This window comes from Crotalus tigris, unplaced genomic scaffold (assembly GCF_016545835.1).
Source record: "Crotalus tigris isolate CLP2741 ecotype Arizona unplaced genomic scaffold, ASM1654583v1 scf7180000017870.367028, whole genome shotgun sequence".
NCBI lineage: Eukaryota > Metazoa > Chordata > Lepidosauria > Squamata > Viperidae > Crotalus > Crotalus tigris.
In genome coordinates this window covers 228,514-300,602 of record NW_024096689.1, presented here as the reverse complement: position 1 = coordinate 300,602, position 72,089 = coordinate 228,514, and the positions used below count along the sequence as shown (strand labels likewise).

Genomic DNA, 72,089 nt, shown 5'->3' with positions numbered 1-72,089 from the left:
AGAAGTGCAAAAGTCTGGAGGCTGCTCTTAATAGGAGTTCTAGTTTTTGCCTGTTCCTTGATGTTGCTTGTTGGTGATTCAAAGGACTCACCACAAGGGGACAATAGGTTAGAGACAGCTAAGTATTTATTTTGTCTCTCTTCTTTGTCTCAGAAAATGCTGACCTGAGATCGTGTCTGTGTGTTTTTCTTGCCAGGTCACATATAGTGAACTCCTCTTGATAGTATGTAGCTAGCTGAATGCTAGGCTTTGTCTACCCCTATAATCTATTTCCTGCAAGTAAATGCCCTTTCTATTATACTTATAATTTACCAATCATTGCTCTCAGGAAAACCAACATATAATGCTTCAGTTTGCAACGTTGGTTAGCTAAATAGCTTCTTTCTCCTTTCATGTTTCCCCACAAAAGCAATTTTGTGAGATAGGTTGTGTCCCTCCAGGGCCAGTCCATGAACACTGGTGAGCAGAGATTGTTTTGGAAGAACCATCAGAGATTTGTAATTTGTCTTTATTGCTTGCTTTGCTTTGCTGATTTAACAGGTGTTACTTGCCATAATAAAACAATATGATACTTGGCCTCTCTTTCTAAATGAAGCATTACAACAGCAGTACAATGCCCATCAATTAAGAGATGGAGTTTTGGCTCTTCACTTAGAAAAGATTCTTCCTGAAGTGCAGAACTATTAAATATATTGTTATTTTGACACCTGCTAAGAGGGCAGAAGCACAATTACTCATTGGTTTGAACAGTGGCAAACATGAAAGGCTTGCACACAATTTTCTTATTAGGATTGCCTTGATGTCAGCAAAGAGGTACAAAATTGTAACTCTTTACTCCCATCTAGTGGCCATCTAGATCAGAGGCCCCCAACCTTTTGGGCACCAGGGACCGGTTCCATGGAGAGAGGTTTTTCCACAGACTGGAGGGGGCGTGGTTTTGTGTGCTGCCTGCATCCCGTGGATGGGGCTTTGCTTGTTTGCACGGACCGGTTGCTGGCATGCCACGGCCCAGTACTGGTCCACAGACCAGGGGTTGTGGACCCCGATCTAGATTTTTGTAGCCTGGATATAGCTGACCCTACCATAAGCTTACATAAAGTTAAGCAGACAAATTCTCAGCTGAGCTTTATACTGAGAGATGTCGATTAACCTTCTTACCTCTATTATACATGCCTTTGTATACATTTTGTTTCTCTTGGACTCCAAGGATAATTTTACCAAGCAATTGTCAAAAATAACATTTTTCTCCTTCCTCACCCCCTACATTAGCCACCATATCTCTCCAATCTGCTATTCTGTTGTTGTTTTTATTTAAATGTGCAATATTGAAGGGTCAAGCAACCCTTCCAAATAGCTGAAGAATGAGTCTAATAACAACATTTTACAAAAAAAAAATGTAATTGCTTAGGAAGTATCTAAGAGCAAGGTAGCTCTGCTGTGAATAAAACAATAGTTCACATTATTTATCTTAAATTGTATTTTTATTTTGTGTATAATATTTCATTAGGGGGATATGCCTTTGATGTGATTTTATTAAAAAAATTCTGCAGTGCTGAATGCTATTGATTTAACCTGTAAGCTGTTTTGGAAAGATTATGGTCTTATTCATAAAATGAATAATGACATGAAGATTATATTATTTATACATTATGAAATAGAAGTTATTTTTTTAATTTGATTGGTTTTAAATTGTGATCAGGTGGACATTTTCAAGTGAGCAACGAACAACTTTCTGTTTGCATTAGGTGAAAATCCTTTCCAGTTTCACAGTGATCTTAAATCCTCAAACGCCTAGCAGAGGTTTTCTTGCTTCTGGGAAATCAGTGTGTGTCCCACTCCCAGCACAAGCAGCCACAAATTCACATCTGAACTGTAATACTTCTTCACTTGGCAAGGGCAAAACCAGGGGCATAGGCTCTACGTTGTATTGAATGTAAATGGTGATTGTAAGACTTCAAAACAGAAAGAAGCTCTCGCCTGTCTGCATGTTAAAATCTGACTGCGAAACTAGGAACATCCGAGGCAGGAACAGAAATCAGGAAAAGACCAGAAGACATCTAGGGCTGAGGTGAAGAGAAGGACGAGGGGGGACATGATAGCAGTGTTCCAATATCTCAGGGGCTGCCACAAAGAAGAGGGAGTCAAACTATTCTCCAAGGCGCCTGAAGGCAGGACAAGAAGCAACGGATGGAAACTAATCAAACAGAGAAGCAACCTAGAAATAAGGAGAAACTTCCTGACAGTTAGAACAATTAACCAGTGGAACAACCTGCTTCAGAAGTGGTGAATGCTCCAACACTGGAAGTTTTTAAGAAGAGAGTGGACAGCCATTTGTCTGAAATGATATAGGGTTACCTGCCTGAGCAGGGGGTTGGACTAGATGACCTCCAAGGTCTCTTCCAACTTTACTATTATTATTATCATTATGGATCATCGCACAGTCAGCCAGATGTTCAGACTGGATTTGGCATTTTGTCTACCTATCGAGTCCTCACCCAGGATCTGGGATAGGCAGATGTGGATGTTTGATGGTATTACAGGTATCGTCGCAGGATGGAAGCAGTTCCTAGTAAGGCCGCCTTTTGCAATTGATTAATAGCGAATTTGTCAATGCCAATGGTGTCCAAGTGGTGCTCCAGTTGTTTTGGGATTGCACCCAAGGCGCTTATGACTATTGGTACTACCCTTGCTTGCTTTTGCCACTGTCTTTCTATTTCTATTTGTAGGTCTTTGTATTTTGTTATCTTCTCCAGTTCTTTCTCATCTATTCTTCTGTCTCCAGGCACTGCCACGTCCACTATCCAGTATTATTATTATTATTGTTGTTGTTGTTGTTACAGATCTGCAGCTTCAGTCAGCTCAGGGCCACGCTAGGATTTACATAGTATCTTAAGATTGCATCCTGAAGGTGGAGGAGGGGGCCAGAAGCGATTTGTAAGCACTGGGGCTTTTAAGGAGTAGGTAGAATGCTTAATAAATGTTAATATATGTTGTATGTAGTCAGTTTTAAATGTGTGTTATGTATGTGTACACTTTGAGAGGAAGCAACTAAATTTCATTTTTAATGTGTGCCATTGTGCCCACAGGGAAAAAAATGACAATAAAGGTTATCTAATCTAATCTAAGAAATGTTGGCGAAGCTTAAAACACATGCAGACAGTCCTCAACATGCGGCCATAATTGAGCCCAAAATTTCTGTTGCTAAGCGAGAGATTTGGTAAGTGAATTTTGCCCCATTTGACAACCTTCCTCGCCACAGTTGGCAGGTTAGTAATGGTTGTTAAGTGAATCCGGCTTCCCATTGACTTTGCTTGTCAGAAGATAGCAAAAGGGGATCACATGACCCCGGGGCACTGCATCTGTCATAAATATGAGTCAGTTGCCAAGCATCTGAATTATGATAACGTGACCGTGGGGATGCTGCAACGGTCATAAGTGTGAAAAGCAATTGTAGGTCACTTTTTTCACTGCCGTTATAACTTCGGACAGTCATTAAATGAACTGTTGTAAGTTGAGGACTACTTGTATTTTGTTCCATATTACTTCAAAATACAAAAAAGGGGTAGAACATTTGAATCTGCTCACCCTGGGGAGAAGCTCCTAAGGCCTGGTATACTGCACATGGTCCATGAGCCACACTTTCTGTATCCGTGTCTGATATGTTTGTTGTAGACAATATTTTAAACAGAATTACATTCCCAGTAGGAATGTAGGCCAGTGGTGGTGAACCTATGGCACGCGTACCAGAGGCTGCACTCAGAGCCCTCTCTGTGGCACACGTGCCATGCTCCAGAGATGGCAACCGTCCCTCTTCAACCAGCCGCCTGCCAACTCGCTGAGGTCCCACGTGGCTGGATGCATCCCAGCACGGTTGGTTTCCCTCCCCATCCCATCCCTCTTTTTCCCAGACACAACCCACTGCATCACCTCCTCAGCTCTTGGCCGGCCGCCCAGCTGAGAGGCACTTCTCTGAACTGCTGACAGTGGGCTGCAGAGCCCCAGAGTCCGCCAGTCGAGGGGCTGGCAGGCTGTGGCAGCTGACAGACACTGTCAGCCCCCATGCACTTGCTGGCCTCTGTGTGCGGGGGCTGATAGTGTCAGGTAGCAGCTGCCCTGGCCCCTGTCTCACCTTGCTCCACAGCAGTGGCACCCCCGCCCTGCCTTGCCTCACCTCGCCTCACTGTGCAGGACGAGCCTCCTGCCCACCGCCCCACCTGCCAGAGACCCTCTGGATCTCCCCCAATCTTGCCCAGCTCCCACAGGCATCCCTCCCCATGAGCAACATTGAGGTGACCACGCCCATCTTGGCCACACCCACCCAGTCTGCCATGACCACCACAGCCATGCCCACCCAGTGGGCCATGCCCACCCGGCACCCAGTGATACATAAGTGGGTTTTGGGTTGCAGTTTGGGCACTTGGTTTCTAAAAGGTTTGCCGTCACTGGTGTAGGCAGTAATTCAGAGTTCTAGTAACTCCTTGACTCTATTGAGTCTTGAATGGCTACTGAATCAAAGGATTAAGCCCAACATTAATCAATGCCAAGAATCAATAAGAAGCAAAAATATACTAAGTCAGCCATGGTCCAACTAGCTACTGACTGACTGATATTCCATGTGATATACATCACTGCAATCTGAAAAAAACAAGTGGACTAATATTTGAGACAATGTGGACTATCAGTTTCAGCCCTGCTTGCTTTGGGTCTAGACTAAAACCTTGGTTCAACCTAAGTAAAGGACATGGACATTTAGGTAGACAGAGCCAAATTTTCCCATTTCTTACATATTGCTCTCTGCTCTTGAACACTGCAATCACTACTTTGACATCAAAGTAAGAAGTCTTTAATGTTTCACAATGCAACAGTTCTTTTTTTAATCTTCTCCCCCCCTCCATGTAAATGAATACTACAAATTGGGACAATTACGTCTCAAAGTTAGTCGAAGTTGTTTTGAATTAAATACTATATCACTTGTGTTGAAAAAACCTAAATATGCTGGAGATTAATACAATGATGATGATATTTGTAGTATACAATGCATTCTCTAAATCAGGTGTCACCAACCCGATCCATGGACATGGACTACCATCGGGCCATAGCCTGTTGGAAACCAGGACACGCAAGCGGCAGTGAGTTCACAAAACTGCATTTGTGCATGCACTGGATTAGATTGCATGTGCAAAACCTTCCCCTCCTTCCTGCAACTGCTGATGCCACCTACCGCTGCCGGTCCATGGGGACAGAAAGGTTGGGAACCATTGCACTAAGTCAATGTCTGTTTATTAGAATAATTCACCTTAATGGATTTAGGAGGCTGTATACTAGATGGTGTCATGTGTACCTCCATTAATGCCTCTTTCTTCTTCCAATAAGGGGGACAAAATTAGAATTCAGGCTGAGAGAAACAATTCTGTTTTTTTTTTTCTACTGTCAGTATTGGTCACAGGACCTTCAGAGTAATATGAAGTTGGGAACTTACCTGACCTGGCTTTGGGGCCAGGTTCTCAACCCTGAAAGAATTGGAACCAGTAAGTTAAAGTTGACAAGAAAAATATAGGTGGGAGCACTGGGTATTTTCTTTTCAGTGCTGCTCTGCTCAGTTATATATTTTACCTTTCCTCACATTTTCTATCCATCTATTCCTTGATTTGTCTCTTGATCAATGATTGTGACCTCTGTATCTTGATTCATGTAGTCCCCATGTACTCACTTTGTTGATTTCTTGAAATAATAGAGCTTTTATTCTTCCCATTTTTCCACTGGCTTTATACAAACACCGCACATTCCAAAACTGCTTGAACCTGGTTATCCAGCAGGGATATTTGTGTGTGTGTTGGAAATGGGGTCATTTTTTAATTTAATTTTATTTTTTAAAGGAGAGGATGGGAGTCTCTGATTCTGCCCCATCCGTATTCCAGAAGGAGGAAGACAGGAAGATTTCTATTCAAGAACAGACGGTAGCAGTTTTGATATCTGCCCAAGTTGACATTGTGGAAGTCATGGATGGCTACACCATGCTAGCTAACTGTAAGTGGAAAGGTAAATCATTCAGATGGTGTATGTGTTGGGCTTAATCTTTGGATTTGAGATGGAGGCTTGTGCTATACCTTTTTATGTACAGCAAACCCTACTTCATGCATCCACTTCTTCTTTTCAGAGAGTTTCTGCTGAATATTTTATTTATTATGAATCAGCGATCGTACGTGCAGATACTTCCAATAGTGTTAGATAATAAACTATTCATTTAAAAAAAATAAAAAACCTACTGATATCATGGGATAATAATACGGCAGTTTTTAGTACATTCATTTTACAGAAAGCCTAATGAAAGTACGTTGAATTGCTCTTACAGTTAAAGAGTAGAAGTACTATGCCCTGTACTTTGCTCAGAGTTGAAATGGTGCAAATTATTACATCCAAAGCAGCCAGGAATGAGAAAAGCAGAAGATAAGTAGGAAGTGAATGGATGAAGGAGGTGTACATTTGAAGATACTATTTCCACTCATAGGGCTTAGGACATTATTTAGGAAGTAGAAAACTTGGCAGAGAAGTATTATTAATTGTATTAATAATTATTATTAATTAATTATTTAAAAGAGCCAGTTTGGTCTAGTGGTTAAGGCATTAAGCTAAAAACCAGGAGACCATGAAACCTAGTACAGCCTTAGGCATGAAAGCCAGCTGAGTGACCTTGGACCAGGCAGTGTCTCTTAGCCCAATCCACCTTACAGGGTTGTTGTTGTGGGGAAAATAGGAGGAGGAAGGTATGTTGGATATTTCGCTGCCTAGAATTATTTATTTAGTAAAAATAATAAAGGCAGAATTACAAATAAATATTATTTATTAAAATTGGAAGTGAATGAGATAGATAACGACAACATATTACATTTTACATATGGAACTTCAACATTCCTGGGTTTCATTCCTTGCCACGTTTTGATGCATATTTCCCTTAACTTGGAATTATTTCAGTTTCAAAGAAAAATGGAAAATATTCATCTATAATCAACCAAGTAGCATTGGGGGAAAGAATTAAAACCTTCCATTTTCAGCTCTTTGTAGAGTAGTGGCCCCCAAAATTTTGGGCACCAGGGACCGGTTCTATGGTGAAAGAGTTTCCTACAGATGGGAGGGGGCATGGTTTCATGTGCTGCTTGCATCCTGCACACGGGGCTTCACTTGTTTGCACTGATTGGTTGGGAACCCCTGTTGTAAAGCATGAAGTTAAAGCCTGGAAATTAATCTCATAAAGAGGGTTGATAGTTCACTTACTTGCTCAGTCAAACTGGAAAATCCTTGTTAATCAGTAAAGTTGAATGACTAATCACATAGACAGTATATATCTTCCACCCCTATTTCATTCTCCTAACCTCCCATTTCCTATTACAATCACAAATCTTAATAATTGAACTCTTCTGTAAAAGTTTATCCAATTAAAAAGAAAATTAAGGTTTTGTTATATATTGAGTCTTTATTTATTTCTTCATATTCATGACAAAGTTATCCAATTTACAAGAAAACCAATATTAAAAAAGGAAGATGAGAAAGACAAGAATAGCATTAAAAAACAGAGGGAGGAAATGGTGTTGGGAAGAACTAAAATAATAATAAAACTGCTCTAGTAACTTTACAAATATTTTAAGGCCAGAACAAAGATTGTTCATATTTTGCATTGCAGCATTTAAAAGTGGAGTCCTTTTCCCTTTATCATGCTTGAGTTCAATTTTTAACATTTTTAACATAAAATGGGTAATTTATATCCTGTTAAGCGCTATAAACTGTTTTGAAGATTATGAGATGCTAGTATAACAGACAATTCCTGTAATAAGACAGCCTTTCAAATCAGTTGGACCTTTTATATTTGCTGGAACCATAAATTTCATGCTCTATTAATCAATTTGAATCTTTTCTGATTAGGTAATTTAATATAAGGAAAATAGTACTTACAGAAAGTGTTTAAATTTTTAATAATATGCTAGTCTGAATTAGCTAGTAGAATTTTAATGAGATGTTCCACTTTCTGCTGTTCATGTTTTCTGATGTTATTATGTTTTCAAGGAGGTAACTGACAAAGGATTTTCCTCACAATAGCTTTCAACATTTAAACATTTAGTGAATTTCATCCTAGAGCCGACTTATGGACTTAATAGAAAATATTTAAGAAGGAACATCAATGGGAAGTTTTAGAAAATATGCTATCTGGTTCCCTTCAACCTTTTTGAATGTACATGTTTCCCCATATATTATTCCTCAAGCAAACAAACAAATAAATTGCTGAGGGTTCTTATTTGCATAATATGCAAAATGCTTCCTAATTACACAAATTTTACTCTTATTTTGTCTGACAGTGGACTTTGGGGAAAGTTTTATATTCTAAAACTATGTGTATGCAATTCAATAAAAGCAATTGTAAAATACTAAGAACGAATTTTACTTTTGCACATTCAAAAGTGTCTGAGTTACCATAAATTACACTATTTTGCAGCTTTTTGTTTGCTGAAAATGTGTGCTGCCACCTTTTTGTCCAAATCCTGGATTTTTCCATCATTTTTAGTGTGTTCCAACCTGCTGTATACAACCTTCAAAAAGTTCTCAAGTCTGAAAAATAGTAATTAGTCCTTTATCACTATGGTATCCACAGAAATTAGAGAATTCAAAATTATTACTTGAAAGTAAAGCTAATTGCATTTTGAAAAGCTGAAGATTTATTTATTAGATATTAAAATTATCACGTCTCTAAATTTTGCAATGCAAGATTATTTTTTTAAAAAATGCATGTTTTATAACATGAAATATATGATCTTAGGGCAAAGATAATTGCAAAAACAAATTGTCTGCAAAGAGGCTTATTAAAAGAACAGCACACAAAAATAAATGCAGGTGTTTCTGAAAAGATAGATCAATAATGGAAGCTTAAATAAAAATGAGACAAATGAAATTTAAGATTGGAAAAATGACAAATTGAAATGAACAGATTCATTTATCCATCCTCAGATAGCATTTTAGGTTAGTGCTAGCTGTAATTTCTGAATGACTGCAATAATGAGAAATAGGATTCGGGATTTTTCACACACAATGGGACCAATAATTGGTCAAAATACTGTAAAAATTCTTTCAGTAATTCATATCTTTCTTTCTTTCATATGCATGACCAATTTACAGCACAGTGGAGGTGTTTAATTGAGTAACAACAGATCCCATCTCCCCTCATTCAACCTCCGCCCTATCCATGTATCCTTGATTTTAATCTTTGATTTTAACTTATTCATGCTTTAATGTAGATGTATTTTTATGTCTGTAAGCTGCCATATAGTAAAATGGGCAGCCAATAAATTTGATAGATAGATAGATAGATAGATAGATAGACAGACAGACAGACAGACAGACAGACAGACAGACAGACAGATCACAATCTTGTAGCCAGTTTCAGTCTTCATTTATTCTAAGGGAACATTTGAAAAAAACATATTCAGTATTGGAAAAAAACAAGTATTAGCTATACAGTCATGTAGTGCAATCATAAATCTTACAGTCATATGTTCTTCTACCTGGAAATCAGCCTTGTGGTGAAATGTGAAGATTCCCATAGACAAGACCAAATAAATCAGAACTCAGAGGCTTGAGATTTCCTCAAAGAACATGTTTATTGGTTACATAGTATCAGCACAGTCAAAAGTGAAACCAAGTCTGAAATTCCCTTCAAAGAGGGACAATAATACAAAGTTTAACTTCCCACCCCAATGCTAGGCAATCAGCTACATTCCCCAATAGAAGAGTTTGGTAGGCTTTTTAACCAAATGCTCACCCCCCCCCCATCTAACAGACAGAAATGGCCTTGGTTCCCACGGGACAGTAAAATGTTTGGACAGTAGAAATCCTCCACACCCCCTCCCATTCTTGTGGCAACCTAGAATAAACAAAATGACTGCAGCAGGGTTCGTTGTACAATGTACTTGTACATAAGCACGGATGCTTATTGATACTCATAGCCCTATTTATGATTAGGATTATAAAAAACTGATTTCTAAGCATACAAAAGTGAAACTTCTGATTTCAAAAAGTTGACCTCTAAATCAAGACACTGTCAAGGAAGAATAAAGTTTTGGTGGTAATGCCAACAATCCACTTGATGTCTCTAGTTGTTTTGAGACTGTAAGGTTGCTGAGATTTGTTTAAACACAGGCAACATAGCTGAATTGTGTTAAAGTTTCTTATCAACATTGGCTCATTTGGCAGATGTCTGGTTCAAAGGCAATTTTTTAAAACTCCCCTGTTGATTTATTAAAAGAGAGTTTCCCAAAAGGAAAAAAAATCTGGACTTTTTTTTTAAACTCTTCGAAAGACTGAAAACTACTACTCCCTATTTAGCCTAGTTTTACATATTGCAATTTAAGCCCATGGGCTAAAGTAATGATAATCATATACGGTAGGTTTTATCCTACTTAATAAGGTTGGTGGGAACATAAGGAGCTTTTGCTCAATTCTGTTATAGGGTATGGTAGATTCCATAGTAAATCCCTAGACAAGCCAACAAAACAGGAATGTGAATAGAACCCATCATCTCTTGTCCCTTAAGCTGCAAGTAGCCTCATACTTGTTAGAGGCAACAATGACTATTTCCAGATTGTACCAGTTTGTCACATTACTCTCTAACAATTTACCTCAGTCTCCTTGTGGAATGGCTACCAAGACAGGGTATTCTGATAACTCACACAGTAGATAATATGTTCAGGGTAGAAGCTTCCTGTGGTATCTAGTGGACTTTGATTTCTTCTGGCTTCAATATATGGGCTGGTTAATGCCAACACAGAGAAAAATATCAGGAGACAAAGTTCATTAGAGAACAGAAAAACAATAACTCTTTAATGAAAACTGGACAGGAAGAATCCTAAATACTCCCAGAAAATAAAACAAGGCAATAATCCATAATATAGGAATTAGCAAGTTTTAATACATCAATTTATAAATTCTAAGGCTTACATTTTATATAATCCCACAGCAATATATGCCTATTCTTTACTCACTGAGCACTTTTTTGGGGGAGGAGGGGGAAGGTGTTAAACACATTCTCTCTGTAGCCCCTTCCTGATTTGGGATTGGAGGTTATGTGAACCTATAACTTTAATATGTTTGGGGACTCTACTTTTAGTTTTTTGGAGCACTGGTACAATGATTGCAGTCTTAAAACATGATGGAACCATGGCCTGATGCAACGAGAGATTGAAGATGTCTGTGAGAACAGTGGCCAGCTGGTCAGCACACTCTTTAAGTACTCGCCCAAGGATATGATCAGGACCTGCAGCTTTCCGAGTGTTGACTTTCCACAGGACCTTCTGAACAGCAGTTGTATCAAACCTGAGCACCTGCTCATCAGGAAGGGGAACAGCCTTCCTTGCTGTTGTTTGTAGCCTCAAACCGTCCCCTAAAAATATTTAGCTTGTTTAGAGAGTATGTATCACCCTTACATGTCAGGGAAGCTGCTTTATAATCAGTAATACGTCTTGGGTTCATAGGATCTTGAAAGAAATTCTGTACTTTCTGACTATAGGCCCACTTTGCTGATTTTATACCGCACCTCAACTCAGCTCTTGCTGGGTGCTCAGCTGAGTTCAGCTCAGCTCAGCTAGATGTCTCCAAGGCTTCTGCTGCTCTGCTTATGTGTTGTATGCCTAGATTAAAGCTTTGTCCATTAACTATTTCTTATTAATAATCTGCACGAGATATGCATAGGACTTGTGAGTAATTAACAAAACTAGCCTGTCTCCAGCCATGCCTTTTATGGAAAAGACTGGTTTTGATGCCACTGCAAAATGGCTGGTAAGCTAGGTTGCAGCTCTTTTGCCAAACATCCACAGACGTTCATTCTCAAGAGATTTCCTCAAGCCTATATAGTATGCTACTATATACTTTCAACTAGTTTAATTTTTGTGAGAAGATACCTGCCCATACAGCAAGACTTCCCTGCCAGAGGTGGCAGCCTTTGGAGTGGAAAGAGCCATCTAAAAGAAAGCTATTAAGTTATAAGCAAGGGACATCCAATCTTGGAAACTTTAAAACTTGTGGATTTCAATTTCCAGAATTCCTCAGTCAGCCTCAGTTTTTTTTGGGGGGGGGGGGGAAGGAGGGAGCTCAGAACCATGCTTCTGGACATTTTACCCAGCTATGCTATATATATTCAAATATTCAAGTCCCATTTATGTCTATTTAGGAGTAAATTCCATTGAGCTAAATTAGGCGTACTCCCATTTAAATCCTGTTGCCCCATTGTTTGTGTTGTTTTTTCTAATCCACTCAGGCTGCAAACCTAAACTTATTTACTATGGAATAAGCTTCCTTGGGTGGGCACCAAGGGGTTTACTTACAATGACACAGAAACATAGTACATCACAATCTGCAGGCATTGTCGTTGCAAAGACATAGAGTCGACACTATATGGCTGTCAGTGATTTAGTATACAGATTCTTTGTATAAAACTTGTGAAATTAATTTTCAGGGTTTTCTTAACTCTTCTGAATACATTAATCTTCCTTCTCTTAGTTGTCTACCAGAATGGGAAAGGGAAGAACAGATAATGTCATGTTATTACCTGAATTGCACCAATGAGGAAATTTACACCAGTTGCATTATGACATCATGATGCATACGATATTGTTGTGATTTATACTGGACTCCCATTTCCCCTTCCTCTACCCTTTCTCTGGTACTAAATTTTAAATACAGTTGTATTAAACTTGTTAGAGTATAAAATGAAAATAATGGGGAAAGAGTAGAAGAGGAAAAAAATGTAGGATGAAGAGAAAAAAAAGAAAAGTATCAACTTCTGATTCTTTTCAGCGCAGTAAAATTAGCATAATGTTAGAGCCTCAACTTTTTACTTTGCACACTCAGTATATACTAGCCATTTTTGTATAACAAAAAACCCTTGTCTAATCAGTAAATCCCAAAGTCAATGTTTCATTTGGTTTCTATCTTAAGCAGAAAATCCAGAAGTGGTTTCCAGATAGAAACACCATTCTATCATATAACTAAGGTGATACAACTGGATCCTAGGAATAGACACTCTTTTAAAATTATTTGGTGAAATGTTTCAGACCTAGTATCTGCACACCTCTGCTACTTTTTAAAGCAATCCAACCTCTTTTAGATTTCCATGTGAGGTTTTTTGGGGGGGAGGGGCCGAGAGAAGGGAAATGCTGTTGCTTTGAAAGTCTCATTAGCTGTAATGAACTAATTGATGAAAGCTGTGGCTACTTTTCTTCAGGGGCTTGCACAGCATCCTAAAAACTATGGGGCCGTGCACATTAAGGTCCTAAGAACTTTTTCTGAATCGTTGTTTAAAATGTGTACAATTCAGTTAGTTGATACTATGATACTTACCTATCCTTTACTCATTCTGTAGCCTTGAATATACAGTTAGGTAGACCAGAAACAACTGTCTGATCTAATCAAGTCCACCATTTTGTTGCTCTGGGTGATATTGTGCAGCTCCGATTAAGAATAGGGCAGTGGTTTTTCCATCACAGTTAAGCATTTTATGAAACTGAATTTGAACTAGAGCCCTCAGAAATTGTTCCCTTGCTTTCAGAGACATGGAACAAAGCTTTAACAGAAATAGCAAGGTATTCTAATGATTTTTTTATGAATTGAATCATTGTTTGGGTATTCAGCCCAAATGCGTTGGTGAGGATCTCTGATAGCTGTAAATTGTCCCCTCTCTAAAAGGGCTTCAATGTTATTCCTTTGTTATGGTCCTCATCAAGGCAAACCTACTTCAGAAAGGGATTCTTAAGATTCTTAGATACTCTTTTCACAAGAGCAGTTCAAATACCGCACATATGGTTCATCTCAAAATTCTATGAATATGTGTCCCCTTTTTTATTTTTTGAATCAACAAAACAGTATATATCAATTTTTTTCACTCATCATAAGGCCAAAACTGGAGAAAAAAATGATTGGACAACCGTAGAATTGGGGGCAGAAGGCATGTTGCTATGTCTCTACTTCTTTAATATTTCAACCCCCATGTTCAAACTATACCATATGATGCTTGCAGTGCATCTGGTACAATGTTCCAACTGGGACCAGAGTTTTTCCATATTTCATCTTGCCACTTCCTGTGTAATCCAGTATCACGGTTATAGTAGCCTTGATCCATAGCAGCGAAGAGTGGAACCTGAAAAAAATTGGAAGAAAAGAAGCTTTAACTAAGACATTATGAGATGGAGAATTAAGTACCCAAGATCTCACCCAGAGGCTGAATCTGATGTGCAGAAATTTGTGGCAGAACATCTTTAAAAATAAGAATGTAGCAAAAAGCCAAACATTTCAATGGATAAGACGTGTTATACACATGCAAGTGACCAAATTTAGACCAGCTGCTAAATCAGGACATATTGGTGACCCATCCCTCCTTTCCTAGGCTCTTCGATCTTTTAGGGCCTGCTGTTGCAAAAGAAATGAAAGCCTTCAGGTGCTAGAATTTTCCATTAGAAATCCAAGGTCCACTCCTGCAGAGAACCAGTTGACAATGAAACACATTTTCCTGCAGTGTACCTACGTTCAGTGAATTCAGAAGAATTAGTTTATATACAAAGTTTCCTGATTTTGAAATGCATCCACTAATCTGTTTTCCAAATAAATAAATAAACCTCTCCAGTCTTCTTTCCAAGATACTGGGTGAAAACTTTAAATTTTGAACATATTCCTTTCAAAACACTGAACCTTTCTGAGCTTAGACTTTTTAATACACAGTGCCAAGCCAGGGTGGAATTCATACTGTCAAGGAAGAAATTATTAAAAAGGGGAAGAGATACAAATGAAAGAAGGTGGAAGTAAATGATGGGAGGGCTGGCTTGACATGCCATCAAGGATGCTGTTGCTACAAGTTTGGAAGTATATTTAAATAATAATGAAAAAAAATCAGTTGGGAAAACGACTTAATTATTTGATGCTTCTTTACTGTGAGCATTACTGCTAGACATATTAGCATTTCCTTTGTTCAAATTTAAGTGCGGAATTATCTTTAATTGCCATGTATATGCAGTCTGTGGTCTTAAAAAAAGAAATAATAAACTATTGTCAGCTTTTGTGCAGATAGTTCTGCAGGCACTGAAGAGATATCAAAGGAGGAAAAGGAAGATTTATTATAAATAAATTAAGCAAAATAGACCCTGGAGTGCAACTTAATGAAAGATACTGATAATTATTTCCCTATGGGCTTTTTAGCACCTTTATTTTTGCCGCTCTTGTTTGTTTCAGAGAGCTAATGGGAAAGGACAGGTTGAAGTTGGCATTAAAAACTGTGTGTTCCACACTTTGATACTTACTCAGGGACATACATTCTTGTCTCAGCCCAATTAAAGGGAGAAAACATGTTTTTCCTATGCCTGGAGCCAATAGTCCAAAGATTAAAATGTGAATTGGCAGTGCTGTAATAAGTTTATTTGGAAAAAAGCCCCACTGAGTTCAACTAGGCTTAGTAGCAGAAAGGTGTGCATAGAATTACAATCTGATAGACAATCCTATACAGCTTTATATAGCAATAATTTCCGCTGGGTTAAAAGATCTTCACATAATTTTGGTTAAGACTGTAGCTTTAGTACTACTTCTTTAAAATGAAAGGATTGTGTACAATTTTTGGCATCTAAAACAATAATCATCTCCCTTATCCTGCAGTCATCATCCTTTCAGAAAAAGCTGCCAAACCCTTATATCTCACTCAGTTCTGCTGTTGCTGTTTTAATTTTTTCCCCATAAATGTCAATGGAAAAAATAAAAATTCCAGTGTTCCAAAATAGAATTCTGATTATTTATTTATTTATAGTTTGGATTAAGACCAAAATGGAATTCTGATTATTTATTTATTTATAGTTTGGATTAAGATTTCAGGTGAAACTGATGACCTGCAAAGCTGTTCAGTTCCAACCAAAATCTGATTGTTCCATCTCATTTGTAATATGTCAGAAATAATATTTAGATATTAATTAACATTAACACTACATTTTTGCAATATGTTGGATTTTGTTTTAATTTTTTTGGAATGCATTTAACCAAAGTGACCATCAATGGTTTCCAGGAAAGTGTAATATTGGCCTGGGAAGCTCAAGCTTAACCGGCTCTCATGCACCCCTGGAACAAATTGCTTCTTGGATTAATCTTTCAGCCAGAATATGTTTAAATTCATACTAATGTGTCTGTTTAAAGAATTATTGATCATCTGCATGTTGGCAAGTTTGCCATGATCAGTCCTGAGGCCAAAGATGGAGCCTTGTCTCCAGGCCATAGAAAAATCCAACAGAGATGGCCCTTGAATCATAATTTAATCTTGCTGGTCTGTGACTGTAGTAAAAAAAAATACTTAGCAAAAGGAAAATGTCCTTCACTGCCATCACCACCACATGGTAGGGCACCAAGCAAAATTAGGTTATAGCTTTGACTTTGGGGAAAGGGGATTTGACTCAGCCTTTTCTGAATATCTGCCAATAGAGGCAGTTGACTTAAGTTTGCTAATAGTGCACCCAACCATGTAAAACAGTGTCTTCAAACTAGTCCCTATTATGACTTGTGGACTTCAACTCCCAGAATTGTGGCTGGCTGAGGAATTCTGGGAGTTGAAGTCCACAGGTCATAAAAGGGCCAAGTTTGAAGACCCCTGAGGTAAAATGTAAATATAAATGTATGAAATGTAGTTACAAAAGTTTCTTAAATATCTGGAGTCTAGGTTTTTTTTCCCTAGTGTAGTCAGTTGTGATTTTTCCAATTTGTATATCAGCAACCACATTCTCTTTAGTTTTGAATTTGTAATATTGTTCTTGCGGCCATTTGAATTGCAGTGGATACATGGAAGTGCAAAGTTTCCACATTATTTTTTTTCCTGAGATTTTCATTAGAAAACTTGAGTTTTTTAGTCAACTGCTGTGCCCCAGTAAGCCCAATTCTATGCATGTTTTCTTGAAAGGAAATCCCATTTATTGTTTTGCTAGCAAAAACTTTCTGCCATTGGTGAAACACACATAGGAATCCACTCAATGCAAAAACATTTCTTTATACCACACATACACATGTACATACATTATAGAAGTGTGTACCCATGTGACTTGAATTTTTTCAGGACAAAGATAAGTTTACTAATACAATCCTCAACATGTTCAACAAAAATCTTCTTTCTCCTATTTTGAGCACATGCCTTGTTCTCAGGAAGGTCACGTGTTTTGCTTCTTCCTTAGAGATAGACTAGCTTAAGAAAGATCCTGCAGAGATTCAAGGAACACTATTTTATTCTTAGGGGTATAATAACAATCTTTAAGAAAGATGTTTCCATATTGTTCTCTGTCCCATTGTGCAGTAAACAAAATCAAAGTGAGGTTATTTTGAGTTTCTTTCTCCCATTTCCTTCAGTCTTTGGATTGTGTAATCTCTTGTTCAAATCCTTCCTGAACACATTATTCATGCCTTCTCCAAAATCAAGGTAAGCTTCTTTACAGCAGGGCAATATTGATTAATACTTAGGTGAGAAACTACCAGGAAGTCTCAGGACAATTGCTCTGGGAAATAAAGAAGACAACATCAAACTACTTTCACACTGTTGCCACGAAAGGAATACATATAAGTTTAGGTAGTTGCTAAAAGTCAAGGGAGACTTCAGCTTCACTTAGTCAAAACAACATACAACTACAGGCAGAATCTTAGGAATAAGAAGCATAAGTATGACATCATTGACCCAAGGAATGTCAAAATTCTCCAATTATGAGACTCTTTGATGAGCTCATCTAACCTTCTATCAAGACTGCATCTTTATCTGGAGGACCTTTCTGTTATCTTGATTGGGACTGCCAAAGCTTGCTTCCCAACTCTGACAAAATTGAGATTCAAGTAATGAGGGAACAAAAAAAGCTATTGCGCAATCTGCTCATGCCTCTGCTGGAATAAAAATAAGAATGTAAGCTTCTAGAAACCACCACTATTGCTGTGTCCTCCCACAGAGAAGCATCAAGCTCCTAATTAATGGCTGAATTAAATACGAAACATAATTATAGGTTCAGCTACTTATAGCTACCATATGGACCATGCATTTTTTTTATTGGATGATGTATAAATTCTCTTGCTAAGTGACAAATTATTTGCTCAAATGCAGAATTTGAAACCCTAACCCTAACAAACTACTACTAGATTGATTGAAAGACAGGGTGATCTACCGGACTCCATCACCCTTTTAATTCTGAAAGGAAGAAGAAAATGATGTCACGATTGATGGCATTGCCATTGATGGAAATATTTATCACAGCTTTTTCGCCTGTGATCAAAACCCAGCAGAATTTTGCTGTAGGGAGAAGGTTAAAGTTCTATCCCCACTTGCCTGCCTCCTCTTGGTTCACTCTTGTTGCCATTCCTGAGGTTTTTTTGTTCTTTGCAAAACCCTACAACTGTGGACTCCCTGCAGTGCAGAACCAACCCATCTGCCACCTGGCACTGCACGGTCAAAAAAGTGTACAGCTACAGCAGCTACCACACTGGTAACTCAAGGGAGGGCAGACAAGCAAGGAAAGAGAGGGCTAAATTAAAAGCTCTGAAGGGTCATTTGCAGACTGGGGAGTGCCGATTGCCTGCCCTGAGGTTGCCACTGATGTTCACTAGGCCTGGCAGCTGGTGTCTGGTTTCTGTGTTCTAGTTCCTGTCAGGCTCCTAGAAAATCTCAACAATTCCAGTTCTGCAAAATAGATCAGCTAGTAGGCAAGGGTATGTCATAGAAACAAGTTCCCTGTTCGCTTTTTTTTAAAAAGTATTTCTTCTAATCTTCCTTGTTTATAAAGATTCCTTTTGCTGAGCACACAGATTTCCCATTCAGCCCTCTGAAAATCTAGTTAAATAAATCACATTCTAGTCTGGGACTGATGATCCATGAAGATAAGTTCTATTGCACTCTTCCAGTTTTCAGAGAGCGAGAAAGGATCCCTGATAATGTCTTGCAGACCTGGTTAAAAGTGGTTGCCTTCCAACTTCAAACCTGTTCAGTCAGAAGTAAAAAAAAAAAAAAAAGGACAGCACCCTGCAAATACATTCTGGGTACATGCCTTTCTTGAATACTTAAATTATTTAGATAATACGGATCCAGGTTTATTATTATTATTCATGTGTTTATTAGCTACCAAGGCAGTAAACATAATGCTCCTATCTCCATTTTTCCCCATATCGAGCATGTGAAGAAGGTTGAGCTGAGAGACTATGATTGGTACGTGTCATCAGCAAGTGTGCATGGCTGAAATGGGCTTTAACCTGTATTGCTCATGTTAGTACATTAGCCACTACTATACCTTGCAGATGTAAAGGAAGGCAAGATTACCTGGAGATTAGAGTTACTTATAAATAGCAGAGAACATTCAAAATAACGTTGGCACTATTGGTTAGGAAAATTAATGGGATCTGAAATCAACTGAGGACAATCTACTAGAATACTTATTCTGCTGCCTCCTATGCATAAAACAATTATACTTGCCAAATATCCATGAGATTGTTTAAACTTTGAATATGTTACTCCTTTCCCTCTGTTTTATGTTATGAATAGCTGATAGGTGGAAGGCGGATAGAGAGCAAATGGTTGCTAAAAATTCTTGGGCTCTCATGTATTTCATATTCCTTGAATAACGTAGCACAGCTTTGTTACAACAACAGAGATCATGCCAGGAACATTTACCATTCTTGTTCTCAAACTACAATAGAGAAGGAATTTGTCTCATCAGTAAAATGTTTCTAAGTGCCAGTAGCTATATCAGAGAAATGTCACATAGCCAAAATTCAGAACACTTAAGTTGAAGGCCTCAAATAAAATATGCTGAGAATTTGGGGGAATGTCAAATAAATGTGGTGCCCAGTGAGGTTTCTCTCTTATGAAGTCCACCTGTACCTTAAAGTGAGATTTAGCAAATCTTCAAGGTGCAGGCATTACTACTCAGCACTTCATTTCTGAAATAATTAGGTTACAAACAGAAGCCACTTTCAATTTATAGTAGATAAACAGAATATTTTCTCAAGAGAGCTTCTAAATATTGAACTCTAATAGGAACAGCCAAATGACGACAGAAATTACACAATATTATTTCTCTTGGTGAGAATACCAAATTAGGAGGAAAAGCAAGCACCAGCACACCACACACCCTCTTCTTTTGTTTGCTCTGAAAGAGAATCTCACTGGCTTAATTGTAGTCAGATGAGAAAGCAGCACTGTTAAAATGTTAAAAGACCACCTTGGTACATTCCTAATTTGTCTGCAGTGTATTAAAAAGAGAGGAGTGACAATGCATATAACTAAAATGGAGGCTTTTATGAAAAATATAGCTTTGTCCAAATGCAAAAGAATGTGGTAAAAATACCTGTGCCATTTATATATTTATAGTGTAATCCTTTGTATGGTTCCCAAGAAGCAATAATCTATTCAGTGAGGATAGAAATGTTGAAGGAATGCATTTCATTTCAAAAATCCATTGTAGCATTAATAGGGACAGAGAATCCAATTTCTTGCCCTGAAAATTGCTTATATATTGCAAACAGTGACATATATGATTAGCAGAGCTACATAGAAAATTCCACAAACTAGAAAAGATTGCTATAAAATGTATGGTTATATATGTATGCCCAGAAAAAATATATTTAAAAAGTGGACAAATGCATTAAAGTGCTTTTATGTAGTTTAAAAAAGCAAACAGATGCAAAAGGTTTATAAAAGAGTATGAAAAACGGTCATTGGTCACTTTTTTCAGTGATTGTTGTAACTTTGAACAGTCACTAAGTGAACTGTTGTTTTAAGTCGAGGACTACCTGTACACCCAATAAAACCCCTCCCCAACTTTTGGGTTTTTTTCCCCTCCTTGCTCTTTCCACCAGAGAGATGATTATGTGTATGTTTCAACATGCAATAATACTTCATATGTAAGAGATGTGGGGATAAATTAATTCTATAAATCAAGTGTTATTGTATGGCTGTGTGCATTCCATTGTCCTGGCCTTCAGAGTGTGAGTGAAGCTTTCAGCAAGTATATGCACATTGTTTAGGTGATTTCAGGAAATTGCTACAGTTGGTAATTCTGGGTTATCAAAATAAGGAAAGCTGTATATTGCACGGGCATTTTTACTCATTTTTTTTAAAAAAAAAATCTATTTGGAAAGTAGCATCTTAAATTCTGGATTATCTTTCATTGGACACATAAAATATATTAACATTTGAATCAGTGCAGTAATCCCATGCAGTCAAATTACTCCCAAACTAGATTTGGTTAAACATTTGTATCATGCTGCCCATAGGCAAGGAGAAGTGTGTATACTTTTGCAAATGTAAATTTTTTTATTGTTAGGGAAATTAAGGGTAAGTAACAAAATGGGTAAGCGGGTAAAATAATTCCGCAATAACTGGCAAAAATGTGCCATTAGGCAAAATTACACATATATTTGTATGCTCAGAGAAATATGTATAAAATGCTTTTAAAAATAATATGGAGGGTTTTTTCCCCACCTCCCAAATAAAATTAAAATTAAGATATTCTTCCCTCTTAGCTCTCCGTAGTACTTTCTTTAGGATCCAGAGTGAGAAGTGTATCTTCCTTCTTCTTGCCATTTATTGTTCTCCTTTTCTCAACAGTTTATCTGATCTGCAAGACCACAGGGTGGTGAAATAATTACAGAATTATAGGCCTTACACTTTAATGTATTTGTTTATTGTTGTATTTCTGACTCAGTTTTCCTATAACAGCTCTAACCCTGTGTATATCTTCCTCCACCCACATGCACCCCTGCACACAATATCCGCAAAAGAACCCAGTGCAGGAGATTAGACTGAAAGGCAGAGGGTGATCTAAAGCCTTTGACCTGACAATTATATAGAAACAATTTTAAGCACCCAAGGGATGGAAAGAGTAGCAAAGTTGTGACAAGAAGGAATTTTGGCCTTGCATAAAATAGGATAAAGTGTGACCAACAGGGGATGCAGGAGTTGAAAAGGCCTTGAACAACTGACACAGTTTAGTTATTCTCTGCAATTCCTCTGTTCTTTTTTTTCCCTCACTGTCATGGACATTTTGATTTCAAAATATATTCTCTAATTAACTCCATTAGCCATAATCAGTGGAACATTTAATTGCCTCTACTACAGTTCATCATCTCATTGAAATTGCTCTCTACTTAATCTTCATCAAATCCCTGCAGAAAATGTCCAGACATTGGGCTTCATGCTTCTGTTTATGGCTGAGACATATTTTCCATAGCAGCTTATGGTGTACAGCACATACATGCAGAGAATGTTGTGCGTTCACTTCCAGCCATTGCCACTAAGCTTTTGGGTGTGACTGACAGACAGTGCCATTCTGTCACAAAATAAGTTGGCGGTAGAAATCAAGGAAACAAATTTGCATTTTATTCCAAACAGTTGTCCTATATCGTCTAACATGTCCAAGGATTGATCATGCTTTCTCTATGTCAGTGGCCCATCTGCTCTGTCCCCTCCCTTTTGTTTCTCTTTTGATCTCTATTTCACTGTGTATTGAGGAAGATAAGGGGAATATGGTTAAATATATATGGCAGTGTTTCTCAACCTTGACAATTTTAAGGCATGTGGAATTCTGGGAGTTGAAGTCCACATGCCTTAAAATTGTCAAGGTTGAGAAACACTGATATATGGTTTAGTATATATTAATAATATATTAAATGGAAATCCCTGGATAAAAGGAAAGATTAAAAGTACGCTGTATGCTGCATCAAAATACAATAAGAGACAGAAGCTCTGGAAATTCTGAGTACGTTTTATTCCTGGGCTCCAACTAAGTACTTAATTCTATTTTCTGACAAGACCCTGAGGGAAAAGGCATCCTGGTGTCAAAGTTTGCAGAATCACAACTGCTGTTAATCACTGGCCATCTAGTTGTCACATCTGGGTTTGATTGAGAGCACTTGAAAGCAGTGCTCAAAAAGCTTCAGCCTGGATAGACCATTGCAAAGATAATCAAAGCAGATCTCATCAACAGAGCCAAGATATGCAGTTGACAAAAGCAAATCAGGTCTTTCTTTGGGTGGTGATGATGATTGCAAAATAATCCTCAGGACAACCTGCTCAGTTGCCCAGCAAACTGCAGTTTGCTTCCACTGAAGACACTTCAACATGTTGTGCTTGCTCCCTGCTGACGTGGTCCCATGCCGACATATTTCCAGTGAAACTATGGCTCAACAGGAAATGCACTGAATGTTTCAACAGGAGCAAGACTGGAGCTCTGTGGAGGTTGGATGTAGGCAGTTTTCCCAATGGTGAGAACTTTTGCAACTCCCTTTTCCCCACAGAAGTTGAGCAGTTGTAACTTTCAGCTATCATTTCCCTGCGGGTTCAAGAAATTGGGCAAAACATGGCACTCGGTCCACCTCAATTAACATCTAGGGATTTGGCGAGCAAAAATGGCATTTGGTGTGGCGAGAACCTGGAACTCTCATTCTGGAGTAAGCCCAAATATAGGTTGAAAGATATATCAGAACCCAGGATGATCTTGCATAACAGTCTTCAAGCAGTGAAAATTATCCTTTTATCTGATTTGCATCAGCCCATCCATATGACTAATGACCTATTTTATACCTATTTTATTTGCTCAGTATTGAATGTTATGTGTCTGTAATTTGAACAAGCTTCTGATATGAATAAAGAAGGGAAGGCTCTCATAGCAACCACATTGAAGCTGAGAAAGTGAGGTCTTCTTCAGGTTAATAGGTCCTTTATTTCCTTTCACATAACTCCCAACTCAACAAAGTTCCATAGATAGCTGCACAATTGTGTTTTTATTCATAGCATATAATGTGTTTCTCAATATTTCCAAGGTTAACCAGATTCAGATAAAGCCTAACCAGATTGAACTCAAATAATCTCACCTCCGCATTATTGTTTTTTGTTTCATTTCTTTTTATAAACAGTTTTTGACAGACATGTATTATCATCACGTCTTTCATTCTGATGCCATAAAGCTGTCATTCAAGATCACCATTGATATCAGGACAGTATTTGCTTCTGAGTATGGTAAATTGGCTCAGTTAGGACTCCACAGATGTGCTGTCACAAACCAAGGCCAAGCTTCATATGTTACTGTAGTTTCTGAGGTGATTATGCAGTGCGGCCAGCCCAATATCTAACAGCCATTTCAGTTCAGGGCTCTAATCAAGGATCAAGGTTCTTTGCTGTTATTTGTTGTTGTTTCTTTTAAATTATTTTACTAATTACTGAATTTAATTGGATTCAGTTTGCTGTTCCATTTCATATAGTTCTAATTGTTGCAAGCCACCTTACTCTTGGTATATTTTTTTTAAAAACTGAAAACATAGCACATATGAATTAAACATGTTTCAATTGATGAAGCAATGGTTGTTTCTGCATCACTGCCATATGGTAAATATCCATGATGATTCTAATTATCTAACAGGGCTAGAGAAAAGGAGGTAATTTTTAGAACATCACCCAGAATTTTCAGGTCAGAATTCAGAACATTTCATTCCAACTACTGTTCTCTGGGTTGTTCTCTACAGCATGTTTTACATTAGTATGATATTAATGTTATAATATTCCAGCCACAGTTCTCTTCTATTGCTGATTGTAAAAGGAAAATTATGCAAACATTAATCTCACCCACTGAAATCTATTAGATATTATTGGTTTGCTAGTTTACATAAATTATATCCTAGGGCTTTATCAGAAATGTACATTCCTGGGATAAAACAAAACAAAACAAAAGCATGATAGAAAGATACAATAAAAATTGAGAAAATAAGATATTAAATAACCTGCAGTTTAGCATGTTTAAAAGTTTTTTTTCCCCAAAGCCTAGAATTCAAACAGGCTGTCCAGAGAGTCTTGGAAAGGGAAGTCTCCAATCACCACTTGCTATTCAATCCCACCCATACTTAACTAGGGATCAATTTAATTGCCTTGGCAGGGTGCTTCCTAATAAAGATGCTCCACAGTGGGGATTTTAAAACTTTTTTTCAGGCTGTGGAATCTCTTAAGACCAAAAGTGTAACATATGAAAGCATCTCAGGCAAAACTCTCCCTAGTTCTCAAGTAGTTGGGGGGGGGGGGGAATGGAAGAAAGACACAGTCAGAGTTGCAAGATTCTGTTAATGTAACCTTATAATAAAAATATTTGCATTCATAATTATGGTTTCCTACTCTGGTTTATCTTGAAGGGATCAAGGGAAAGGAATAGCCTGTGTTTTCCATTGAAAAGGTAACTTTTCAACTCAACTCAAAGGCTTTGCATCTCCCAACAAGGTTGGAAAAGCTCCTCCCTGAACTGTTAAGAGAGCTGCTTCTAATCAGTGTTGGCAATACTGAAGTAAATAGTCATAACAGTATAACACACTTTTTTAATTATTTAGAAACGGGTTTGTCTCTATACTTTCTTCATTCTGCTCATAAAGAAGAATAAAGGATGAGTAATGAAGATGTCGCATGGCCCCTGCTTTTTCTAACTGCAATCTCCCCAGGTAGACAGGGAAGATCTATGGTGAGGGTATAATTGTCAGGTTTACTGCCTGAGCCAGAAATAAACCATTTATAGGGAGCAACCTAAAGTCATGAGAAGTCCAGCAGCTTCACAGAAACAGGGAGACCTCAAAGTTCAATTTGTTAAGTCCAAACAGGACTAGAGCAAGGGAGCATTCCAAAAGCTTATTTTGGTATTTCAAGTAAGGCAAATTTTGGACAATGCAACCAGGTGTTTTAGTTGTTGTGCCCCCTCCCCCCCCCAAATAAGGCATTCCATGGGCCATGCTTCTTGATTGAGTTGTGAAATATGACCCCAGACAAGACTGTCATTACTCACAAAGCACCTTTGTGCAGCATAGATCAGCTCCACTAATTAGACCAGACCAGGAAGTCAACTTCACAGGAAGGTTAAAACTACTTTTTTTTAATAACACTGATTACCCTAACACAGACAAGTCAAACACAAGGCCGGGGGGCCGGATGTGGCCCGCAAAGTGGTTTCATGTGGCCCGCGAAGCCATCTTGGAAACAGTGAGGAAACGGCCCCTGCTGCCTTGGCCCTGGCCCTGCCCCAGGCCAGCTGGGAGCTGATGTACAATTTTGTGGTGGCCATCTATGCTGAAATACATTCAGTCTTAGCTCCACAAGGCAATCTAGAAACAGCAAGGAACCAGCCCCTGCCGTGTCAGCCCCGCCCCCTGGGTGCATGCTGGGGAAGTGTCACCCTTTGTGAGGAATGAAGAAATGGACTATGCCTTGGAACTTGCCCCGGTCCCACTCCCTTCTGCCAGAGATCCTCAGATCTGTCCCACTCCTGCCCAGGCCCCCACAGGCACCCTTGACGGGAACGATGTAGAACTGGCCATGCCCACCCAGTAGGCCACACCCACTCCATCCATGTCCATCCAGTAGGCCGCACCCACCCTGGCCATACCCACCCGGCCCCCTGAGGGCAACCGCAATGCTGATGTGGCCCTCAATGAAATTGAGTTTGACGCCCCTGCCCTAACAGAATCTTGCAAGTCTGCTTGAGTTGTACCTGATCCTCCTTATACTTCAGCGAATTAGGGAGACATCTACCTATATCACTTTTGAATGTAATCTTGTGTTTCTAGACTTAAAAATTGCTTCAGCCCTTTGTGCTTAGGTTCCTGCATGTCTCTGTCAAGGTCACCTTCCTTACTTTCTACAGCCTATGCACCAAGTAGGCACTAATCCTGTACCTTTAAGAACCATCTCTCTTTGGGACCTGGGATATCTTTGTAAACTCATCCTCATCTGATGTGTCTTCCACATGACTGCATAGTTCATCTTTAAGGAGTGTAAACCTGTAGGGTCTTCCTGGGTAGGGACCTGCAATTCCTCTTGTTCTTCAAAAGAGAACTCTTCCAGAGAGGAGTGGCAGTTGGTGAATTCAGATGAAGATAATTACAACCTTCCATGGTATAAAAAACCTGATTAGGGCGAGTTCCTAGTTTCATGGTGAATTCCAACAATGCTTGGCCAACCTTAAGTTTCAGCAATACTTGTCAACAGAGAAAAATTGTGGATGATGCACTATCCTACATGCATTCTTTTCACAAATACTTAAAGAGGATTTATACCTGCCTCCTCAGTACAACAGATCACATTATTACTGTACAATGGTCCTGCAGAATATAAAGTGCATTTATCTAGTAAAAAATCAGTAAGCCAATGCAGACAATACAGGCAAAGCTACCACTGAATAACCGAGCTCTGGAACTTCACTCTCAAAGATGAAAAAATAAGTTATAGCAAAAAATGATAGTTTTTTTCCCCCAAATGTAATGACTCTCAAATTGAATTTGGCTCAATAAATCAGTTGACTCTAAAAATATCATAAAACTTGAAAGCACCGCTCAGAGTGTTTTACAAAAGTCAACTGTCACCAAGATTCCATTTCTTTCTGTCTTGTTGTTCAATCCAATATCGCATAGTATTTTTTTAAAAAGAAAATTGGTATTTATTTGGAAATAGTAGAAATCAGAGAGAGGCAAATAGGAGAAATCAGAGAGAGGCAAATAAAAAGCCCTTTGAAGTGGAAATAAAATAAAAAATGTATGTTTGCTCAAGAGTGGAGAAGGAAAAAAATATCCCCATTTATATAATTTTCATAAGGCCCTGAGTGCAGATGCAATTTTTAAATATTACAAATTTATAATACAGTTATAAAAGAAATATTTAATAAGAACTCTTTGTATGTAAGAAAAAGAAGCAACCAGCTAATGGAACAACAATCCTTGGTAACTGCGAAATGGGCATTCTTTTTTTCCCCTACAATTTATAGAAGAAATCCATGAAAAGTTGATGACTTTGACTCAAGAAGACATTTTGCCCAGGATACGTAGGAAGGAAGGAGGGGGGAAACAGCTAGTAATAAACCTAGAACAGCCTGTGAGTAATTAGTCCCAAGTATATCACAGCTGCTAGCATACAGGGCCTGCTTCCAGAAAGAGGCAATATGCTGAAAATCTTATTTTGTATCAAGAACAATTTATTACTCTAAAAACCCAAATTTATTCATAGAAAATGAATGAATCATGAAAAAGTGCCAATGAAAGTGAAACGAAAAGAAAAGAGCATTTTACTCATCCCAAGATATTATTACGTAAAAAAGACTGTTGCCATTCAGTGGTCTTGGGAGTGCATATGACATAGGATTTTTCAGATCTCCAGTGGCAGACAGAAGACTCTGATCTGGGAATTAGATAAGTCAACCTTATAAAAATCCTCTGGGTGTCTTAAAATATCTATGGCTGTTATTTGTCTACTGTTGAATCTCTGACACTGGGGTAGATGAGAAAGAGGAACACTGGGGCGATTTTCTACCCACCAGATTCATTTTGGTCACTGCCCAGATAGAGAAGTTCACTAGAGTATTTTATTTCCCTCCCATAATTTTTTTTGAAAAACTTCTAAAATAGGAAGTGTAAAAGTTTCCCCATAAGAAAACCGACAGTAAAAATGGAGGCTTGGGAAAGGAGCTGCTTTACCTTGTCTTCTCTCTGTCAAGTGTGATGGAACTGTTGCAAACACTGAAGAAAACGTTGCACTTCCCAGATGTGTCTGCCAGGCTACGGCCTCAGAGAGTGCTGCTTCAGCCTGTCATCTACTTTCTCTCTCCTTACGTTCAGCTGAAAAAAGGTGCCTTCCTCAGCTGAGTAGTTACAGTCAACTGCTGATTAGTGATAAGGTCAGAAAGAGAGCAATGAGCTTGGTTCCAATTAGACAGCCTTTCTAAGCACTAGATGGGACTTAATGAAGAAGGCAGGGACTGATCAGATAAAATTGTCCTAGAAATTGAGCACTGTCTAAGGCAGAGGTCGCCAACTTTTGGGGCACAAGGGACCGGTTTCATGAAGAAAGGTTTTTCCGTGGACCGGGGCTTTGCTTGTTTGTACAGACCGGTTGCTGGCATGCCGCAGTCCACGGACCGGAGGCTGGGGACCCCTGGCCTAAGGGACCATGGGTTCTCTTGGGGGGAGTCCATTCCCTGATATCATGGTCAAGCTATAAAGCGAAATCAGAGGTCAAGCTATAAAGCAAATTCCAACTTTTCCACTCCCTCAATAGCTACTGCATGTTCAAACCCCTTGCAATGTGGTTCAAAACTTTAAAATGCATACAAAATATGTCTGTTGGTGAAAACTGCTTATAGCAGGAGTGCACATACATCTACATACTTTTGGCACGTATTTTAAACAGAAGCAAACCATCATAGAAACAAATAGGAGAAAAAGGCTAAAAAACACCCCGATTAACCAAGAAAAAACAAAGTGGAAGATTTCTTCTAATGTGTTCTGGCCCACTGAGATGTGTGTCAAAATCACTAACAGTCCAAGGTCATAAATTGATTGAGAAGCTTAAGTTAGCCCTGTCCAAGATAAGCCACAATTTCTTATCAGCAACTGAAGAAGATAGGAAGCGTGAAGAAGATAGGAAGCGGCATCTCCTCTAGGCACAGGACACATGCTGCAGTTTTCCGAGGGAGGCCCAGAATACAGAGATGGTGTCAGGATCAGGAAGGTACTTATTCAGCCTTACCACTTGATGCCAGGACCTAGTTGGGTCTTCAATGTGGATCTGCTTGGGTTTTTCTCCTGCTCCTCTTGCTTCTTTGACATAGCTTAAGCTGTAGAATATTCTAACTTTAAGGTTAATGGAAAAAGAGAGGGCAGGAGAGGGCAACTGCAACAAAATCCACTTGAGTACAAATAATGGAAAGTCTTGCACAGATATGTAAATGCTGTGATTCAAAACAAGTTTTAATCATTGTTTTATAATTATTTCTAAATATATGCCTGTGCAATTTGAATTGCATTTAGAAGACAGTGTTTTGTTCTGAATTTTCTATATATAGTTCAATCTATAAAGTTCAATTTGGCTTTGTTTAATTTTATGCAAGTATGCAGACATGCCAAATGCTGAACAGACTGAATAAAGTCTTGAGGTTGCAGCATGTGGCTGGTACCTAAATAGCTAAGTGGCATTGGACCTGCTTAGTAAACTTCTAAAAAACGGGGGGGGGGGAGATCAGCTTGGGAAGTTGGGGAGGAAAGGAAGCAATAGCACCCCAATTCAGTATATCTTGCAAGAAAACTAACTGGATATGTTTATTATTATATGCTTTGGAATCAGCTCCCCCCAGAGATTAGGATCGCTCCCATCCTGTTGGTCTTCCGTAAGCTACTTAAGACCTGGCTTTTCCGGCAGGCCTGGGGTTTATAAAACCTTACCCCTGATGATTGTTTTTGTATTGTTGTTTTGTTATGTTTTATGTGTTTTTTATTGTTAGCTGCCCAGAGTCCTTCGGGAGTGGGGTGGCTTATAAATTTTAAAAATAAATAAAAATAAATAAATTGTCTTATATTAATTAAAGTCACTTGGAATAAAGCTCAACTTCAGAACCTGTGCCAATTAAAATAAATAAATAGTTAATAACTGTTAGGTACTTCTTCCTTCAGCTTCCTCCAACTAAGATTGATTGCATATCTGCTTAAATTACTAAAAATTGTTTCTAAATCTGCATATGTAGATATAAATTAACATATGGATATTTCATTTCTCTCTGCCTAGCCTGCAGTTTTGGATGCATGTAACATTCAGCAATAAACCAATCCAGTTGTAGCACCACTTAATGCTTTGGTGCTCTCAATCCTTTTCTGGAACCCATTTTTTTAATCCAGCACTGATACATCAAAAGGCAGCAATAAAGGGAATTTTGTGAAAGGCCCTAATAGCCCATGCCTGCCACAGCAACAATGAACCCAACAAGTAGAGGACAAAAGGGAGAACTCAGTAGAGTCCAGCCATATAAAACAATGGGAATGTGATAGACGGTTCACTAAACTGAGCTAACAAACCTCTTTATGTTCTAATCCTTTAAATATACTTCATTTTCTCTGCATGAGTTTTCTCTTTTCTCCTTTTCTCTTCTGCCCACCGCTCCAAAAATTGATAACTTTTTTCATCATAATGAAATGGGAAGCAAACACTGAAGATGCTCTGGAGGCAGAAATCCTAAGAGGAAGAGAATGGGAGTTGTGCAGCTTTATGAGTAAATCAGCAAAATAAAGTTACTCAAGAAAAGCAAATGTGACCAAAATTGCATATTAATCTTTTGCTATGTCAAAAGAATATGAAGGTTATTTATGATAATTGAAATCTATAAAAAATATTATTGATCTTTGTGGACTGAGGAGCAAGTCTATTTATCTGCTTATTGCTTTACCTTTATATGCAATTTATCTGGCATCCTCAGGAGAAAGACAGTTAGTTGCAGTGGCACAGAATAATATACACCAGGTTTTTTTATTACATTTCATTTTTATTTTTTCTGGATTTTTATTGTTTTGGGGTACTTCACCAAGAGACAAAACCCATTTAATATAATATCATGCACATCAAATCATATCAAAATAAGCACCCAGGTAGAAAAGGGAAAGAAAAAAAATCAGCCTAAAAAGTAATTAGGAGAGCCTCTTCTGTGTGGAGTTCTAGAGTCACAGAGCTATCTGTCAAAAGAAACTGTCTAGGCAGAAGCATTTCAGTATAAAGTCAATCATTTTCACCGTCTGCATTAATAGGGTACAATTTCACCTTTTAAAAAGCCTATTGTGGAAAACTTAGAAAGAAGCAAAAGACATTTATTAATATTAATGCTCGAATTTGTAGTGAGTTACACCTTCCTCTATTACCAAATTCCAGGAAACGTGCTTGGGGATGGCCTAGGCTAGGGAGTAAGTATTTAAAAGGCCTATTTAAAAGACTCGACTCCTCCCATCACAAGGTAAAGTGACATATTTCCAGGGCCTATTCCTTTACAGGTTCTCCACTTATCACCTTCCAAAACTGGGAGCAATTTCAAAATGAAGCAGTCATTCAGGGAGTGCTAGTTAACATTGTTGTCATATGGTACAGAAGCAGGAGACAGAGAGTGGGAGATTCTCTAGATGGAACAGTTGATCTCCAAACTTCTAAAATATGAGTGTTAGAATTTAATTGGATTCTGTCTGAGACATTTTTCCCTTTGCCTGACATCTATCTTGGGGGACTGTTGGGATGACTGCTACATGTGCCAACCAGTCAGCATTTGTCATTACAAATTCTGCTTCCCCCAAGCACACAGGCCCTGAACTGACAAAACTCCCTTTCGGCTTCACTTGAGAAAAATAATATCCCTGGCTAGCATGTTCCTATCCTCCCATGATTCATGTATTTATCTACAGTAAACTCAACACAAGCTCTTTATGAGCTAGTTCATCAAATTAAAGAATAGCAGGGCGTCCTGGAGAGCAGAAATGAAATCTGGAGGGCTTAGGGAGATAGGGACAAATCAGAACTAAGGATTTTACTCAAGTGGATTTTATATTAATATGATGTGGCAGTTAATATTCCGGCCTAGAAATGAGGAGACTCTGAAGTCATCCCACCTTAGGCATGAAAGCCAGTTCGGTGCCCTTGGGCTAGTCGCTCTCTCTTAGCCCAGCCCACCTCATAGGGTTATTGTGAGGAAAACAGGAGGAGGAAGGTCTATAAGTATGCTCACTGCCTTGAGTTTCATATAAAGTAATAAAGGCAGGATAAAAATCAAATATCTTCTCTGTCCACCAATTGTTTTTCTATTTTAAGCCTTTGAAAGCTAGATGATCAGCTGGAGGAAGGAGCTAACCTTTGGGCAGCTGTTCTCCAGGAAGAGGAAAGAATGAGGAAACAACAATGCCCTAATAACATAAAAGTTTCACAACAAAAGAAACAAAAGATGTATTGAAACATTGGAATGTTTGGGAAAGGTTACACACAAGGCAAATTGAGTTTCCTGGAATAGACAATGGGGAAAAAAACATTGGGTACAAGTTTGAAATAATTTGCTTGATAGGGATATTGGAATCATAGTTTAGAAAGAGTATGAAAAACCTCTTTATTCTGGATTTGTTTTTTGCAATCCTTTTCTATTTTTGCATGTTCTTCAGTGTTATCAGCCAGCTATTAAGGCTAGAAGTTATCAATTCAGGGTTGTTATTAAACAAATCATTACATTTTGTTTGGAAAGCAAGAAATGGAAGGAAACTAGATCTTATTTTTTTTAAACAAATGTTACTGTTTTTTTAAGTTCTTAAAGCAACATATTCAGGACACACCGTGGTGTTGGGGTAATCAAACATCTTAAAACAAGACATATATACATAATATAATCAATACATCAAATATTCCCTCTTTTTCCCTCAAATAGCAGAATATATTTAGAATATCCAATTCAAGCTTAAATTTATTCAACCTGAACCTGTTTTTAAGCTTCATCAATTTCTACCATAATCAAATTAACTTTAAATAAAAACATTTTCAATTCAAATATCCCTTCCACATATGTTCTACTTTCTTAATTTTATCAAAATCTTATTTGTTTCTTCTTCCATTACTCTCCTTTATTTAGAGTAAAATATTAATCTATCCTGTATCTATCAAATCTATCAATTGATCTATCTCTTCAAGCTAAAAAAATCATACCTTAAATCATGTCATTCTATTAAACAAAATTCAAATCTCCAATTAATTATCATGACTAATAACGTCCATATCATCAGAAAATCATATCATCTTATTAAATTTCAATTAACTATTAGTTCACTTCAAATCTGAAACATCTCTTCAATTTTCGTCATTCCATTACATCATAATTTTCATAGAAATAAATCTAACATTCTAAAAGGAACATTCCTAGTATTCTAAATTGTCTTTAATCCCTTATATAGAAAGATATCTCGTTTTTAAACAAAAATATTAATCTATCCTAGACACATCTAAATGTATTTATCAAACTATTCTATAGATATCTAATCTTTCACTTAATCTCTTTGAATTAACAAATTAATATCAAACCTTAAATCATTTCAATCCTTTAAGTTTAAATTTCACATGTTATAGGACAAACAAGTCATCTTATTTAATTAACATTCAATTAATTATTGATTCACTCCAACTCTAAGACATCTTTTTACTTCAAACTCAAAATCTCAGTCCTTATATCAGTCCATAGATCTAGGTTTCCTTTAATCCAATTTAAGAAATTTTAAATTTCATTTTTCAATCTTATTCTAGCTTTCCTCTTTTGCCAGGTAGGTTTCCATAACAGGGCTTCCCTTCCAGATAATAGGTCTCTTTTTGTTGCTTGTAGTGTCACTTGATTCGATACCGACCATCTTGATCTCTGATTTAATCCTCTGTTTCTCTTGTCCATAAAGCCTCGTTGCTTCAGAAGTCCAAAGTTCGGTCCTTGCTTTTCCTGGTCTTGCTTGTAAGACAAAATAAGATTCTCCTTGTTGTTGTTGTTGTTGTTAATTGCAAAGTCGTGTCCGACCCATGGACAATGTTCCTCCAGGTCTTCCTGTCCTCTACCATCTTCTGGAGTCCATTTAAGTTCACACTTTAAAGATTCTCCTTATCCTCAGTTAAAACCTCTTCTTGTATAATCTGTTTTGTAGAGTAGTCAAGTTAGTCTGACAGTTAGTTTTAAGTTTTAAAGTAGAAATTCTGGCTCTTAGTTCTGTAGTAGCCTCTTTTATTGTAGTACATATTTATTCTTTAGCCTCATAGATCTTTTCCAGTATAAGTTTACAGTTTAAGTGTGATTGAGGCTTCTCCGTTTTAGCAATAGCTGAAGAAGGGTCCTTTTCCTTATTAGTGAAGGTTACAGTTGAACATTATCCACCCCCACAGATCATACAGCTAGCTCAAATTATCTTTTTTCTTGAAAAACAGTTTGAAGGCCAAAGCTCTCTCATCTCAAAATAAACAACAATCCAATATTAACTTTTGACCAGTAGGTGTCCTCAGTGAGCTAAAGATTTTTTTTCAAATGCCAGTTTTTTTCCCCTTTTTTCTATCTTTTAAAGGGAGAATAGAAAAAGAAATGCTCTGCCAATATAATACTGCTCCAAAAAAACACAAAAAAGTTTTTTTCTACAGCACAATGTAAGTAGGAATAGAGTATAGTCTTTAAATGAATATTTATTTGTTATTTCTGTCCTTTTTGTAAAACGCGTTTGTTCCCATGTTTACTAAAGCTGCTTTCTCCAGATGGGGAAATGATAGCACAAACAGCTTCTACAGGCAAAAATAGCAGGGGTATGGAGAGGAACAAAAGGGATCTCACCTGGATCATCCGCGGTGGGTCATTAAGGCTTAGGTGACGACGTGACTTTCGGCTGGTGCAGCAGGGTGATCGGCCATCTTACAGGCCGATCTTTGCTCCGTCGGCCCTAAAGAGAAGCTGAAGATTTGGGGGAAGCTGCTGCCCTCCCCTATCTACCAGCCGGCCTCCTCCTCGGTGGTTGCCCCTCCAGGGCAACTTTCGACACCCTAGGGGGTCTACCGGCAAAGGAAACTCCGGACGGCCTAGAGAGAATTTTCCAGGCACGACCGGCATCGCCACGTTCCAGAACCGGAAGTCTGGAAACTAAATCTTATTGATGATCTTATGAACATATCAGGTGGCTGCTTATCAATCTTGATTAATCATCACTGAGATTGGTTGTTGCCTGGCATAGATCTACAGCACCACTTTCTCTATTATTGTTATTCATTTATTAGAACTGAAAGTACTTTCCCTCAAAGATTTTCTTTATATGTTGTTGAACAAAATGTGTCAATTTACTTTATGTGTTCTTAGTTTGAAGCTTCAATGTAAAGCTTTAAAATAGTAAAATAAAATGGTATCCCTTTAATTTTTCTAAAACATAATTTTTTAGACTAAATATCTTTTTAATATATTCAAAACATATTGGTGATCAGCTGAAATAAGTGAGTATTAAGCTTTTCTGTTCCAAACCCAGTTAAACAAAGAAAAAAAAAACCAGAAGGCAATAACAAGCCACTTCCATGATGTTGGAAACAAAATATGTACATGAAGTTGCCAAAGTCAAGGTTGATTCAAAGGAAACATTACCTTCACTAAGTTCATAACCTGAAGTGATAATGAAAACAGTTGTAATGTTATTTTTAAGCTAAATTTTAAGTATTTTATTTACATATTCTGTTTGGTTTAGAAGAAATAAGATGGGGCAAATATAATCTGAAGAATATTGGCTCAGTTCATAAAACTGAGTAAGTGCAGCGTTAAAAACACATCTGCACTTGATTTACGTAGAAGAGTAATTTTAGATATTCCAGATAGTTTGAAATAGTAGGCCACTGTTTCTCCTGTTTTAAATAAAGAGTTAACTATTGTCTTTGTAAAAATACAAATTAGGGATTCAATTGCAAATTTGATAAAGTGTACATTTCTTTATCTAATAGCATGATGATGTGTTATATCTGATTATTGTATTATACCTGGGTTACTCTATGTTGAGCAATATTAGATTGTTTAAAATAATGCAATGAGCCTGTCAACAAAGATTTGTAGCTAGTTCTTATTGATGCAAAGTTGACATCATCTGCTTTATTTTTAGACTATGCCCTGATTTGATTTGAATTATAGATTGAAGATTGGAAGAAGGTGGAGTTCAAACTGAATTTGCAATTCATGATTTGGGAACAAAGGGATTTGATTTGAGCTTCTTCGAAGTTATAATGGTATCAAAATATCTTTAAATGCTGCATGGGGTGAACATAGGAGGAACGGAAGATTCATTAGAAGACATGTTGCTATCTGGCATCAGCTGGATATCTTCAAGAGTTTCTCCTCTTTTGAGGCAGAAATAAAAAAGGTTTGAGAAGAGGGCAGCACAGAAAACTGCCTAAGATGCACGGACTTAGAATAGTAAATATCTTATCCCCAAAGCTGTTTAAAAGTAAGTTCTTTTCCACTTGCTCTTCTGGACTTCTAAACTTGGCACAATACTGCAGAATTATTACTGATGTGTCCTTCTGGACTGTTTGCTTTTTTGGGATACCAGTAAGATTGGCACAGTTACCTGAGAAGTTCCCCACTCAGGAGCTACCATGTTTCCCCGAAAATAAAATCCACCCCAAAAATAAGCCCTAGCCTGATTTTTTTTTGGGGGGGGGGTGGACCTAATATGAGCCCTACCGCAAAAATATACCCGGGGGAGTGGATCTTTCCAAACGCCCCATAGGTGCCCAAACACTTTTCACCCAGAGAAATGATGGAGACTGGAAGCTTTGTCTGCTTCCAAATGTGGTGCTTGGGAACAGAGCGATTAGCCCCATTTTCAAGCGCTCCATTTGCAACCAGACAAAGCTTCCAATCTCCCTCTGGGCAAAAAGTGTTTGAGCGCCTATGGGGCACTTGGGGCATTTCTATCACCTCCCCGACCTGCCTTGCCTTGCGGCAGCAGCGCAGCAAGCACGCGGCCTGTGAACATTTGCAGAAGTGGGCCAATGGCCACACGGGCTTCTGCTAGACAGGGCTGTCGATGCCACTGCTGAAAGTCAAGGCAGGTGTCGGGGGAGAAAATAAGACATCTCTCAAAAATAAGACTGCGGCCTCTTTTGGAGGGAAAAAAGTATATAAGACCAGGTCTTATTTTCAGGGAGACACAGTAGTATTCCATCATTGAGTTAATTGGGGTTCCAGGAAGGATTGACCTCTTCAGGTCTCCTGAAGCGACTTTATTGTGTGATGTGGCTTTGCTGCTTCTGCTTCTTAGTATGTGGTATGACTGGAGCATTTGCATAACTAATTGGCAAGCTCTCCTGGGGGGGGGAGTCATTCATAGGTGAGTGGCAATGAACTTATTCTAAATGTAAGTTAGCAGAGGCAGCAAAAGCAAGCAAGCATGGTGAGCCTTCAGACTTAAAAGAGTAAATGTTGAGCTAGTACTTGTTAAGAGTAAGTATTAGATCGACTGGCCTTCAGCCCATGCACAGATCACTGAGAATTTTGCTTCCAGTTGAGTGCTCAAAGTAGTCAAGAGTCAATGGAACTATCTGTTATTGTTGTTCATAGTATTATCAGTTAATTATTACATTAATTTCATATAATAAATGCTTGGGGGTCAATGAAGAATCTGAAACTTCATGAGGGAGTTGAGGAGCTGAAGAATTTGAGGACCACTGCACTAGAAAAAAAGACCCAAAGCTCATGAGTAGCTGAGCAAATGAGGGAAGCCCAAGGTAGCATTAGTCTTACCATCTGAAGGGGAAGGAAGTTTAATGAGCTGATAACATTCATTGGCCATCAAGAACTTGTGTCACATCCCTCAGCCCAATGGGAGTGGCCTTGAAATGTTATATAAACTCTATAACTGCCAAAGCACTGTAAATGTCATGTCACTGAACCTTATGACACTTTAAAAGACTTCAGACTGCTTTGCATCCACCTGATTCCTACTTCGTTGATTCTTTTTCATCTGATGGATGCTTCTTTGCACATTCCTATTATAGAACACAGATTATGTGTTATCAAAGTCTAGTGGGTCATATTTATGTATTATTTCTTATGAGTGATTGTATACTGCTCCATTCATCTAAGTGGCTTCCTAAGCAACAGATTTAGATATCTTAAAAATGATTTAAGAATGAATCCTTGACTTCTGACATTTTTGAAAGTTTCCATTTTTGCAGACTGTCAGCAATCTGAACATCACAGCAATCAGAATATTTTCCCCAAATACAGATATGCATGCATTCTCCAATCAGTTATGGTGTCGATTGGATTGAGATTTGGAGCATGGGGGTTCTGTGTGTTAGTGAAGGATCAGGTGTCCCACTACAGTATTTTACTATAGAAAAGGACAGTTTTGCAGAATATTTTCCACAAATTCTCCCCTATTCTTATAGTGATCACTACTATCCTACTGCCATATCCAATATCCAACAACATTGGTTCTCTTTGCATCTCTGACACCATGGAACAGATAAAATGGTAACCAAAATTTATACATTTTATTTAATTTTTATCCCACCTTTATTACTGTTTATAAATAACTCAAAGTGGTGAACCTAATACTCCCCCCTCCTATTTTTCCCACAACAACCATCTTGTGAGGTGGGTTGGGCTGAGAGAGTGACTGGCCCAGTGTCACCAAAGCTGACTTTCATAGGTGGGACTAGAACTCACTGTATCCTAATTTCTAGACAAATGTCTTAACCACTAGATCAAACTGGCTCTGTTGATACTGCTATTGCTTTATTTCAATGTTACTGCTACTGACAAGCTCGAGAAACTGCTGGAGAATTCTGGCAAAATGGTGTGCTTTCTTTGCCTACCAATAGGATAAAAACAAGGCAAAAGCACTCTCCTCCTATAAGGTTTCTCAAATGCAGGAATCACAATTCCATCTCAAATTGACATCTCTCAGGATTGTTTAGAAGATGACTATGAGATCTATCTTATAGAGATTCTGTAAAAACCCTCATATACACTCTATTCAACATTGCCTAGTATTCCATATTCTTCTTTTTCCTAAAAGCATTTCTAAGAGCTAGGCCAAGGGTCCCCAACCCCCCAGGCTGCGGCACAGCAATGGGCTGTGAACTGTTCAGAACCAGGCTACAGAAGAGATAGGTGAGCGTACATGCGCATGCTCATTTGTATGAGCAGCGGGCGCACATGCCCACTTGTGCAAATGGAACTTTGCGTGCGCTTGCCCGCCACTTGCACTGAGCCATCCCCTGTCCATCTCCCTCTGCCTCCCTCCCCCGCTGGTCTGCAAAGGAACTCCGAGCTAGGGGATTTCAGAATATTTTTATTCTTATCTGGACATTTAACTAGTTGTTGTTTTTTTAATCCAGCTTCTTTACCAGTGTGTCAGACCATCCATTTTCCCACTTGGGTTTGAAATTATTCTTTGGGCCAAAATGAAAAGCAGAAAAGAGCTGTAGTTTCCTTCCTTCTTTCTAGGGCATATTTCTCTCAAACGAACTATGGATCTTGCTCCAAATCTAGCAGGTAGGTGTGGCTGACTTTTCTAGCTGGTTTTGCCTCAACTGACCCTTATTATTCAGGGTCAAGGCAAAGTGGAGCTTCTGGCAGATTCCAAAGAGCGTGGCAGCAAAGCCAAGATTGCTGACATTTCAAAATCAGTGCATGAGAACATTCAGCTGTGGCAAGAACACACCCAAACAAACAAGTTTTGCTTGTAGGCGAGAAAGGTGAGGCAATAATTGTCCAGAAAATAGTCAATGTAGCCTTGCTAGAAGGTTTCAAGAAATGTGATTATTAGGCTATATGTGTGTGTTTGAATATGATTTAAAGATTTGGCAATGTTTCACAAGCTTGTTCAATCTATTATAAAGCTAATTAAGGAGGTATCTGTTTAAAGTTAGGCCTTGTCCTTTATATCATGGGATGTATTAATAGGTAGTGCTGATCTTTGTCAATGTTCCCAGTCTCCACCATAACAATACAGATTTGGTGTTTGCATGTATTCTGAGTGAAAGCTGAGGCCAAAATAAAACAAATCCTGTTTACCTACAGTGAACTTTAAACTTTTGTTCAAAAGCAGAAATGCAATCTGTCTGTTATTATGGCCATGAACAGTATGAGTATACCATACTGAATATACATACATATATACATATACATATACATATATATATATGTATATGTATATATACATGAACAGAATGAGTATACCAGCTTTTGATGGAGGAGAATGGCGACAAGAATCTTGAGTAAACACTAGAAATAATTTTTGCCATGACCTCTTTGGCTCTAATGTTTAGACTGTAGATTAGTTAAAACTGGTTTTATAAGGAACTGTCTAGAGACAGATAATCCAAAACAAATTCAGGATGAAAAATGAATCAAATGAACAAATAAACTATTTTTCATTTCTGTTTAAAGAAATCTGAAATGAAAGCTAACACTACAAGCTATCAAACTGATGATTCAACAAAAATATGAAATCTTTTCTCCCTATTATTTATCTGTTTTGTCCAATAGACAATTCTTTACAATAACACCGAGAAGAGGGCAATGTTGTTTATAGAATTTTATTGCTTTGTGACAGAACTGCTGTAGGTTGCTGTCCTCATCTACTGAACTTTTTTTGGAGGAAGCAAAGAAAGGAATCTACGCATTATGATAACAAGAAACAGTGCTGCCACATTGAAAATCAGGGGAAAATATTCTGCAGTTCATGAAAACTCATAGTTCACATAGGCAACAAACTGCTTTGATGACTGAGACATATGTTTGGAAGGGCTTAACTGGGAGTTTGTGGACCTCACAAATTGCTACAACCAGCTTCCAACACAGTGGTCCTATGGCTAAAGTTGCTGGGAGTAGAGTTCAGCAATGTCTGGGATAGCTTGCTGGTTAGTCTTCAGAATTTACGAGAAGCCACTGGATCCGAAATTATTGTCCAGTACATTAAAATGGAGAAGGAAGGAAGGGAGGGAGGGAGGGAGGGAAGGAAGGATTATTTAATATTTGGATAAATGAATATGTTACAAATATGGGGCTGGAGCGAGAATTCCTATTTGGTCAATGCAAGCCCCTTTGAATGTAGCTCCATTGAGAACAATTACATAAAAGAGGAGAGAAGATATTAAATCTTCTCCTTTCCCTAGTCTCAGGCCCTCTTCTTTTGCAATTCTCCAGACCTGTAATCAGGAGATTAGAGGCAGAACAGATAACATTGACTTCCTCTCCTGTGCAGAGGTAGCAGGAAAACATTCAGAGGATTAAAAAAAGAAAAAGAAAAGCCTGTGACTTTTTATCTGCAGGAGGATTCTCCCAGATCCTGCCCAATGTGAACTACACACCTTCAAGAAAGAAGCAGCATCATTTCTTCCTGCACCTTTATTCTTATTTGGCCACTTCAACAACCTTTCAACCTGAAATAAAGAAACAAGCAAGTTGGAGCCTAGTGCAGTTTGCTTGTAGTCCTTCAGTTATATTGCTAAGCCATTATGACTTTGATTGTTAATCAATGTGGAATTCGTGATCTGTATATTCGAGATGGGGTTAATGATAAGAAAATCAACCCTAGACCTAACTTTAACCCTATTTTCCTGCTGGCTTAGTTTAGTCATTGATACTTTTCCAGAGCAATAGTTGATGAGGGAGTTCACTGGAAGAGATACTACTGGATAGGTTGCAAAAGGTGATCACATGAACTTGGGACACAGCAACGATCGTAAGTGTGAACCAGTTGCCAAGCATCTGGATTTTGATCACATGATCATGAGGATGCTTCAAAAGTCGTAACTCTGAAAAATGGTCATATGTCAGTTTTTTTCAGTATCCTTGTAACTTTGAACGGTCACTAAATGAACTATTGTCAGGAAAGTGCCAAGAATTTGCCTATATGGAAGCAATTCAACCCTGATCCTACAGCCAGTTGTAGGAAAATACATTGTTACTCTACTCCATGTGGAAAGAGTTTGGCTTATGCTCAAGGTATTTTAGGCTTATCTCAAGTTCTAATTAAGTATACCATCTTGCTCTTACAGTCTGTAAAATCTAAAGTATTTTTCTCCAAAATGTTCATGTACCTGGAATACTTACGGTAGGACTACCATACACCAAAATATTTTTAAATATGCGAATCAAGAGATGCTGTGTAGGCAAACTTGAACTATGACTTAGATATGCAATCCAATCTGTATCTGCTCTGAGGTTGGTCCAGTCCAATTCAATGGAATTTATTCCTAGGCAAAACCATATAGGATTATAACATTAGTGTAGAGATGAGCCAGCACAATCCCAGTTCAAATGGATCTCCTTCTGAATCCATGTGTAATGGTATGTGAGAAAGGTCTCAGGCAGGGTCCCCAACCCCCAGTCCATGGACCAGTACAGAGCTGCGGCATGCCAGAGCACACAAAACCACACATCCTCCAGTCCATGGAAAAACTTCTCTCCATGGAACCAATCCCTGATGCCCCAAAGGTTGGGGACCTCTGGCCTAGGAAATAGTTAGATAAGAGAGAGCATAGCCTGCAGCTGCATAATGGATGGAGAAAGAGGCTCAGAATGGATAGCTTTTCAGGCTGCAAAGGAGACCGCAAGAGATTTGTATTTTCAGACTTGGAAGATTTTGTTAATGTAGCCTTATAGTGAAATAGAATTAGCTCATCTGATCATGGTCCTATCTGGTCTACCTAGGAAGGCTGACACATATCCTAAAAGGCTGGATGTAGGTAAATCAGTATACTGTAGCAATATATAAGCAATGAACCACAAAAGGTTTATTTTTCCCATTTTGAGGTTCCCATCAAAGCACAGCAATAATTCAGAGGAACAAATTGCTTCTAACTATGCTTTCTTGGGTTACAAGAGTCTTCTTTTTAACCAGAAATTCACAAGTGCTACATATTGGAACTACTGCTGCAGTTGGAAAGGCAAGTAAACATGTTTTGTGGCTGGGAAGAGAAAGAGGTCACACAAACCACAATGCAAATCCAATGGCTGACTATTAAGCAGCTTATTTGTTCAGGAGCTGACAGGGGTACACCTTGAACCACTCTGACATTGAAATGCAGTCTATTTATTTGGCAGGTCCTTGCATTGTCAGACTGCTGAGAATGAACTGATGCTTGTGTTCTGAAGTTAATTAAAAGAGTAATCTAAATGAAGCAAGTTCCTGATGAGATGCCAGCTGTAGACAAAGGCATTCCTATCCACAGATATAGCAGGAGAAAGCAAGCAACATGCAAAACTAATTATGAAACGAGGCAATGTAGTGTCTCTGGTCCTGAAAGCACTGCAGTGTGGAAGAACAACACCAGCTCGTTCTGTGGGTATGTGACAGAGGCAGAGTAGTAGTAGGCATTCGGCTACTGCTTGCATTGCGATGGTGTAACACTCCGAGTGGACTGTCCTCTGTGCTCATTTTCATTCATTTCAAGAAATCCTTCATTTAGGCTCAAGCCCTGTCCTTTTCACATTACAGCTGTCAACTAGTCATTAAACTGGGGGGCTGTCTTGGCTCTAAAAAGCTGGCTGGGGAATTCTGGGATTTGAAGTCCAAAATCTTAAAGTTCCCAAGGTTGGACACCCCTGCTCTAAAAGGAAGCAGTACTTATGAGGGATAACGATTATGCCAATCTTTCCCTCCAGATGTGACAGTGCCTACTGGTCAGTTAAACCAGGTTAGCCAGCCTCTAGAATGCTATTCTACAGCACAGAATATCCAGAGTTTCAACAAGTATCAGAAGATAAGCGAAAATGCAGGAACATTTTAGGGAACCCTTTTGGATCTTTCAGGTGCTTGAGGTGAGGCATTTATTTGATCCACCACCTTGTTGGAAGTTCATACAGTGATCAGTCTAAAGTTTGCCACAGAGTAATCCGTCCATGACTACTGAATTGCACAGAATGTTCTCTGCCTTAGCTAACTTCTGTATTAAAATTCATTTTTATATAACAAAAATGGAAAGTCAGCACACTGTAAACCAGAAGCGATCTTCTGTCATGTGTATTTCCAAAAATCTTCCCCCAAAAATGAGGGTGGCTACAGCCAGTAGTTTGGCTAGAGGCATTCCCATCTCTTCCTACAAAAAGGAAAAGAATAATACAGAGCATCTGTTGAGAAGAAAATGACAGGGAGTATTAGTGCTTATAACTGATTATGCCCCCCATTATGAATGGGCAGCATCCCCATCAATCATTTGTGAAAGTGCTGCACAATGTTCTCAAAACCCCAGATCCAAAAAGTCAAGAACCCTTTCCTTGGCTTTACTTAACGTACTTAAAACCCAGGTCTCTTCCTTGGTCAAGTGATTTATCTTCCTGGGCAGCAGCAAATTGTCCAGTTTGGTCTAGTGGTTATGTCCCCAGGCTAGAAACCAGGTGACTGTGAGTTCTAGTTTCACCTTTGCCATGAAAGCCAGGCGGGTAACTTTGGACCAGTCTCTCTCTCTCTCTCTCTCTCTCTCTCTCTCTCTGTCTAACCTGCCTCACAAGGTTGTTCTGGAGAAAATAGAGGGAGTATTTTTGGTATCTTTGACTTACCACTCTTTCACTGCATCCAAAATAGATCTAACATACCAATACTACTCCTCCCCCTCCTTCTCAAGGTTTAGGCCAGGGGTAGGCAACCATGGCTGGCTCAGGAATTCTGGGAGTTGAAATCCACTGGTCATAAAAGAGCCAAGGTTGCCTACCCCTGGTTTAGGCTCTCTTAAAGAATGTGCCCTATCATTTAACAATAGACACTCCCGTAAATACATTTCAGGGCAGAATTTGACGCAAAAGTGGGCCTGGATGGTAATACAACCATAAAGGCTCACCATTTATTTCAATAGAGGAGATAGTCATATGCATTAAAAAGCAGTCTCAATAGTAGGGCTCCAAGTTGAACTAAATGAAAAAAGCCAGCATTTGCATCTTGATCTTATAGAGACAGATCACTAACAAATTACCTGAAGAAAGTTCACAATATTACACAGGAATTGATGCCAGTAATAACAGCAATTGGCTACAAAATGAATCGTGCGGTGGGGTAAACATCACCAAGACCGACTCAGCTAAGCTTGGGTAGGGGTTAAGGAGAATAGAGAAAACTCCCCACATTTGAAAGAAATAATGGGATTTATCATTGAAGGTTGCTCCCTCATAAAATATTTTCAATCCTGAACTTTGCAAATTGGCAAACATGCTATTGGTTATTTTATATTTCTTCATTTTGTCTAGTTATGGTCTATTTCCTATATTCTTTTAACCTACTTTATTCACTAGCCTTTGACCTTTGATGTTTATAGTGCTTAATGGATTTTGGTTCCCTATCTTCCCTTTTCTCTTCTCTTGCTGCCAACTGTTTTTCAGAGCTATTTAATTTGCACATTTTACTCATTACTGCCTAATAATATTGTTATTATTATTAGCTTTAGAATGACTTCCTTGCTTTGTTCTGCTATGCCGCACCATATGCATTTTGGTCCAATTCTTTTATCTGTCTTTTATAAAGGATCTGTAATAACTGATTTTAACTTAGCTGGTTTTGTATGGAGGTATGCTCTACAAATTGAGAATAAAACTCTATATGCCATCCTTAAGAGATGGAAGAGGACATTCAGACTACTGGGTTCATTTCCCTGCTTGGTGCAGAAATCCAAATTAAGGAAGTGTTTCCTGTATATCCAGCTTATGCTTGAAGACATCCAGAGAAAGGGAGCCCACCACTTCCAAAACAACTCTTTTATCCCCTGCTGACAATCATTTCTGCAAAATCCCCTCATTCTCAGGATAACTGGGAAGGCAGCGCAGTTTGGTATCTGTGACAACTGAGATTATAACTCCACAACCTCTGATAGTTGTATTTACTGCTTTTGTTCAGAACATGCCATAAAGCCTTCCCCTTCCATTCACACCCACATCCGCAAACCAAAATGAGTACCTGTAAATGGGTACTCATTTAAGCGTAATGGGCACATTCTCGAGAAATACATAAAGATTTCCTTCGTGATACCGAATTATTTTTTTCCCCTCCCTTTGCAAACCAAGCTGAGCTTGCGTGTAATCGGGAACTCTGGGTAACGTTGAAAGAAAAGCTGGACTCTAAACCTAAGCGCGGTTTGGAAGCCTAGGAAGATCCTTAAGGACAAATAATAATGGACGAATTAAGTGCTATTAATGGCACGGTTATACATTACCTGGTGGGATACTGGCTGGGGGCGGGGGTTAGCTCTGGGCTTCCCTTCCTAAGGCGGCTGCTTACCACAAGCGGAGCCGCCACCTCAAACATCGCCAAGGGAGCCAGGCAGGCGAGGCAGAGGAAGCCGGCCGGGGTCTCACCGCCGCAGGGAGAGAGCAGACGGCGGGTGTCTGGAATCCCACCCTTGGAGTTCCCGTGATTGACACCCCAGAGGATGGCTCGAGCTTTCCAAGCGCAGAGCCGTGCAGCCAATAAGCGCGACCGGGGGCGGGCCTTGGCGTCAGGAGTATCTGTTACTTTAGACTCGCCGGCGCTGTGTAGGGGAGCCCAGAGCTGAGCCGGACCGCGCAGGTGAAGGGCGCGAGCGAGAGCTGGAGCTCAGACACTCGGGGACTGGTTCGCCAGCGCTTGGACGGCGGTGGCGGCGGCGGCGGCGGGTCCTGCTGAGGGGCACCTGGCTGCACTCCTCGGCCTCAGCGGCAGCAGCCCCCACTCCCCATGGCGACCAAAGGACTTTAAAGGAGTTCGGGGGCTTGGTCGGCATCTGGGCGATTCCGGGTACGCAGCTGTCGTCGACTTGATCGTTCCCACCTTGCATCCGTCGCGTCTAGTGCTCGGTTTCTGGGAAGGCCGCCGGCGGGACGGGTTTAGCTTGCCGTGCCTGGGAGATTTCTTCGGGCCAGGAGTTAAAGAAAAGGCAGAGCGAGGACCGAGCCGTGGATGAGAAGCCGGAGAGCGGCGACTTGGAAGCTGCCGACTTCTCCGCGAGAAGTGGCCGCCGTCGCCGCTGCTGCTGCTTTGGAGAAGGAACGGGAGACGCGGGGAACGACAACTGGAGACAAAGCGAAGGGCGGGAGGAACCTCTCGCTGGGACATCTCAACACCGAGCCCGGATGTGGCTTTGATCCTTTTGGGGAGGAAAGAGCTTTGGGGTGCCGTCCCAAACAGCGACCTCGCCGCCGCTCTTTTTCCTTTGTGCACCGCTAGGAGAGGCGACAGCAGATCGGGGGGGGGGGGGGTTGGCCAACAGGGCAGCCCAGGGGTTCTCGCAACCTCTGGCGACCAGGAACCAGCCCCTGCCCGTCTTAAGGGTAGTGTCGGGCGAAAGGGTGGGCGTGTTGGGGAAAAAGGCAAGAAAGACCGGCCGATGACAGTTTTCTCTTCCTTGGCCAAGATGGGGCGCTGAGAACCCGCTTGCGCCCCTTTTCGTGTCGGGTGCGTGTTCATTGTTATGTTCACCCCTCCCTCCCCCCACGTCCTCATGGCGTTAATCTCCCGCTCTTCTCTGTTTGCTGTCCCTCAGATCCGGCGATTCCTGCTCTCGCCGCGCCCTGTCATTGATGGGAAATCAACTGGATCGCATCACTCACCTGAGTTACAGCGAGCTGCCGACCGGGGACCCCTCGGGGATCGAGAAAGACGAGCTGCGCGTCGGAGTGGCATACTTCTTCTCGGACGAGGAGGAGGATCTGGACGAGCGAGGGCAGCCGGACAAGTACTGCGTGAAGGGGTCGAGCAGCCCTGCCCAAGAGTCCCCCACCCGCCACCACCACCACCACCACCACGCGCCGCAGCTGGTGCTGAGCGAGACCCAGTTCTCCGCCTTCCGCGGCCAGGAATGCATCTTCTCCAAGGTGAGCGGAGACTCCCAGACTGGGGATTTGAGCGTCTATCCGGCGTCAGCCCTGCCGGCTCTGTGCAAGCCGGGAGACCTGCTGGAGCTGCTCTACCTGGGCCCGTCCGACCACCCTCCGCCGCCCCCGCAGTGGGCAGTGTATGTGGGCAACGCTCAGATCATCCACTTGCACCAGGGCCAGATTCGGCAGGACAGCTTGTACGAGGCGGCCCCCGGCAACGTGGGCCGGGTGGTGAGTAGCTGGTACCGCTTCCGCCCCCTAGTGGCCGAGCTGGTAGTGCAGAACGCCTGCAGCCACCTGGGCTTAAAAAGCCACGAGATCTGCTGGACGAACTCGGAGAGCTTCGCCGCTTGGTGCCGCTTCGGCAAACGGGAGTTCAAAGCGGGCGGCGAGCTCCAGCCGGCCTCGGGCTCTCAGCCTCAGCAGCAGTACTATCTCAAGATCCACCTGGCAGACAACAAGGGCCACACGGTGCGGTTCCAAAGCTTGGAGGACCTCATTAGAGAGAAGCGCAGGATCGATGCCAGCGGTAAACTGAGGGTGATCCAAGAGCTGGCGATCGTGGATGGCAAAGAATAAAAAGCGGAGCAGGCGCGAGGGGGGAGGGAGGGAGAAGGGAGACCGGCCGTGGCCAGATCGGCAAGCACCACCGTCCTCCCTGCAGACTCGCTCCGCCGCCTGGTTGCTCGGCTTCTTCCGCCTTTCCTCCTCCGGTCTTTCCCATGGAGGGAAAACCACGGCCATATTCCAAACGAAACCAGCGGCTGCCCTTCCCTTGGCCTCGGCCAGAGGTTGGTTCGCCTCCCACGAACAGGGATCGTCGTCACCATGAGCCCGGCGACCCGGAGGGTGGGGTGGAGAGGGGTGGGGCCCGCCACGCGATGAGCAAAGTCTGGACAAAGTCACTCGGGGCTATCCGTGTTCATTATACTTCCCATCCTGCTTAAATAAAAATGTTTTATGAAAAACATTACCCCCCCCTTTTTTATAAAAAAAAAAACCAAACGTTCCTGGCTTTAATTCCTAAGAACAATGGCTGATTTTTTTTATTTGTTAAGGGACTGAGGTTAGTTTTTTTGGAGTTGTGCCTGTTCTGAGTATGCAAGAACTTTTGATGGGTTGTTGATGTGGGAGAAGAGGGCAACCTGGTGCCCTGATATTTTGGGCGCAGTTGGCCTTCCTTCTTTGAAGTCCACTACCTCCAGAAAGGAGTGCGGTTACTTCTTTACAGCATGGCAATTTTATGTGATGATAAATCTTGGGTTTTTAAAATCTGTTTCCTAAAAGGCTATCAGTTCCAGGGTGTTAGACTGATACAACAATGCAGGATCTGGGCTTGTTTTCTGAGTAAGCATGCATAGGATTTCACAATACAGTGTCAGTCCTGGGTCTAACTTTATGCTGCTGTTGCCACCAGGACAATTGCAGTCCTAGGGAGTTACAGTCTTAAATCTGTTCAGATGGCATTAGGTTGTGAAAGGCTGTGCTTAGGCCATTGCATGGTTAAACAGCAAAAAATCCTTTAAACTAAGCCATATTGGTGTTTGTGTAGCATTTCCTCAGTGACCTTGACTGATCTTGAAAAAGCTAAGCAGAATGAGGTTGGTTAGTATTTGGATGGGGGTGTCATCAGGAGATCTTGGGTTAGCCTGAGAAATTTTTAAAAAAATCTGAATTGGCAAAAATCCCTTATATGGATATAAGGTCACCTAGAGATGCTTTAGCTTTACTGCATAGTTATAATTTATTTTAAGAGGTAGCAGTTGCCTTCCCTGCCTTCAGCAATTAACACAGTCTCCTGTTTGGAGTGGAGATTTTACTTTATGGTAAAGCCATGTGGTGTTGCCAAAATGACAGCACATCGGTGGTGACATTGGCACATAAATGCTGTGTTGATTGTAATTATATCCTTTATAATAACTATAATTACATGTAGAAAAGTCACAGCACTTACATAATGATATCCCATGTTTCAGCATTTGGCACCCTGCAAATGGCCATGTGATAAAACATGGTTATTTATTTACTTTGTTACTTATTAAATTTACGTGCTTCCCGACTTGGTATCAATAACTGCAGAAGAAGTTAGATCTGTTTCCTGGAACTGCACTGGAATTTCAAAAGGGGATTTAGTCCCTTTATAATGGGGCATAGAATTTCATTAAGCCTATCCTATGTTTCAACCAAGGGAACAAGTGATGCAGATTAAAAAGACCCTATACCTATCTATTCAGAAACATCCCCACATTAAGGCAACTGGGGCTTGCTGTTACTTGTGATTATACATATGAAATATAAATATTTTGTACATGGCGTTTCGAATTCCCATTTAACTCTTAAATTCTCCTGAATGTAAATTCTAGGTATTTTAGTTAGGGCACAGTTGGGGAAGGCAGACTTGGACTGGATCAAAAATTACAACACACACAATAGATTTAAACTAAATAGTGTGGTGGGCAGAACAAGCCTTAAAATGTTGTTCAGTTAAACACATTGGAAAGGGAAATAAGATGATTTCCTTTTTAATAATCCACTCAAGATTTTAACTTGTATTTCACTTGATAATGTTCTTAGTGGTTTCTTAAATGTTTCCTTATGCTTGGAAGGCAGCCATGTTTCAGTGATCTAAAAAACTATTTTAATCCCATATGCATTCTTTGGGACTATTATTTCTGAATAAACTTGCATAGGATTGTGCTATTGCTTATTTCTCCAGTTATAGTTCAGTGCTTGAGGGGAACTGGGGGTGAGAGACTTAATCTATTCCCACAATCTATACCTCTCAAGAAACCAATAAGAATAGTAATGAAAACAACAATAACATAACATAGCTGTGGGTTGGAATTCTCATTTCTATTTATAGATGTACTCCTATCCTTTTACTCAAAAGTAAGTCCCTCTATCTCCAGTGGACTCTCCTTTCAGGTAAGCGGACCCAGGATTGCAGCCTTTCTGCTATGTGTCTACACTACAGTCACATACAATACTGTCTGATTCAGTGAGATTTATCCTGAGGTAAATACATAGAAACTGTATCTTTAGATAGAACTGAGCAAAATAGTTTTGGTTTGGGGGTTGATGACTTGGTAACCTATGAATCAGATTGAATGCAATATAATTATGTTTTTGTATGTTTCTTTGAAATAATACTTGAACTCTTCTGTGCAATTACTCAAGCATAATTCTTTTTCTTCCATGGGCCTACTTTGATTAAGTGATTTATGGATCATTTCAGCTTTGGACTCCCACATATTTCACAGCTATTGTATGATGCTCTGTTCTCTGCCTGCCCACAATATTCTTCAGGAAAACAAAAAAAGGTGAGTATAGATTCCACACAATAATAAGCTGTTCATTGGTGATAGTTCTTTGCAAAAAGCCACAAAGAGATTGTTGCTGAGTTTGCTTTGAAATTCAAACTGATCACAAGCCCAATTTGGTTGACTTTTTTGTTAAGTAGAGAAAATGTACCTTGAAAGAGCAGAGTGCTTCATATATTTCAAATCTTTATTCTATTGTTAATCAAATCTGAGTAAAGAAAAATAGGGACATCTCTCAAAAGTATTCTGAGCGGAGTACATTCTAATTATATTAATGTGATGCTTTTCAGCTGATCAATTTCTTGCACATACTCCTACTCTGAAAGCTTATTAAGCAATAGCATACAAAATTGCACATTTCTTTTCCCTTCACAATGCAATCTTCATGAGTCTTAAATTAACAAATAGTTATTGCCTCAATATATTATTTTGCTATAGAAAAACTGACTGATAGTTGAATTGTGAGCATGACAAAAATACATCAAATCTGAGGCACTAGCAGGAAAGAAAACTGACTTCCAGTGTTGGTTGGTTCATTAGTTTCATATTTTCTGATCTGTAGAAATTCATTAGATAAATAAGGGCTTTTACTTCCTTCAGATTTAATAACCTGTAAATATTCAATTGGAACGAACCCCACTGAGAATATAGTGAAATATATGACTGCTGTTCATAGCTTGGTGATAGCTACATCAGTATGGGTTTAACATCTGTTCATATGATCATCAGTGCAATGCTTTAGTTATGTGTAAACAGAAACAGTAGATGTAGCCGCATGTGCATCTGCATTGCTTTCTGCGAAGCATTTTGGCACAGTCACTATTGGTGCTGTAATCCATATGAAGATCACGGATCCATTCAATAGTCACTGAGGCCACCACCTTCCACATGAATTGGACTTCACCCTTTAGTAAGGGTATAATATTCAAACTTTCTAATGGAATGACACCTCTTTCTTCCATTTGAATGATGTCAGCTCGGGAGAAATGCCTTCACCAGAGCTCTCGTAATAGGAGAAATAACACATGAAAAAGACTTTCTCCCCTTTCTTAAATATGTGATGGTTGACTGAATTAAACTTCCCAAGACAAAAGGTTAGAACAGGGGTCTTCAAACTTGGCCCTTTTATGACTTGTGGACTTTAACTCTCAGAATTCCTCAGCCAGGCACGTTGGCAGGAATTCTGAGAGTTGAAGTCCACAAGTCATAAAAGGGCAAAGTTTGAAGACCCCTGGGTTAGAATATCTTCCAATCCTGCCTATTTAGCAAATACTTTTATCACGAATGAAAATATGTGTCCTGGGATAATGTCGCAGGATCCAATCTGGGTCAGTCATCGGGACCAGAGGTTTTGTCTTCTGAGCTTTCAGACTCATGCTGAAGCCCATCTTCAGGGAACTGTTCTCTAGAGATATAATCTCTAGAGAGAACTTTCCTGAGGATGGGCTCCAGTATGAGTCTGAAAAGCTCAGAAGGCAAAGCCTCTGGTCTCAGTGACGGATCCAGACTGGATCCTGCAATACTTTATCATTCCCTTTGATCCCACTCCATACTGATTTACTCAGACTAAAGACAAAATAAATCCATTCTGCACCATTTTAGGGTCTCTTGAAATAAGGAGCGTGCTTACTACAAAAGATTTGAGTTGGTTGTAGCTTTGTGGTGGTTTGTACTTCACATCAACAATGGCTATGTATATCTATTATGTGTTTTCTGTAGAAGCATGCCAATTTCTTGAAGCATTGAGATTGTGGTTTTTTTTTTTAATAGAAAGTGTTGAGTGTTAAGCCTCAATCTTTCAGGACTTCATGTTCATTCCTTAAGATTTACTTCAATAGAATTTTAAAGACATCGTTGGAAAGGAGGTTTCCATCCTTGGATCATTGATCATCCTTGGATCATTGTGTATGTATATTTTAGAATCTAAGGTCCAAATTATATTCCATTTCAAGTACTGATTTCAGATTGAGACTACAGTGAGCATTGTAGACTTTACAGATGCAAAGAAGGAACTGTTTTCCAGAACAATCAGAATTTAAGAATGTTTGAGTCTTTCTCAAGGCCAAATGTTTTGCCATGTATTCGCTTCTGGAAACTGTCTTCTAATCACTGCCATAATGAAAATTCCATTTTGCAAATAAGTTATTCTTACACTGGGATAATCACAGGAATAACTACTGGTAGGCCTCGACTTACAACAGTTCATTTAGTAACTCTTCAAAATTACAACGGCACGGAAAAAAGTGACTTATGGCCATCTTTCACATTTACAACTATTGCAGCACTTCACGTGATCAAAATTCAGATGCTCGGCAACTGGTTCATATTTATGATGGTTGCTGTGTCCCAAGGTCATGTGATCAGTTTTTGTAACCTTAAAACCAAAATCAATGGGGAAGCCAGATTCACTTAACAACCATGTTATTAACTTAACTGCAGTGATTCACTTAACAACTGATGCAAGAAAGGCCACACAGTGGGGCAAAACTCACTTAATAAATGTCTCACTTAGCAACAGAAATTTTGGGCTCAATCGTCATAAGTCAAGGACTATCTGTAATTCATTTTGGATTCTTGTTTTATCCTATCTTAATTATAAGACTGACTTGTAGAAGAGCCCCCTCAACTGAAAATAGCAGTATGCATTATTGCATATAGCATAGTCCCATTCAGAAAGAAAAAGCGCTGAGAATGAGCAATTTAGAGAAGCCATTCTCTTCAAGCTCAGCTTTCAACATATAAATAGCAATACGCTTGGCTGAAACTTTGAAATTGATCCACGCTCCAGCTAAAAATATTAGTCAATCTGGTTCCATTGGCTTTTTATTAAGTGTGATATGGTTTCAGTAGCACTAAATATCTTAAATCCAAGCACCTAGTTTAAGTGGGTTTTGCAATAGACTTTCATGTGCTTAGAAATTAAGCAGCTACTAGAATTCTTAAAGCTCTTCAGGGCTTTGTACTGAAACTAATAAAATGACTGAATGGCGACAACCCCCTTTTTAATAACTACCTTAATTCTATCTCATCTGCTCAATTTGGACTCCCATCAGATCTCCATCCCCAGTCTTACGGCAATCTAGGATGGCAATTTATCAAAAGCTCAATAATAATAATGAACATTTGATTATAATAATTAACAATTAATCGGATGCCATAGTACTTCCTTTCAATTTGGTGGACTGTATATTGTACAGATTGGAATTTACCTATTATAACTTGATTAAGGGAAGAGAGCAAACTCGTTCCTTCTGATTGTGCAAACTGCACCTTGTGAATCTTGACAAAACCTTATCCCTTCCAAAATTTGTAATATAGTAGACAACATACTCATTTTTGCTCAAAAGCAATAAAAAGGAAGAGTGCCCTAAAAGAACAGGTATAGACAACCAGGTGTCTTGTAGGTGATTTGAACCAACCCCCAAGGCACTCACTTTTGATGGTCAGTGGCAACAGGTGGTAGGAATTGTAGTATCTGGAGGATGCAGGTTGCCTATGCTTGCCTATGGGGGATGATTGGACAAAAATGCTTTTAAGTAGAAATTTTTCTGGGAAAGTGCATATGAAATAGATATATTAGGAAAAATCCATAATAAACAGTACAAGGTATATCAATATTCATGCTGTCTTTGTTTTAACTGGGTCCAATTGGAGCAGACAAATCAATTTATAATCAGGAAAATGATATTCAGAGTGAAACAAGTTTGTTCATTCCTAATGAAGATTGTTCATACCTTTCTTTTAATGTTCCATTCTTATGTGAGTGTGTTCAAGAAACAAAATCTGGACATGACACAGTGTTGTTCCAATCTATGCAACCCTTCTTTTTCTTTGTGCCATTTAATTATATGGGGAAAAGAAAAGTATGGCTTCACAGGAGGGCTGCAGTGGGTGTAAATGTCATCCAGTCCCTGCAAACTTATGATCAACAGTAGGATGCATATAAGGAAGGGCAATATAAATCTTCCGAAGGCATCAATCATCATGAAAAATAGCCCTGCTACATGTAGGAAGAAAGTTCTAATAGTAGTTAAGATAGCTGTTTTCTTCTCTGTTTCACTCTGATTATTTGCACAAGGTAGTGAATTACTCAGGAGAGGAAGAAATTAATTAATCATTATTCTGATCCAGCCAAGTGCAGTGAAGCAGATTAAATTCTGGTGATTTCACCAGCAGAGTTGCATAAGGGCTTAAAAGTTTCACACAAAACAGTAAGCTTTTAATCTGAAATCCTTTGCTCTGGGTAGTAGAAAGACCAGTTCTGTATAGATAGGATTGCAAAAGAAGCTGTACGTTTCTGGCTGAAACATACCTTAGGATTTTTAGTTAATTATATGTTTTCTTGATTTTCTATTTTCAGAACTTTTTAAAATTGTTAATTTTTCCACGTAATACCAATTTGATTTCTTATTATGGTAGTTCATCTTCCCTTGATTTTCCTATTCTAATCTTTGGAGAGCTTTCCAAGCCTCGTTCAATCATAATTTGCTTTTATAAAACATATCAGTTAATTTTAAGGCAAGCAGCATTAAAATGATCTTTTTGCCAATGATGTCCAAAGAGTGTTTCTAAATTTAGCCAGTTAAACAACAGTTACTAAATCAGATTTTCTTTTCCATTCCTTTTAATTTCCTGTTAGGTTGTTTATCAGGTTAGGCCTGAAAATAAAATCTGTGATGATAAGAGAAAAAATTCTAGTCTGTGACTTCATGGTATCAGTAACACTACAGCAGACTTATAAAATAATAGGTGGATGGGGCTAAGCTTCAAAAATAAATCCAAAAAATTGCCCTCGAGTATACAAAACAGTAAAGAGAACATCTGATTGTAGATCTTTAAAGTATTTATGTCATTTGCAGTCGGCAGCTGCCATTCAATCTGAGGAGAATTTTCTTGTGTTCATTTTTCATTCACTGATGCTGCTTGAAGGCTAAACATGCTGTTATTGGCTTAATCGACTTTCACCAGCGTACTTCATTATCTAACAATTGCAGTCCAGACTTGCATTGTAAGCTTCCCAGAGTTTGTATGATTGGGCATTATCACATTGTGGGCAACAACTACCCTACTTTGTGGACCATAGTTTATTCTAGTGGGCATTGTGTGACACCAGCAATTATGATTTGTTCACAAGCCACTTGTAAATCTCTGTAGCACTGCACTTCCTTTTAAATGCCTGATTGCAATGGATTTACAAGCTTGTAAAGTTCAATATCATGGTGGATCCCGCAACATTTTGGATTGTTGGGATTTTTTTAAACCTAAAATGATTTCACAAATTGTAATACTTGTCTCTTCTCCTTTTCTTTATTAATTTTGGAGTTATTCTGCTTAGATATTTTGGTGATCTATTCTATTAAGAAAATCTGTGGAGGGCTAGCACTATATAGGATTTAAATATGTGGTCAAATCATCATGATTAGTTCCTACGCAGAGCACATTGGGCAGTAAGTGATTTCCAATGGTTTTGATCATTCAGGGCATTTTTGGCATTCTAAGGGTCATTCATAATCTTAAAATCTTCCTTGAGTGTTTGGTGCCATGTTTTCCTAAGCCAGCCTTATGTCTTCATTCCTCCAGGAGGTATCCAACATAGTCTTTAGGCATATGTAATATATGGCCAACAAGCCACATTTGAAGTTCGTTCAGTTTTCAATAGGTGTTCTAAATCTGAATTTTGTAGGATCTCTTCATTAGAGAGGTGGTCACGATATGAGATGCGGAGATGTCTTCTCAAACAGCATTGTTAGAAAACATTTAACTGTTTAATCATCTTGGCTGTATACTTCTGTGTTTCGCAAGCATATATTGCAGTTGGTATAACAGCACTCTTGAAGAGTTTAATCTTTGTGGTAATACTTACAACTGCTGTAGATCAAATTGGGCACATGCATTGAAATACATCCGCTGCCCTTCCAATTTGATGGTCAATGTCCTTATGTGTACCTCCATTGATAGACATAATGCTACCAAGATAAGTAAATTGTTGGACTTGTTCTATAGCCTGGCCACGGACTATTATAGGCACATTATACTGAACACTTCTGACGTGGATGAATGTGGTCTTCTGAAAATATATACGTACGCCAATCTCGTTATCTAAACTGGTGGTCATTTCTTGCAAGCACCCCTTTGTTTCGCCAAGCAGTGTGATGTCATCTGTAAAATCTAAATCTGTTAGGCTATTTCCCATGGGATGCCCAAGTTAGGATTATTCATAGCTCTGTGACAAAGTCCATGGGGACGAGAAACAAGAATGGCAATAGTTATACATCCTTGTCTTACCTTGGGTTGATGTTAAAGGCTGTGTGGTCAAATGTGATGCATTGTTGGAGGCCCTGAAAAACCAAGTTGGGTACAGATCACCCTGGGGAAAAAAACTCTTATGTTAAGAGTTTATGCTGACCTGATGGGATCTAATCCATCAGCAAAGCAAAGGACATCCTGAAACATTATTAAGGCTGTGTAGAAAAGTGATGACAGGCACCTTAGCCAGAAAAAGAAACTGGAGAATATTCAAAAGAAAAAACTATGAAGTGAGGTTAGAAACTCTGAAAAATGTTTGTGAAATTTCAGTTCAACTCTTAAGAAACTTAAAAAAAAATATAATAGGTAGGTTGGAGGACTGGTGGAATAGTTTAAATGTATTATTTTCTTGTCCTTTGGTTAGCCTCAGAATAAAATGGGGTCACTGTTGCGTCCTTGGCGGGAAAGCAGACACGAGAAGCAGCTGGAGTTCTCAGTTTCTTTTATTCAGCGTTCAGCTTACAGGAAGATGGCTTCAGCCTCGCCCAAACGCCTCGCAGCCTCTTATATAGGCAACTCCCGGGTAAAGGGTTACTTTTCCCGCGCCAGCACCCGCGCATGCGCACGGCGCTGGCGACAGCCTGTCTGGTCCCGGGCAGCTTTGCACCTGCCCGGGACTGCCTGCAAACGCCCGAGCCGTTTGCAAAGGCTCGGGACATAACACCCCTTTCCCCCGGGCTAAAACTACTACCAACATACAACATTTATTTTATACGACATTTTGCTCCCCATGTTCCACTGTTTACTGGCTTTTGCTTTGCCAGCAATGTTATGTAGTCTTCTAGGTACTTGGGAGATTTCTTTGCTCTCTGTGACCTTCTTAGCTCTGGATTACTGGCATAAGTCCCCTGACTGGAGGGAGGCGTGAGCCTTTTCTCTCTATTGTGCCCTGGTGTCTTCCAAGGACTGTGCCCCAATGCCTGGCCTGCTCGCTTGCCCACCGGGCTCGTCAGGCCAGGGCTTCTGTTGCTTTGTGACCTGGTTGACCTGCCTAGCTGTAGACCCTCGGGCCCCTTGAAGTGATAGCCGCTGCTGGGCGTCTCTGTAGGACCTCCTAGGTCAGTCCAAGACCTGTCAGGAGGCTGTCCATTCCCTGAACCCCATTCTGTGTTCGGGCTCGTGTGGGTTTCTGTACTTTCCCAAAACTCAGGGGTTCCCTGATTGTGCTAGGGTTGTTGTAGTCGGGACTTGGTTCCTCGACTAGCTCTGTGTATGTTTGACCCCCTGTAGGATTTGGGGTAAGGTCAGGCCAACCTTGGGAATTGTGTGCCAGCTCTCTTGCGGGGAATGATTTGTTGGGATGCCCCCGGGTATCCTCCGTGACTGGAGTGCTGTGTGACGTATGTGGAAAAGTGAGTATGCCCCCGGGGTGACTCCCTGGCTGGAGTAGGCGTGAGTGCCTGTTGTGTGGGTAAGCTCCATGACTTCCTTTTCGGAGCAATTGCGGAATCTTGGGACGAGCCGTTTGTGGCTCCCTCAGTGGAGATGGGCAGTAGCTCTTGCCCTTCCCTTTGCTCCAAAGGGTCCCCCTCCCCCCCTGGAAAAGACCCAGGAGTCTCAGCAGAAAAGTCTCGCCTAGAGCGGAGTTGGTCGATGTGCCGACGTAGGACACGACCGTTGTCCAGGGCAACCTCGTAGGAGAGAGGACCTGTGATCCTGGACACAGAAGCGGGGACCCATGTATGACCAGGCCCGTAATTGCGAGCCCAAACCGGGGCACCCACAAGTAGTTGTCTAGGTGCCCTAGGATGTGAGGTAGATGAAGGCAGTCTGTCCGGATGCAACCGGTCAAGTCTAGTAGTAAGTTGGCGCCCCCAACGAAGTTCAGCTGGACTTCTCCCTGTAGAAGTGGACGGTGTGGTGCGATAAGAAAGGAGAAAGTCAGCCAACCTGTGATGCCAGTCCCCGTAGGTGAGTCTCTTCAAGGCGTCCTTTGCGATGCGCACCATGCGTTCAGCCATACCGTTGGTGGACGGGTGAAAAGGCGCAGACGTGGCATGACGAATCAGGTTTGCCTGTAAGAAAGCTTGGAATTCGGAGGAGGTGAATTGAGGTCCGTTGTCGGACACGATGACATCTGGCAGCCCGTGTGCAGCAAAAATCCCCCTCAGTACCTGAATAGTCTTTGCAGTGGTGGTGGATGAGACAGGCACAACCTCAAGCCATTTTGAATGGCTGTCAACAAGGACCAAGAAGAACTGGCCCTGAAAGGGCCCAGCGTAGTCAATGTGCACCCTAGACCATGGGGACTGTGTTTCCTCCCATCTATGCACAGGAGCTTGGGGCATCTCTGGGCGAGATCGTTGGCACAGGTGGCATGCGTGCACCTTAGCCTCAATATCTTTATCTAAACCAGGCCACCACAAGTGGCTCGTGCAAGAGCCTTCATACGAACAATGCCAGGATGACCCTCGTGGAGGGATTCTAAGACCCTAGTCCTCATTGAGGTGGGAATGACAACTCTGTTTCCCCAAAGCAGACAACCCTGAGAAAGGGACAGTTCGTTTCTTTTGGACCAGAAACTCTGAAACTCAGGACTAGGGCAGTGCTCAGGCCACCCGACAGGACCCAGGAGCGGACACGTGAAAGTGTGTGATCTGTACCTGTTTCAGCGGTAACATCCCTGGCACTAAGAGGGAGCTCGGGCAAGGCTTGGATTGATAGAATGTTGACAGCTGGCGCGGGGTCAGCTTCTACTACTGGCAGAGGCAACCTACTGAGGCCATCAGCATGGCCCATTTCTTTCCCAGGCTTGTGGAGTAATGAAAAATCATATGCAGACAAGAAAATAGACCACCTAAGCATTCTAGGGGAAATGATGTGGGGAGTCTGCTTACGTGTGGTAAACAGTCCCAGCAGAGGCTTATGGTCAGTGAAGACCGTGAAATGCCTGCCATATAGAAAATCGTGGAATTTTTTAATTCCAGCAACAACAGCCAGAGCCTCCCTGTCTATCTGAGCGTAGTTGCACTCGGCAGAAGACAGTGTTCTGGAGTAGTATGCAATAGGAACCTGAGTTCCATCAGACCTGAGGTGACTCAGGACAGCTCCAACCCCGTAGGGGGATGCATCACAAGCGATGCACACAGGAGAGACTCGTTGAAATGTGCAAGAACACTGTTAGAAGTGAGCAAGGCCTTGACTTCTTTAAAGCAAGCCTCATGTGCTTGTGACCACAGCCACACAGCTTGTTTGTCTAGTAGCCTGTGAAGAGGCTCAGCTACACTAGCTTTATGTGGAAGAAAAGAATTGTAGAAATTCAGGAGGCCTAGGAAGGCCTGAAGTTCGGCCTTAGACTTTGGCCTGGGTGCTTCTAAAATAGCAGTTAGTTTGGATTCAGCAGGATGAATCCCAGCAGCATCAATTTTGAATCCCAGAAATTCAGTAGAAGGCACCCCAATCTTGCATTTGTCTTTTCTGAGCTTGAGGCCTGATTCCCTGAATCTTAACAGGACAGCCCTAAGTCTTTCAGCTAGAATGTGTGTGGAGTCTCCTGCAATCAAGACATCGTCAAAGTAGGGGCAGACCCCTGGTATACCTCGTAGTGTGTTTTCCATTACGCTTTGGAAAATCCCAGGAGCGACATTTACTCCAAACTGTAGCCTTTTTACTTTAAAGGCTCCCCTGTGGGTCACAATGGTCTGAGCTATGGCAGCATCATCATCAACAGGCAGCTGTTGATATGCTTGAGCTAGGTCAAGCTTTGCAAAAACACGCCCCCCCTTGAGAGAGGCCAGGATGTGACTGACCACAGGAACAGGATAGGCATGTTGCTGCAATGCCTTATTGAGTGTGCATTTGTAATCAGCACAAATGCGAATGTCCCCATTTGCCTTTAGAGGCGTGACAATGGGGGTCTCCCACGGGCTGGAATCAACAGGTTCTAGGATTCCCTGTTGGATTAGTTTGTCTAGTTCAGTGTCAATCTTACTTTTTAAAGCAAAAGGGACCCTTCTTGCTTTAATCCTAATGGGAGTGACAGTGGGGTCTAGCTTTAAGGACACAGGTGGTCCTTTGAATGTGCCCAGCTGGGGGCTGAAAACATCTGCAAATTCTTTGCAGACTTCCTGTAGGTCGAGTGTTTGTAAGCTGTTGAGTCCTGTGACGTGTATCCCCAGGGCCTCAAACCAATCGAGTCCTATGAGACTCGTTCGTTCACCCCCTACTACTAATAAGTCTAGTGGACCTTCAAAACTCTTGTATTGCACGTTAAGGGTGGCCTCCCCCTTAACACACACTCTTGAGTTCTGAAAATCTGTTAATACAATATCAGAAGGCCTTAACTTGGCCTTAGACCCACTTCTGGAACAAATCTTCCTAAATGTATGCAATGAAATGATGGACAGGGCAGACCCTGTGTCTAGTTCCATAGATAATGGAACCCCTTGTAGCTTCACGTTGAGTGACAGCTTTTTCTTCATGGGCTTGTGTGTGCCTGTTCTACAGATGCTTCTTCGCGAAGCGCAAAAACCCTACCCTATTCTGGCTGGGGAATCTGGTACCTTTCAGGCGTTCTTCTTGGGGTTGTGCCTTTCGTCGGCTCAGACACACAGCTGCAATGTGCCCTTGTTTGCCGCATGCCCGGCAGGTAGCGGAGCGGAACTTGCAGTCGGTTCTCCTGTGGCGACCTCCACAGCCGATGCACTTGAGCGGAGCCGAAGAGCTTCCCTTCTGGTTCTCTTCCTTCGCGGGGTGTAGACGGTCGACTTCCTCGTCCGGATCCTCCTCGGAGTTTCGTCGGACGTCTTCCTGGTGCACGGACGCACCCTCTGCACTGTTTCTGATCGGCCGCATGTTTTTGATGGCGCCGCCTGCTGCTTCTTCTGCGGTGACTTCCCTTAAGGCGTCTTGGAAGGATAATTCTTCCTTTGCGAAAAGTCTCTGTTGTAGCTCGCGATGCCTTAAACCCGCACACGAATCGGTCCCTCAGTCGTTCCTCGAGGTCCTTGAACTCGCAGGGCTTGGCGGCCTTCCGTAGCGCGGCGATGTATTCCTTGGCTGTTTCACCGGACCGTTGATCCCTCTGCTCGAAGGTGTGGCGCCATGAGATAACGGACACCTTGGGGTGGAAGTGCTCTTTCATCAGCTTCTTCAGGTCTGCGTAGCTTACAGACTCTACTGGAACAGGTGCTACAAGATTTTCTGCGATTTCGAAGGCGTCTTGGCCGCAAACGCAAAGCAGGGTGGCGGCCTTCAAGCTATCTTCCCTCACTTGGTTTGCCTTGAAGTAGTTCTCCATTCTGGATACGTAGGACTCCCACCGCTCTGGATGTGAGACGTCGAATTCCGAAAGCCTTCCGATTTTCGCCATCTTCGGATCTTCAGGAGACGGGTCTATCAGCCAGCCTACCCCCGAATGCGCACCGGATTGGCGGGCAGCTGCCGAGTCGACGCCGTTCCTCTTCCGCCGCTCAGGACTCCTTGGGTAAGCTTACACTTCTTCCTTTCCAGGTAGTGCAAGGCATCCCACCTTCGTCGCCAGTGTTGCGTCCTTGGCGGGAAAACAGACACGAGAAGCAGCTGGAGTTCTCAGTTTCTTTTATTCAGCGTTCAGCTTACAGGAAGATGGCTTCAGCCTCGCCCAAACGCCTCGCAGCCTCTTATATAGGCAACTCCCGGGTAAAAGGGTTACTTTTCCCGCGCCAGCACCCGCGCATGCGCACGGCGCTGGCGACAGCCTGTCTGGTCCCGGGCAGCTTTGCACCTGCCCGGGACTGCCTGCAAACGCCCGAGCCGTTTGCAAAGGCTCGGGACATAACAGTCACTTTCTCCCTTTTCTCATCTTTAATGTATATGAAATTTCACTGAGCATGAAGATTACACCAGATGCTCAATCAGCTAGCAATTTCAAACCCAAAAACTAAAAAAGTGGGGGGGGAACCTCTTCATTGCTCTTTGTTCTCCATAGCTTGGAAAGATTGCGTGCAGAGAGAATGAAACCTTTTCAATTAATCATTTTATTTCTCAAGGAAGATGTACATGCTCCTTCAAATAAGGGATAGAAAATCCTCTGCCAAAGTATTTTCTCTGCTTTTTGTTTCTGTTCTGAGAATGGAAATAGAACGGAAATGTAGCTCTTTGGACATTTTTTGCAGATTGGGGAGTTTCTGGAGCAAGATATATTTTGTATTTGGGTGTGTGGAAGCTTTGCTTTCTTTTAATAGGGAGTTTAACATCAGAGGAGAGACAAAAGTCCCAGTAAAGGAGCGCACTTTCAAGTATAAAAGGCTGAAATATGCCTGTTTTATCTTTTTTTTTCTTTTAAAATTCACCTTTTTTGGAGAAAGCATATGAAATAGTACAGAATTTCACACTTGAGAATGAAGAAGGCATAAAATACCTGTTTTCTGATTTTTCTTCTTCTGAAAATGAAAAATGTGAGACCAAACACTGTCTCTTGGAGCTTTAACAACATCAGAACATGCTTGTTTGCTTCTTAGGTTTAGGGCAGAGGTCCCCAACCTTTTAGGTACCAGGGACTGGTTCTGTGGAGAGAGATTTTTCTGTGGACTAGAGGGTGCGTGGTTTTGTGTGCTGCCTGCATATTGTGGATGGGGCTTTGCTTGTGTATGCGGCCCGGTTGCTGGCATGCCGCGGCCTGGTACCAGTCAACGAAGCGGGGGTTGGGGACCCCTGGTTTAGGGGGCTGCCTAATTTCAGTGGGGAGGGATGCTATGCCAAAGAAGCAAGAGTTATAAAATGATTTTCTCCTGGGTCTTTAGTATCGACAGAAGCATTTGCTTAGTGATAGAACAAAGTCACCTCTTGAGGAATTGGATAAACACAGTAGCTGATGCATAAGTACACCCGGTAGCTGTTGGCCTTTTAAAGAACAAGCCAGCCTGATGTGTCCGGAGGGAGTCACCTGAGGCTTGACAGTCTAAATAGAGGAAAAGAAGGGGGTCTGTCACTCTTGGGGGAGGGGAAAGAAGGGGTTTGGGGCTCTTTAGAGAACTGGCTGGTTGTCACAGATGAAGGGCTGACCTCAGGCAAGAAGGGCTGACCTCAAGAAAGCCATTAAAACTCTCCTGTTCTGGCAGGCCTGGGGTTGATGTCCCCGGGGGGGGGGGGCGGGATACGATTGGGACGTGCTGTGTGAATGCACTCATTTTTATTGTTATATTTATTTTAATTTTGTACGCTGCCCTGAGTCCCTAGGGATTGGGCGACATATAAATTTTATTAATAAATAAATAAATTGGAAACTGAGTTGTTAGGCTAAACTGTTTTACCGCTTTCTAATTGCATTGTGGAACCTTCTCTTCTTTTGGCACCTTTAAGAAAGTTGCTTAAATCCTAGAGTAGACCAGAGGCTCTGTAGCACCTGTCTCAGCTTGGCTGAGCACCAGATTCCCAAAGTTATGGTGGCTTCCCTCTCTGTCTTTAGCCAGACCTGAGGGAGGGGGAGGTGGGCAAAGAGTTCCCCTTCAATCCTCTCCTGGTTTCCCAGAGGGTTGGTGGAGAAGAAAGAAACTAGTTGGGGGGGGGCAACAGCAGAGGGTCTTCATTTTCCAGTCATGGTTCCTCCCCAGCCACAGATTACCTCAGAACCAAAGTGCACAAAAAGCAGCTCTGACAAAACGAGTATTAAACCCAGAGCTCATTTTTTTCTTAAACCTCGTCCCCTTCAGCAAAAGCCAGTCATAACGTTCAGCAGCAAATGTTAAAACATTGCCTAATGCACATGTTAGTCAAAAGTCTTAACTATTTTTTTTTTTCCTCTAGAGGAGGTTTCTTTTCAAAGAAATCTCTGGAACAATGTGTTTGCTTCCACGGTTTGCTTCATTTGGTGACCACTGGAAGTTACAGCGGCACTTTAAAAAGGTGACTTATGGCCGTTTTTCACACTTAACAACCATTGTAGCATCCCCATGGTCACGTGATGAAAATTCAGATGCTTGGCAACTGACTCCTATTTATGACCGTTGCAGTGACCTGGGATCATGTGATCACCCTTTGTGACCTCCTGATAGGCAAATTCAATGGGGAAGCTGGATTCACTTAACAATTGTGTTACTAATTTAACAACTGCATCGATTCACTTAAAAACTGTAGCAAGAAAGGTTGTGAGATGAGGCAACAAATGTTTCACTTAGCAACAGAAATTTTGGATTCATTTGAGGTCGTAAGTCGAGGACTACCTGTAATAAGGAACAAAATGCAATTTGGTTGATCTGAATTTAGCATGACCCTACTCCATGTGTTTTATGGCTTAATATGATGTGCAAACTAAGGATTATGCAGGAAATCATGATTTTGTGTTCTGCAAAACTAGCAATGTTTACTGGGAAATATTAATTAATACACATTCACTTAAAAGGGTGGCAGTGTTATAGCACTCTCTCTTTTTTTAAATTGAATAGGAAATCTCTTAAAATAAGATTCTTGTGGACCTACAATAGATTATCAATGTATTGGATTAAGGTGTAATTTTTCACATGGTTCTTACATTTGGAGATAGAAATATTTTTCATGAGGTAGGAGCACTGTCTTTATTTCCCGTTCCAAATCCTTACAGGTAAATGTCTCATGGTTTATCTGCTTTTACTAAGCCAGTGCATAGCATGGGCAAGTTCCAGCTTTCCCTCTATGTTTTATTTTGTGCTAAGATGGTTTGTTTCTGTGCAAGATAAGGAGATTTACTGCAAAGGTGCACCTTGAGGGTGTGGCTTGATAGCTGGAAAAAACATGTTCTCAGGTAAACAGTGACCATCCCCATTTTTAAGATTTGGTTTCTCAACACTACATTTCTTTTTAAAATGTAAAATTCACTAAATGTCAGAGATTATCATGTAGTTCAAATCCATCACCAGCCATAGAAGCAGCCAGCCACCATCTCTCAGCTGCACCTGTAGATAAGGGAGGCTGTATATGTCATGCTGAATTACAGGGGGAAATACAGGATGTAAGCCTAAGTCATTGTCATTCCTATTATTTATATTGTTTCTATCAGTATTAAGAAATAATATAACCCAGTTACCTTGAAATAATTTGTTCAAATGCAGATTACTTCCAGAATGTTAAATTTCAATAATAACATGGATTTCTAATGAGGTATTTGTAATGAGATTTCTAAGCTTAGGTACACTGAAATGTTCACTTGAGCTCAGAACAAAATTACCAATAGTCCTCGGGTTATGACTGTAATTGAGTTCTGCCATTATGGCTGTAAGTCATCATGGTCATAAAGAGAATTGCCACATAACCCGATCCAGTTTTATGACCTTTTTTTTCCTGGCAGTCATTAAGTGAAAGCTTTGGTTGTTAAGTGAACCTATGGTTTGCTGTGGGGCAGTTTTTGCCAGAAACTAGGAGAAAATGCCAGTTTCTGACAAATTTAAATTGCAGTCACATGACTTCAAGGTGCTGCAAACGGCTGTAAACATGGCCCAGTTGTCAAGCACCCAAAATGTGGTCATGTGACTATGATTGTGGGGAGGGGAGGCAGACATTGGAACCCGGTCAGAAGTCCTTTTTCAGGGTCTGTCATAATTTCAAACAGTTGCTAAGCAACTACATAGTTGGAAATTGAGGAGTACCCATTCTGAATTGGACCTTGTTGGAGCTGACAAAGATTAGGTAGATGAAAGACAAGACAGCAGGCTATGCTCATCTGTGCTTGTCTTATGCTTCCATTACATACATGTTGTAGTTTGTAGTCCTATGAATCCAATTTTCTCAATAGAATCAGTTTTGTATAATTCTTACCATGGTTGTAGTCTTTGTTCCAAACAAACTGCTTGAGTTTTAATTAACCTTTCCCACTTATTTCAGCAAGACATATCTTGAATTCTATTGTTTTCTGTGGAACTTTAAATGCACCATGACCATTTTTCTGAGAATCTACAGCACCAAAGTGTCAGACTTTGGAATTGGGATATATACAGTTGTGCTGGTTGCCATAATTGAAGTTTGCTGGAGTGAGCCCTGGTTAAACATCACATAATCAAGGGAAGCCACAAGGGACATTCTCTACCCAGGCATAAAACCAGAAAACCTTAATTTCGTTACTTCTTCCAATAAATAGAATTCTCAATGAAGGTAATAATATAAGCCTCAATTTACCAGCAGATATCAATCATAGCACATGCTGCTTGCTCAAATAAGAGCAAGACTGCTTATACAAAACACCTTGACATATTTTCCTCCCTTTCCTCTCCCCAATCCAAGTCCTGAGATCTGCAAACTGTGATAGTGCCCATTTCTTTGGACAGTGATCCGATTCATATTCCCTTCATGCTCCTAAGAATGCCTGGATGTCTGTCAGGCTCAGCTTCAGGGTGCAACTTGAGTAAAAATTGCACATAGGACATTGAACCAGGGTGGTGCAATGGTTAGAATGCAGTATTGCAGGCTAATTCTGCTGATTGCTGACTGCCAGCAGTTCAGCAGTTCAATCCTGACCAACTCAAAGTTGACTCAGACTCTCATCCTTCCAAGGTCAGTAAAATGAGGGTCCAGATTGTTGAGGGCAAAATGCAGACTCTGTAAATTGTTTAGAAAGAACTGTAAAGAACTATGAAGTGGTATATAAGTCTAAGTGCTATTGCTATTGAATGTATATTAGGGTGGCCCTGGGTGCTGTCTACTCACAAAGCTCTATCACTGAGACAGTGCAACTAGAACCATTACTGTAAATCCTAATTATTATTAAAAAATTTTGAATAGGAAGTTGACATGGCTAAAACTATAAATTGCAACCTGCTGACTTTCAGGGCACTGCGATCTCAAAATCTTTCTGGAGGATGCATAAATCCTGTTGTTATGGGGAATATCAACCAAAAACAGGTGAAACTTAAAGAGAAGGCTGGTAGTCTGCAGGAAGTAGCTGTCATCCCATAACATTGCTAACCAACTGCATTTTAGTCAGACTTGGTGTTATAATTCTGCATCATACAAGTTGAGAATGTTCTTAACAGTTCAGTTAATCATGAGTAAGTGTAGTGGGTGAAAAGCCTTTCCCTTACATTTTTAGTCAGAACTATGTTCTCCCTTAATGCTTCTTGATGGCAATGTCTCTTTCCTTCTATAACTTGGATGAAACCAATCCAGCCTGAAGGTCTCTAGTTGGGATAGGGAATCTGATTGTGATTGGAGCAGACAACTTTTCTTCTTTGTTGATACCTTCCTGGCCTAAATGTCTCCCTTAGTGGGGAAAAAAAAATCAGGTGAATGTATTTTGCCTGCAATTTTCGTCTTGTTTCTTTTTTCTATTCTTCTTTCTCCCATTTTGAATAGTAATTTTAGCATGGGAACTCTAAATCGGAATACAGAATGGGGAGGAAGAGTTAAATGTGTCCCAGCATCTCTGCTAGTCTGGAATTGGAGATAAATTAATTTAATTTGGATTTTTAAAGAATTTATCTTTCTAAATTATTATACAGGTAGTCCTTAACTTACAATAGATCATTTAGTGACTGTTTAAATTATAACAGCACTGAAAAAAGTGACTTGTGACCATTTCTCACACTTACAACCATTGCAGTATTCCCACAGTCACAGGATCAAAATTCGGACGCTTGGCAACTGACTCATATTTATGATGGCTGCCGTGTCCTGGGGTCATGTGATCAACTTTTACAATCTTCTGACAAGCAAAGTCAATGGGAAAGCCAGATTCATTTAACAAACATGTACTAACTTAACAACTACAGCAATTCATTTTATAACTGTGACAAGAAAGGTCATAAAATGGGGCAAAATTCACTTAAAAACTGTCTCTCTTAGCAACAGAAGTTTGGGGCTCAATTGTGGTCATAAGTCAAGGAGTACCTGTACAGAGTGAAAGACAGTTTTCTGTTGGTCAGTATACTTCTTCAAGTGTTGCAATGAAGTTCTTAATTCAAAAATCACAGACAAAAGAATGGGTATTCTAATGTTAGGGGAAATTACCTACAAAAATAAATGCCTATTACTGATGTATGTTTCTTAATCACAGACTATTTAGGCATTGTATAGTACACTGATTGGATAGATGCAAAACTGACATCGAACTGACTGAATAGATGCAAAACTGACATCAAGCAGGACTTAGACTGCTTTGCCCATTCTTTCCTAAAACAGAACTTTGTGTTATACTTGAAGAAAAGCATTTCTTGTTTTAAAACAAATCAGGGCAAGTTATTTTCTGTCAGTTAAGTCAACATTCAATAGTACATAGAGCCACTATGTTTGAATTTTATTACAATTTAAACTCCCTTGAGCAAGTGTAATGCAATCTGACTCCAACCATCTTACAAAATATTTTTCCCCATCTTTCAAGGTTCCCCACTTTTGGTTTTTGATTTAAGAAGAAAAGACGGTTGCAATGATATTATGCAGATTTTAAACTAGGCAACTAAAATTAATTATCACAAGCCAAACTCCAGGCTTAACAGGAGGCACAAGTTACTGAAGTTGTACTTGTTTTCAAAATGAAGTAACAACACTGTCCATGACACGGGTTATTCCAAATGTGCAACCGTGACTATTCTGATTATGTGCAGGGTTCTTTTAATTTTTAGTCCGTTAGAAATTGCAAGCAATCTCTTCCAAATCTTCTAGATTTAGGGAGGTGGAGCTTCCACATCAAAAAGTTTGAATGAGTTCTTGGCAACTCGGAAGAGTCATTATTTGGATGTTAAATAAAAGGATTTCACTGCAGGTCATTGAAAGTGATTTGGAAGACTGGAGCAAGTGAGGCAGAAGATTAAAACAGAAAGATGACAGATTATTATGTTCATTTCTCAAGCTCACTGACCTATGAAATGTAAAGCTTCCAAGGACTTCAACATTGTTATTGGCAAATGATCCCCGATGGTACTTTGTTTTTGATTTTTTTTTGTACAATAAATTATTTCTTAACCTAGATGAGAAAAATCAGATAATTATGACTTTATCTTGCGCAGGTTGTGCTCCTCAGAATAGAACTGATTTAACATCAGAGAGGAATACTGTGTTATATTCAAGATGGGTCAAAAGATATATGGGGTGCACCAGAAGATGGAGGCTTCCCTGTTCTTCAAGGCAGGGATGAACAACATTTTAACTATCGAGAGATACTTTTTTGTCCTTTCTCCACCCAAACAATGAAAGCTGAAATGAATGGGATCCATAATTTACTGGAGTGGGATGGGAACATCAGCTTGTTATTTTAATGTTTTACAGTATTATTTTATTTTATCCTGACTTTATTATTTTTCAAATAATACAAGGTGGCGATAATACATTGTAAGAGCCCTGAAAACAACTGTGACACAATTTCAGCAAAGGAGAATAAGAGTTTCTACAATATAAGTAGCTCTTATATTGAGTCCATGTCTATTTTTGGGACTGAAGGGATTAGAGATTTAGTGAATGAAGAAGAGCTGTGTGAATTACTGACATTTTTCTACTGGACACTGTAGCCACCTGCCTAAACATTTATTTTCCCTAATATTTTATTTTATTTTATGATTTTGGAAAGTGTAAAGGTAGCTGCTTAGAAACTATGTGAAGATGACATTGGTGCAGTGTCCTAATGCTCAAAACACCACTATATTTGTCTTACTGCAATATTCCAACTACCCTATAAGGAAGTCAGCATTATCCCTCTCATTGCAGATGGGATAGAGAAAGAGATTAATTCTGAGAAGAAATAATTGATTGCCTTAAGCCACCAGGCAAAATTAATAACAATTTTAAAACTCTTACTTTGAGCTATCTGATTTGTGGTCCAGCAGCCTGAATTAAATGAGATAACTATCGTGCACTTGTAGAATTTGGCTTTTTTTTATCCAATGTAGTTGGAGGACACAATAGGCTGCAAACGTATAGGCTCACATCCCAGGGTACTCTTCTGCTATGGTTCCCCCACATTTGCAGTTGTTTAAAAGCCAATCCCAGCACTAGTTTTGGGGCAAGGATCCATGGTAACATACATGATACTTCTTTCTCCTATTTTCCTCCACAATGACCTTTATGAGGAAAGCGGGACTGGGAAAGCATACCTGTCCTAATGTTTCAGCTGGTGCAGAATGCAGTGGCCTGAACAGTTTTGTGCAAGCCTAGACTTGCACATGTGTCATCTCTCTTGCAGGAGCTGCTATTAGTGCCAATATGCTTCTGGGTACAATTCAAGGTATGGGTTCTTACCTTTAAAGCTCAAAATGGGTTGGGACAGGCTAATTGAAGGACCACCTCTACCATATTACATCCACCTGGCCCACCAGGATCCGAAGGCAGAGGATGTTGTGGGTCCCATTATTAAGGAAATGCCTCTGATGGGATCATGGTGGCAGCCACTTCTCTATGAAACCTCATTTCCCCCAAGCTGTGATTG

General features: G+C 40.2%; 1 protein-coding gene and 1 long non-coding RNA gene across 3 annotated transcripts; one reads left to right on the top strand and one right to left on the bottom strand.

Moving 5' to 3' along the window:
* Window positions 1–34,889: 34,889 nt before the first annotated feature.
* LOC120308111 lies at window positions 34,890–46,681 on the bottom strand. The gene is made up of 2 exons (XR_005556746.1): window positions 46,526–46,681; window positions 34,890–44,456 (listed from the first exon to the last, which is right to left on the bottom strand). It is a non-coding gene; the product is annotated as an uncharacterized LOC120308111 (long non-coding RNA).
* Window positions 46,682–46,856: 175 nt separating this feature from the next.
* On the top strand, window positions 46,857–49,164 carry LRATD1 (LRAT domain containing 1). Of its 2 annotated transcripts, none has more exons than XM_039343648.1 (2): window positions 46,857–47,085; window positions 47,831–49,164. In XM_039343648.1, the coding sequence occupies exon 2, from the start codon at window positions 47,868–47,870 to the stop codon at window positions 48,741–48,743; it is 876 nt and encodes a 291-aa protein (XP_039199582.1). In that variant the 5' UTR covers window positions 46,857–47,085; window positions 47,831–47,867; the 3' UTR covers window positions 48,744–49,164. The 2 variants fall into 2 exon arrangements, with proteins under 2 accessions (XP_039199582.1, XP_039199583.1); XM_039343649.1 differs by lacking the exon at window positions 46,857–47,085 and adding an exon at window positions 47,092–47,742.
* The last annotated feature ends 22,925 nt before the right edge of the window (window positions 49,165–72,089 follow it).

Bases quoted from the DNA above. Each gene is read 5' to 3' on its own strand.
- LRATD1 (XM_039343648.1), top strand. From the start codon at position 47,868: ATGGGAAATCAACTGGATCGCATCACTCACCTGAGTTACAGCGAGCTG.